This window comes from Fringilla coelebs, assembly GCF_963513975.1.
Source record: "Fringilla coelebs genome assembly, chromosome: 6".
NCBI classification, from domain to species: domain Eukaryota; kingdom Metazoa; phylum Chordata; class Aves; order Passeriformes; family Fringillidae; genus Fringilla; species Fringilla coelebs.
In genome coordinates, this window is record NC_140034.1 from 34,762,709 (window position 1) to 34,823,656 (window position 60,948).

Here is a 60,948-nt window from a genome sequence, read left to right on the forward strand (position 1 = left end):
TTCTAAAAGCAGTAGTGACCAATATGAAATCTCCACTTTTTTGTCTCTGGACAGTCAACTCTTCCACAAGTTAGAAACTATCAAGAAAAATGCCCCACTTTGTCCTTTATTGTTTATTTTGAAGACAGAAATATCTAAAGCAAGTATAATCTTAACTTAATAAACTGAATAGCTGGTTTTACTTTTCCATCAGGAATTTGCATGTCAAAGAGCCAAATACAAGTTTGCCTCTGCCTTCCCATCTCATTGCAACCTTAACTGCATACTTAGAGCAATTTTTACCAAAACTTAGACTTTCTGCCCATTCTATCTCTACAGATGAGGTAGTTCAGGGTAAAGCAAAAACCAACCAGAAACTGGCTAAGTTGGATGGGGCTTTGAATGAACCCGATCTAGTGGAAAGCGTCCCCACCCATAGCAAGGGGACTGGAACTAGATGACATTTAAGGTGCCTTCCAACCCAAATCATTCTATCAAATTAAGTAGCTGTACATTCCTCAAATTATTCTTTAGGATCCAACTTAACTATGATGCCAACAGTTTACCAAGTAGCTAGTATTCCTCTGTCCTGTGACTTATATTAAGAAGGATAATTTCACTGTGTTATTTCCTGCCAACCTCCATTTCCACTTCCCTCAGTTGTATCTTATGCTTTTAGTGTGGAAATCTTTTAGGTCAAAGCACATCTGAAATGTTTATGGTTTTCTGCCTTACACTTGCTACTATGGCAACAAGAATAAATAACCAACAAAGACCCCATTGGGATGGGGCCAAAACCCCAATGGAGAAATAGGGACAGGCAGTGATAGCAAGTGGCTCAACACAGGAGGGTAAATGGGAGGACACAAAAGATTTCCAGTGATGCTATTTGGCCTGAAAGTTACAACTAGGAGGTCCCTCCAAAAAACCAACCTCAGACCCCAGCAAGGAGATATGTGAGATGGAAGGCACCTTGGCATACAAGGATGAACCTAACACATATATATATTTGAGAGGCTTAAAAACCAAACCAAAATAAACAATTTCCCCAAACAGAAAACTAACAAACAAAACCAGAGAGCTCAAGAAGCCATTCTCAGTAGGAAAATGTTCCTGATCAGAAAAAGGAAGATTTTTCACTATGTACAAAAGGAACTAAAATGTATTTCTTGTATACAAACATTGAGGAAGCGCTGAAGAGTTTCCAGTTGCAAAAAATGGGAGGTCCTTGTTAGAAAGGAACAATAATAATTCTAGTATCTACATCAGACCCACTACCCTGTCACCAGTGGCAAGCTACTTGTTAATCAAGTACATACTTCCTAGCCTGGGAGTGACTACTTCCAACGTAAAAAAAAAGGCTTATGTAGGTAATTTTAGAAGTTGTGTTCATCTATGACCAGTGGCAAAACTGTTTAAAAAAGCCAAGCATGGGAAAAAAACAAAAGCAAATGTACATTTTAATTGCAGCATGACTTTCTACTAATGCATTCAATAGGGGGAGCACCAGAATAAGCCACAGATTCATGTCCATAATGCCTAATAAAACTGTGAAAGTGAGATTAACAATAATAAGTTCTTCTTAAGACTGTATTGATTGTTAAACACCAAAAAAAAGACAAAAAATAAAATTTAAACCAAAACCAAAATAAGAGGGAAAAAAAAGGAGATTTGGTTAAAGATCCTTTCTGTCTGGGTAGCTACCATATTAGCTGGCTGTGCAAACCACTGTATTCTGGTATTAAAATAGTAAACTTAAGAAAATACATTTTTTCCTATAGATACCTTAATTATACCATCAACAAAAGATTCATAATGTCTGAAAGTTATGCTCTGTGACAGTGTATTTTGGTTCTTGTATTTGCTGTATTTATTGCTTGCTTGCAAATATGTTTTAACACGTCTATCCCCTCACTTTTAATGTCCAGTTTTATCCAAATTGTTGTCTTAAAAGAGTTCTAAACATGGAAGCTAAGAAACTGCGGTTTAGTGACAGGGTAAGGATCAGAAATCTTTCCAAATGTAAATGTCCTCTTTCAAAAAAAAAAAAAAAAAAAGAAAAAAGGAGAACTTAAGATACTGCAAGATACTGCAAGAACACTGCAAAATATAACCCTTCTCATTCACAGGTTGGTAAGAGTTCTTGAGAGTGTCTCCAAAGTGCATGTAAAAGGTTAGAAAGCAAGAAGCACGTTTTCCAAGGAGAAACATTTCAAAAAACCAAAAAGAAACAAACCTATTTACATTGGCTCATTAGCTTAAAATTACTTGTAAAAGTAATACGCTATAACTGAATTTTGGGACACAGGAGTAGGTTTGATTCCATACATCCAATGAGACTCCAGGTCCCATATTCATCCCACAGATATGAATTAGGTTTCAAATAAAAAGTAATCTCAAGATAGAAAGGCGACTCAAGGTCGGCCATTTCCTACATGTTTTATTGAACAAAACACGCCAAAGGCAAAGACCTTTCTTTACTTGACCATTACTGCCTCACCTTCAGCAGAATGAGAGGTATCCAGTTTTGTGACATATCGAAGTTACATCTGTATGCAGAATTGTCCACAATGTCTTAAGATAACAGCATGCTATGAAGAGGAAGGCAACTACTCCCATTCCTAGAGGTACAGAAAAATATTTCATCATAAAACCATGCCAAACCAGAACAGGTCTTTCCCCATCAATAACAAAAAAAAATCACTTTAAAAATACTCATTTTGTTAGAAAACTACTACAAAAAGAGTATTTTCACCAAGGTTCCCTGCCCCATACTGAATATCAACCCATTGCAACAATAAACTGGAGGGAAAGTATGTATAAAAAGTTACATTTGTACCTCTGAAAGTGTCTGAGAGGAGATTAAGACCTACTTGCAGGTAAAACAGACCACTGTGCAGTCTGTAAGAAGCAACCGTATCAGGAAAGAATCCATAACTAAATCACCTTAGTTTTGACACAAAAGCTTTTTTCTCCCTACTTGTCCCACACTCAATTTCTATGAAACCAGCAGAAATTTATCAAAAAATTTGTTCTTTTTTGCAGTGGTTGCTATGTCTGTGCCTTCCCCCCAATATCTATATTATATTCCAATTATAGGAAAACTAAACAGGCTACAAGGATAGCATACTTTGAAGGCCTGACAAACTTCTTTCTATTTCCTAAATCAGCACATCAATTACATAAATTAGTGATACACACTGCCAGCTGACTAAACAAAAATACAAATATATTTCTAAACCACAAACATTTCTCTCAGCTACAATCTCATTATTACTATCAGTTAAAAAACTGCCACTTCCTCTTTGTAAGGCTTGTATTCAAACATATTTTTCTCTATTCTTTTGTCATTGTTTTAGACTGCTTAGTGACTTTCATGTTTTCTTTTTCTCATTTTCTCAGACAAAACAGAAGTGCAACTTATTCAGACATTTAGGAAACAATACATTTATTATAATTTTTTAAGCAAGATTTTCACCATCTTCCTCAAGAATGCTACTATAAAGGTAGGTCAATGACCAATATTCTGACATTTTTTGTTTCCCTGACAAATGGAAATACCAGCAACCAGTAGGGAAAAAAAGCTTTCTGAGCTGGTGGGCTCATACCTTCTCACTGTCTGGCAGAATAGTGTCAATCACTTCTTTGGAAATTTGGAGCACCTCAGCTCCCACAGCTGGGAAGGAAAAACTCCAACAGATTAAGAAAGCAGAGAATTCAAGCCAGGAGAGGACAGATGGATACAGAGAGAGGTTTTGACCTAACTTAAACATGCACACAGCCTCTGGGCCTTAGGACACTGGCCGCAAAAGCTTCTGGAGTGCATAAGGTAAAATACCTGACAACTCTTGAGAACCCCCTCTCTGCCTGCCAGAGAATACCTACTGCAGTCAGGAGCCTTGTTTTCAGAACTGACTTCTCTTGCCTGATACCTCAGGTTGGCCACTGGAAGACAGTTATGGGTGGTTGCTGAAAGACTTCCTCAGGTTAATTCTAATGCTAGATTCAGTGATGATACTTGTATTGAAGAAAGGTTAAAAAAAAACCAAACAAACAAATAAAAACCACAAAGCAAACACATACCAACCAATATGCTTCTAACTAGTCTGTCTGGCAGCTTTGTAATGACAGTATCTAATTTGGTAACACTGACCTGAATCCTTGACTCTTGTCATCCGTCCTACCAAGTTTTTTGATGTAGCAATGTCCACGTGGGATATGGGAAGATACTCTTTGGAGCAAAGTACTTTTCAAAGTTCAGCTACATACCACCTTCACCAAGGTGGTATGTATATAAAAGGGGGAGAGGGGCAAGGGGGCATTAATTCTTCATCCTCAACTTTCCTAAGTAAAAGAGGTGACTGAACAATTTGTCTTTATGTTTATCTTTCCTGGGAACTTGACAGAAACCTTAAAAGTTCACTTGGTGAAATCAATTGGCCAGATGTTACAAAGTTTAGCAGACTGAGTTATATAGTGTGACCTAGAAAGGTGTCCTCTCATTTCATGCAAGTAAATGGATTTGAAAGATTTCTGTTCAAATAGAGCTATTCCAGGTGATGCCTTTGCAGAGCAGATGATATTCCCTATGACACTTATAATGATACCCTTTGGATAGAAAACATAACATTCCATAGCAGCTGATCCAGTTTTGTTCCAGACTTTTTAAAATTATAAGGAAGACTATGAAAAATAAATTATTTTCATGTCCTTATTTCAAATCCCTCTGACACAGCCTCTTACTGAGATTACATTAAGGTTGATTTATAGCACAATCAAAATTAGCAATCTGTTGGATGAGTTTTGCCTTTTTGCTAGTGTCTGGGTCACAAACCGAGTTTTCAGAAATGGAAAGCAAAAGGATGCTTAAGAAATCAACAATGCCAAAGGTCTAAATTTAACAAAATAGTCGGAAATGTTTTCTCTAAGTATCTGAATCCCATCTTGCCTTAACATAATACCTTGTCTAAACAGTCAACAGTGTCTCCAGCTTCAACATCTAGTGTAGCACCATTAAGGCTAGCTCTGGAGCATTTAATAGGCAGCAGAAAGTAATTCTGCCATTAAGCATTTTCCATGGAATGCGAATAACAAGAAATATGTGACCTTTCAAAACAAAACATACTGTAATTCTTTGAAAAAAAAAGGTGCACTTGACTAATGGGAACATGCTGGTTTCAGTCCTCACACAGAACTAAAAAGCCTTACATACAGTTCTTCCTCAAACATGCTGGTTTTTAAAATCAGGTAACAAACATCTAAACACACAAGTTCACTGTGCTGACAGTTGCAGGAAGTATTCGGCTCTCCTGCCTTCACAGCAGGACTGGAGCGCCCCAACAGGCTGAACACTGCATTGGCAGCACTGTCAAATGACTTATTTGCAACCAAATATCAGCAGATTAGCAAAACAAGCACAGATCTGTACAAAACCAGTGAACAGACATGCTGTACCCTGCAATAAAGCAGACTACCCTATTACACTCACATAAAGGCCACATCCCTTATATATAATGCCAAATTTGGGGAACACTGAAGCTCTCATTACAGCCAGTAAGACATATCTGCAGTGGCACAGACACACTTGAAGTCTTTGTACAGAAAACTCTGAGCACAGGCACACCCTATTTGTGTGACTTCCTCCTCCAGACAGGGCTCTGTTCCTGCTCCAGATCTAGGAGTGGTTTACATAATTGAATAAGAATAAAGTTCTACATATCTATAGTGCCTTTCACTCAAAGATCTCAAAGGACTTTATACCTATTATATATGTCCCAACCCCTCCCCTTGTGAGGTAGGTATTATTCCTATTATTTACAGATGGGGAAATTCAGGCACAGAGGTTACATTATTTGCCCAGGGTCACACAGTGAGTCAGTGACAAAATAAAACAGAATCCAGATGCTCTGATTCGTGTTTGCACAATCCAACTACTAACAAGCCTCACTTTCAAAACAGCCTTAAACAACTACCTGTGTGCATAAGAACAGTCTTGGGTTTCATGGGTCACTCCTGAAAGGCATAAGAAAGGAGAAAAAAATAGAAAGGAAAATATTTGGAAACAAATAACTTACTTCCTTCTGCAAGCCAACACATCTTTAAAGGAAGTTTCTGCTAACTCCCCTCCCAAAGCTGAGGCAACTTGACTCTGAGCCTGAGAAACAGGGTGGGAAGAAAAAAGACTGATGGAACAAAAGTCTGAAAAAAAAATCCCAAGCTAAACAGCTATTCTATAAGCCTTCTTCTTGAAAGCACTGGGTCATAAAATAAATAGGGCTGAGAGGGACCTCAGGAGTTCACTGAAGTTCATCCAACCTACCCTGAAGCCAGGATCAACTACACCTACTTGCTTCCAACAGTCTGGTTCACCTGCTCTTAAAGACCTCCACCAGTGGAGACGCCATGCCCTTCCCCTGCCATCTGTTCCACCTTACACTATCACATGAGCAAAAGAGGACAAACAAGTCTTAAGATAGCTACTTCTGCTATTTCAGTGGGGGTATGATGATTCCCAGGCCTGTCTAATGATCTGAATGTTTTTCAGAGAAGGCAGTCTCCAGATTTTTTTTTTTTTTCTGTTCTGGATTCCTTGGGAAAATATCAAACACTGATGTCTGCTGTAGTGTAATATTTGACTATTATTTGAAAGTACTGATTAATACCAGGATACCAATATACTTACTGCCAAGTGCCAAATCCTACAAGGTCAGTAACAAAAGACTTTGATATCATAATTTTAGCTCATTGCAGATTCAAACTGCAATAAGAGGGCAGGGAAGACTACAGGAAAACCCCACAGCAAAAGTCAGCAGCTCAGAGTTATCAAGTTTCACTCAAATGCAGACAAAAATCAGGCAGCTGACAACACATCTTCAGCAGAGGCAGCACCATATGATCTCTGTAGCATCCCTCCATCTCATCTGTTTTCAAAGTGCATTCTCAGTGCAAAAAGTAGGATTGAATTTCGAGGGGCTCACTGCCCCCAGTGGTTTCATATTAAGACCAGAATTCTTGCTTGAGTTCGTATGCTGCAGCTTTGTGTGTGTTAAGTTCACTTCTGCATAGCGGAATGGTGCTGTCCTGGCTCTGCCCCTCAGCATCCATGTCCAACAGTGTCCGCTCCTCTGCAGGAGGACCCACCTGGAAAGGAAGCAGTGCAGGCAGTCCAGGTCTCTCTTCTACAGTGCTGCTGCTACTAGCAAAACAAGAGTCCAGATTGCTTGGAGTATCAGTACTTGAACTGTTGGCAGAAGATTCACCCTTGGCATTGCTGGGTGACACAAACCACCAGGGATCAAGCCGCTGCCGACTGGCTGCAGGACGTGGCCGGGGTAGGAACTCCAGTGTCTTGGGTCTTTCCAGTGTGGGATCCTGCTGTGCATTCCATCGTCTCGGGGTTGGAGGAAAAACAAGGTTGGGGTCTGGCAGGCGAGGGACTTCACTGGGATCTCTGCTTGGACTAGGTGTTTTTAATACACCTATCCAAAACAGACAGTGTAAGAGAAGAGGGAAAAACATGTTAGCTGTCACTGCTAAGTGGTTCCTACAGATCTTAGTTTATTGTATCTACAGTGCAAAAATATATTCAAAGCAGAAAGACTTCATTCAGAATCTACAAACTCAGTATCTTCAAGATTATGGCAATCTGAAGATGCTGGAACCAAAACCATTACTGCATTATTCTGTTTGCTACTTGTGTAAAGACAGCCTCCACAAGCAATTCGTGTGGGCAGGTCATCTCAACGAATGTATAAGCAACAAGTACTTATACTGCTTCTGTCTTTACTCTGAAGGGGAAAAGGAAGATGGCTGAAAACCTACCTGCTCCCAGTGCTCCAGTTAAACAGCTACTGGAAGGGCATCCACTGGTTGGGCACCCATTGACAACCAGTCCACCCCCTTTGATGGCTCCATCAGAAGGTGTGCGTCTGTGTCCGCTTTGCTGGGTGTGGGAAGAGACCGTCACGTGTGTGGGAGTCAGGGACTGGTTGGGGTCTTGTTTGAACCTCTCGATCTGGACATTGACCAGTGGGTTTGTAATGGCTGGCAAGGGAGCCTTGACTGTCACTGGGCTGACAGGCATCTCATAAACCACAATCTCATCACTGTCTGAGCGCAGCAGGGACCGGGTGGAATTACATTCGGAAATGGAAGACAGGGAAAGAAGGGTGAGGGATGTGGATGGCTCGCCTAGCAACAACAGGGGATCATCCTTCCTGAAGATCTTCCGGGAAGGTGGACTAGTGCTCCTACGCGGGCGTCCAGCTCGCTGAAAAATGCTGTCACGCTTCTTCTTCTCTTCCTTGGGCACCTCTGGGTCTTCCTCAATCAGCAGCTGACACTTCCCTGCTTCTAACAGATCAAAACCCAGGCCTGCAGCAGCCAGCACTGCTCCACAGCCAAGCAATGCAACCTCACATCGCTTGTGGTGGGAGCCGCTACGTTTGAGGCTGTTGGTGGGTGTCAGCTGCGGGGTACTGGTAGCAGAGTTTACAGGGGTGGACTCCTCATTGGCATCACTAGAAGGGCCATCCCATTCTTCATTCTTCTGAAATGGGATGCAGAGGTATGACTGATTGTGCACAGGTGAAGGGTGCACTTTGCCCTCTCCATTAAAACATTCACTGTCCTCATCATCTGGAAAGCAAATGAAAATAGACTTTGTGTCAATGTAGCATTTGCACTGGTAAATTTCATTCTCTCACAAATATACTTCAAAATAAGATTCTCCTCAGAAGATGCAACTGCTCTCCTCACAAACATCATTTATCAACTGCCAAATACAGTCTATTGTTTCCAAAGAAGACAGACTGGAAACACTATCAAAGTGAAAGAAATCAGTGTTCATCCACTTGAGATTAATTGCAGAACAGCATTTCAAAGGCAACTTAGAGCTCAGTTAACTTCTAGAGTAAATTTTTGTGGTTGTGAGTGAGAAGCAAAAGGTAGAAAAATTTTAAGGATTTTTCCTTGCAAGTGAAGGTGTAAGCATGCTGCACATGTAAATATCATTATTCAGGAAAGAAGCTGAGAGACAGCATGGAGCTAGAGGAGAATTAACAGAAGCTTGTTAGCTTGACAGAGGGAGAAGCACAAGTAGTGAGGTGAAAAAGAAGAAAATCCAGAAGGAGAAAGTGGATCCTTGACAAAGAATAAAAGAAAAACAGATACCAAACAAAATTAAAACATTGCTGTAAGGTACCAGCTGAAGGTCAGGAAAGAGGTTCATTGAAATGTGAATGGAAGTGGGGATGAGAGTACCAAGTTCAGGGAATTCCTTTACCCATCTCTGCTAAGCTGGTGAATCCTGGAAAAGCAGGTGCAGTTCTCTGGATCTTCCCAAGATTTGGTGCACTGGATGACCACTGCTTGCATCCTTCCACCAGAGCTTTCAGACTGAAAATAGTAGAAGGATGTAAGAAAATGTTCACAACTAGTTTCCATTCTCCCCTCCTCTTATATATTCTCTCTTGATTTACTTAGGGTATGCTTGTATCCATCTCAACTACATAGATCTGAAGTCCTCCCACAGCAAGAAATTTTCTGCCATCTTTAAAGAACTTTAAAAGGGAAAAAAAAAAGAAAAAACAAAAAAAGAAAAAAAGAAAAAATAAAAGGAAAAAAAAGTTCTGTTCCTCATTCATTACACTGTGGCAGTCAAAAGGCCTCTGCTGATAACTAGCAAGCTATGAATGCAGAATAATAGAAAGCACCATTACAGTATGTTAGCCATACTGCCCTCTCAGCAAAACTCTCATGTTTCAGACGCTCTGCAAAATGTGATATCCGCATCAAGTCTCCCTAGAAGAGACTCTGAGTACTGCAGACCATCTCAGTTGTAGAGAGAACAGGACAGTTTTATGAGCAACCACAGTTTGCATGTAACTCCATTCCAGCTGTCTGTGCCCAAAACCAATCAGTGCTTCAGACTGTACAGTAATGAACAGAAAATGGAAGAGGTCTATTGCCAGAATTGTAAGAATGTGATTTGAAGGTAGAAGTGGATTTTTACAGCTCAGTGATCTCCCCGCCTTTTACATAATTAATGATTGCAAAGTGTGACATCTGTTTTAATTCCTTAGAATGCTATCCTAGTCTCCTTTAGTCGAACAGGTAAAGCATAGGCAGCAAAGAAGCTTCCTCCATACTGTCCTGCCAACATGTCTTGAGTATCTCAGAGAGAGAACGTGTTTTAATAGATCCAGGTCCTCTTGCAGGGGGCTATAATACTGACGCACTATGCAAACATCAATTTTTCAGGCATTTCACACCTGACCACACAATAGTAAAGATAAAGATTACAACTGACTATTTTATTTGCCCTGCTAAAAAACATGCCAAGAGTCAAACCATCAATTTATCAGGGGGAAAACACTCAAACATTACTAAAAATTATCAAGCATTCAAATCTTTTAGAAGGCCAAAATAGCCCTATGTTTAAAGCAGCATTGATTCATTGGAGTCCTGGTATAAATAATTCACACACATAAAGATTAAAAAAAGTAGCCACAGAACAATAACCTATAGAATCAGAATCTGTATTTCTGCAAAAATCACCTTCAGGACTGATTCACTCAAAGTACATGTCTTTTTCAAAAGACTAAAGAGAAGATACTTGCTTGGCTTTACCAGATACTTCTTATGTACTAGCATTTAAGACAATGAAACTACAGAAAGCTGAGCCTTAAAACACAGAAGACTTACTACAGAGAGTTTTGTACACCTAAGAAGTTTGACAGCTTACAAATACACCTAACAACGTAATACCAGACAGTGAAACATCCGTTGCTAGATAAATAAACTGAATGCAATTTTTTAAACTTTTCTGAATCTCTAACATCTCTGGCAGAGGAAAGAAGTTTGGAAGCAGAAAGGCATTTGCAAGTGGATAGGCAAATATCCTGTAAGCCAGCTCATGACCACTTTTAGAACCTAGAAATGAGTCTTTCTCCAGACCCTTTCTTACCCCTCTTCTCCTGCACCTAGCTCCTTGTGACAAAGTGAGCTTGGTCCCCAAGTGCGTCCCTTTTTCTTCTGGCCTCTCTTCTCTTCTTCCTCTCCTTCCTCCTTTGGAAGGACTGAGCTTCGTCCCCATGTTTTACTGCTTTCAGCAGGTGTCACTTCACAGGTGGAAAGAACAGTGGAAAATGGGAAGGAAAAACAGATACAAAAAATAAAATAACTGGCTCCATGGCAACATAAAGAATAAAACATAGGCCAGAACAGGAATAGTAACAGAAGTGATTTTCCCATAACTCTGACCATTTATCAACACAAATCTAACAACCAAATGCCAAATTAAGCATTCCCTAATCCTTTCAAGTATAGGTAGCCTCTCCAGCTTTATTCCATCACCAGTTTCTCTTTAGATCCACCAGTTTGAAACCAAACACACAAGTGCTGTGATATCCAATACAAACACTATACATTAGTTAATATGACTTTCATAATTTTAGGACATCATGTCTGTATTATTATGGGAACATTATTTGCATGAAAAGTGCCCTTGTTTTTATTTCCTTAAAACAGTAAATTAATACACTACAGCAATGTTTTACAGATCAACTCTGCAAATTAGTATTTTTTAAAATTAACTTGTACACCTAAGGAATATATTTTCTATAGAAACAGCAGTATTTTATAAACTTGAGTGAGCATGGTTTTAGCTCCAAAGGCGGTGATACTCTCCCTCCACTAAGACACTGCATTTTTCTCTCCAAATGTATACATGCAAGGCACAAGGCAAACATTTTAGGTGCTTTGTTTAACAGCCCTCTCCTAGATATGGAATCTTGGCATCTTACCACGCTGACAGACTGCATATTTCCCAAATTCAATACTACATTGAGCCCCTTACACTGTATGGCCCTGAGTCTGGGAATAATGGTAGGACTTGCAGGAGGGCTGGAGCAGCTACTGATCAAGCTTTTCCTTTTGTCCATCGTTGGAGAAGCCTGCACAGTGAATTTATGCTGAAAATCTGTTTAGCAAAAAAAAAAAAAAAGGCAGAAAGACACAGTTAAAATTCTCTTTTTGTTAATATAAGAAAAAAAGAAATAATAATTTATGGTAACTTTCAAAGAATGCAATTTATGGGATCTATGTAGAAATGAAGTTTTACAGCTAATTGCTATTTCCCAATTGTACACAACAAGAATTTAGAACAAAGATGTGCACTCACAGTCCTGAAAATGTATCTTCTAGTGTATGTGTGAAACACATACACACACAGATGTTGTGTTGAGTGTCATGCCAAATTAGACCCTTGTATAAATCCTTGCACCTTACCTCTCAGTTTCTTAAGCACCACCAAAAATAGGTGTTTGCAGACCTAAAGAAAGGCATAGGTAACAAACACATTTTATCATAATTTCTCTTCTGAACAGCGAATGTCTCCAGAAAACAAAGAATATAATGTAAGTCATCATCCCTGATGCAACAATGAGCGCTAGGTGATTTACAAACCCCAGACTTTTGGTTTTTTGACACATTTAAATCTCCAAATAAAGAACAAATAAAGAATCTGAAGTAGAAATGCTAACATCACCATCTTCACTCTTAAGAGTGACTTTGCCAACACCTTACTAATATTTAACATTTCTTCCAGAAGTCGCTTCCCTGTTAATAGGAGTTCACATATGAACTCGCAATCTAGGGGTTTAGCCTCACAGCTATCAAGGTATTTTTGGTAATTTTTAGATTCCAAAATTTTAGATAATTTAAAAAATTTTAGGTAATTTTAGATACCAAAAAAATCCAGTAGATTGTAGCTTCTCCTGCAGCATTATGTAAAATATTCCCCAAGCACAAACCTCCATCATCTTCTACGTACATTCTTTAAAAAACTGATTATTTTGAGTATTAACATGTTAAACTGCAATACCACATTTTTACAATAAGCCATATACAGCCAACAGCTAACAAACATGTTACATTTCAAATTTACTTCTGGCCTTCATATTGGAACTTTGGGCGATGCTAGCCACAAGAGCATTAAATTTAGTTTATTGATCCCAAAGAGGCATGTTTTTCCTGAAGTACATCAAATCCTTTCTAGTGCATAAGGGTCAGTAGTAAGGAACTATCAAACCTACAGGTTGCTCACATTTCACCTGGCACAGCCTAACACATCACCAACCTGAAGGCAAGCTGATATGATTGCCATCCTTTAACTTGAGCCGGCTCCTCTTGAACTTCCCCATGCGTTTCTTGACCCGAGGCTTCTCCTGACACAGCTGGTGGATGATGATGTTGAGCTCCCTTTCCAGGATGTCAATCTCACGTTCTGCCAGCTCCTGTTCCCGCCTTCGTAGCAGCTCCTCATGGTTCTTCTGCTCAACAGCAGCACGAGTCAGCTCTTCTTCCCATGTGCGCAGCTCCTGCAGGGAGACAAGAAAGTAGAAACAAAAGGCTACCTTGCAACCTGTGGCTTAAGGCTAACATTACTGGTTCTGAAGGCACAGCTTCAATGGCTTGCACCCAAGAACCAGTATTAAAATTCAGACATAACCACTTGTGAGGCCACACCTGAAATCCTATGTCAAATTTTAGGCTCTCCAGTACAAGACAGATATGGACATACTGGAGAGAGTTAAATGCTTGTGTGGGGTGAAGGGATATCTTACCAGTGTATTAAAAAACCCGAGGGAAGGGTGGAAAAAAGATAAAGTCAGGCTCTCTTCAGTGCCCAGTGACAGAACAAGAGGCAAAGGGCACACACTGAAAACACAGGGGGCACTCTCTGAATATATTTTACTGCATTACTGAGCACTAGCACAGGTTACCCAGAAAGGTTGTGGAGTCTCCCTCCTTGGGGGTATTCAAAAGCCATCTTGACATGGTCCTGGCAATGGCACATAAGGCAAACCTTTCAATCTATCCCTTGCTGACAAAACAAATTAACTGAAACTGTCCTTGAAATCCCAAAATCCCACTGCGTTCCTCTCCTCCCACACAAGGACAAAAGAATTCAGCACTTCGAATAATTCTCTCCAAATGGCTAATTCCAGTGCAGGAAGCAAAAACTGAAGAATTCAAGTTAAACATCAGATAGATAATCAGACAGATTTTAGTTTATATGTTTTTAATAATGGCATTGTTACGTGGGTTATCACCAGGGAGATTTCAATAAAATCATTTAATATAAAATTATTTCCCCATTGCTCAAGAGGAATACAGTACCCAGCCTGAGGGCAGTGTAGTTAGTACTGTTTAGCTGTTTGTCTGCTGAAGTTTCTGGTTTTCAAAAACTGTTCCAACACAGATACGCCATGGGACAACAGTAACAAGGAAATGCCTATCAGCTAATTTATTTTTCCCAAAAGCTACTAAAATAGGTGAATAGAAAGGTTTTAAGTATTCTCGTAGAAGTTGACTTCTTTCCTCTGACCCAAGGTCTTCTCTGCCTTCTCTCTCTGCCTCCCAAACCCAACCTCTGAGCCCAAATCAAGACAGCGGCTTATGATGAGTTTACTTTCAGGCAAGAGACTGTGAACTTACAAATATATTATTACTCTAGTGTTTTTGGTTCTGCTGCAGTTTTTCTTAACAACTAAAGACAGTCTCTGTAAGGACCTTAAATTAGATGCAACAAGCTGTGCTTTCTGCAAGCATGCTTGAAGAAAACTTCAGCTTTTTCACATCTCCTCTTCAAGGCTGATGGTCACCAATCTTGTTATTCCTGCTGGCATTTTTGTTTCCTGCTATTTGCCCAGATGGCCTTCAGTTACAGCAGTTACTGGACCCTTCCCCTGGTAGCACTCATGTTTATTAATCCATGCATTTTGGTTGTGCTCAGAACCTTGCAAACGCAAATCCAGCAGAAAGAAAGCTGCAATGTTAACTAGAGTATAAATATATATATGCTGAAACTACCCTCCTACATCTCCTGTTAATAGTTTTCATTTGGTTTCTCAATTAAGATGCTAATAGTGAAACAGTTATCAAATGCAATAAACAATCAACTCATCACAGCAATTTGCACAGAGTATAATGGAAGCTCACTACAATATTAGAAAGAGTAGCAGCTGAGGATGTGAATATTTATTTTTCTCATGATTCTACCCTTGTGTGCATCATAACCTGCCATTGATTTGGGGACTTTAATATAAACTCCAACAAAACACAGACAAAATTAGCTCTGGGATGCACAAAACAGTGATCCTTGTTTGAACTATGAAATGGGAAAATTACAATCCAGAGAGCACAAGCAGGGAGCATTACTCTCTACTTACCTTTTCTTTGGCTCTAAGCTGATCAAACATCTCTTGGATCTCTTGTTTCCAGTCTTCCTGCAGGGAGTGGAAGGAATCTTTGGGCATTTCAAAAAAACCAGACTCTTCTATGGCAGTAAGATGGTCCAGGATAGTGGCAAAGGAAGGTCGTGAGTGTGGGTCAGGGTTCCAGCAATCTAGAACAGAATAAAGACAAACAACTGTCAAGCATCTCTAAGTATGGAGGTCTGAGAGGACAGGTAGTACTTTACTGATCCCCAGTGGCTAATAGTGGCATACACACTACCTGTGTTACCCCAGCTTTCCCACTGCCCACTTGCACTGACTATTGTCAAGTATGGAATTCATGCTTTCATGCTTGTACAATATCCAACAACATTTAAAACCTTGAACTACCTAACCACCTAGGTTCTATTGCAATAATATGTCAAGTAAAACACAGATTGATTAATTTTACAGAAGGGTACACCTTAAAGCATTTTTTAAAAATAACAAATAATTTCCTTTAATATTTTGCTTTAAGATGCATATATGTGTTCACGGAGTAGAAATACTATGCAAGGCTCTTGCAAATACTTCTTTTATAATAGTTACACTGCAGAGTTAACAGCCATACTGCAGGAGGATATCTATCAGGGTTTTTCCTGATGCCAAAATCTAATACTCAGCTGAGTCATTATGAATCTTTTCTCAGAATGGAAAACCTCTCCTGCAAAGCAAACTGGGCATAACTTGTGTGAAAATAGGAGATTCAAGTAAATAATGACATCAAATGGTGCATTTGGAATTCTTCTATTTTAACAGGTCATTTTTTATTATTTGAGAGAAAATTAATCAGTCATTTTTCTTTTGCTTTTAGGAGAAGCCACAGTTGTAAACGAGTGTTTTTCATTTACAATCCAATGCAATTATTCAGCCAATTACAGAGCTCTAAAACCACAGGACTGAAGGTAGCCATCTTAGCACATAAAGCAGCTCAACGAGCAACAGTACAAAAGGCAATGTCTTACAATGGTGGGAATTGAACACAGAAAACAGAAGCAGAATATAGTATGAAGTAACCCCCAATCCATTACAAACAATCTCCCAAACCATTACATCAAAACATTTGATATAACACTTTTGAATAGGAAATTTGCACTCATTTAGTCTTCTCTCTTCCCTCTCCCTCATTTCTACTCCAGCAGAAAAAAAATTACTTTCTCATTCCTGTACCAGCACTTAACAGGTTCTTGTTCAGCAAGTGTCCTTATTCTCTTTAGTACTGCTAGATGTCTGCATGCCAAAATTCCAGAGCAACCAAACACAAAAACTTCACATTCACACATATTTTTAAGGAATACAGCTTTTCTGCATGAATGGAAGTAACTAACACGTGGGTCTCTCTCATCATAAAGCACTGCTCCACATGGTCACTGGACTTAAGACAAGCATTACTGCAGCACAAAACATGAGTTATTAAAATGTTCTAAAAGTTTTCTAGACCTTGAAGTCAGAAAAAAGGGAACATTATTAAAAATATTAGGTGAACATTGTTAAAAATATGAAGTCCTAAAAAAAGTTCATTCATCAGTTTTGTGGACTGAAGTACACCAAGGGGCAGCTGTAATTAAAAATAAAAATCACTTCACAAAACCTGTGCAACAGCCAAGGCTTGGTTCTGCAGTTCTTTCCTTTTATTTTAGCCTTACTGAGATTTTGCATTTGGGAGTTCTGTTTTCAAAACTGTGGGTATCAACAGGTTCCACGCTGGAACACATTTGTATTTATGGCTTTTAATTTGTTTCTTTTATCAAAATAGAGAACTGAGGATGTTAAAGAGTGCTCTGATGATCCCCTGCTGCTGGCCAATTAGTAGCAATGGGTGTTACAGCAGGACTGTCAGTGCCATAATCCTTGTCTCTTTACCTCAGGTCTTAAGCATGGCAAAGCAAACACGACCAAACGTAAAACAAAATACTGCAGCCAGCCAAATGCATGAATGAGTGAACAGGATAACTAGCAGGTGGCCCGTGGCTTTTATTTTCCCAGGCCTAGATCAGCCACTATTTGCACTAATGAGGAGAGTTGTAACATATAACTTTTCTGTGAAGAGTGAAAGTTCAGCTTTGTTGTCTCAGTGAAGACCACCATGGCAGTAATTCAAAAGTGAAAGCAGCATTAGAGGAAGAAGAGTTCACCCGAGATGGGAAACAGCCTGTTTGAAACACAGCTTTGGTGAAGGGGCAGAAAGTAATTGGGTTCTTTTGTTCTCATCTTCGCCCTGCACACGGAGAAGCCAAGTGTCCCGAAGCCACGTGGGTGCTCTGTGCTGCTGGGTTCAGGCACTGGCCAAATGCCTCTACCTAACTTTCCCGATAGAGGGCATGATTTTTAAATCCTCACTCATAGTTAAGAAATCCAGGAAAGCATGTCAAAATAAACTACATGGCAAAACACTGAGCTGGCAGTTTCACCAAGTCTTTCAGACAATTTCTCACTTTACACTACCTTCAAGCTACTCTACCGGCAACTCTATTGTTTACTGTCCAGTAGGATATTTCTGTTTTAGCAGAACATACATGAAAATTTTCACTTTAAATTAAATTAACTGTAGCCTGTAACCTAAAGAAAACACCAGAAAAATGCAAAAGTATTCCAAAAGCAGGAAAAAAAAATCCATCAGAAACATTGTCTTCATGATTCCTATTCCTTTCCTGAGGCTAGAAGCACCACCAGAGGCCACAGAGTTCTATGTTGAGACTCATTCTTTGCTCACCAAGACTATAAACCAAGTTTGATTTCTCTTTATCTCTGTTTTCTTTCTGCCAGATAGGTATAAAAATGTTTACTACATATGAACACCTACAAATTTTTGGGAGTAGGGACACTGACAAAAATACTGAAGGTAAGGAAGAGGGAGAGGGCAGGAGAGAGGGAGGGAGAGAGGGAGGAACAACTGAAGCTCAGGAGGCATGAAAGTTTCAGTGGCCAGCAGACCAGTGACATAAATACACCCAAAAATTACCTGACACAACCCTTTATAATAACTACAGCACCTCTGATGACTAACTCCTGTATTTCTTTCACCTCTCTGTAGCCCACCTTGGGCATGAACTACCTCCACAGACAAAGCAAAAACTCACACCATTCTGACTAAAAATATGGGTTATTTTGGAATGTCAAAGCCACATTTAAAACCTCTCCCTGAAATGTCAGTAGGATCAAGTTTCATTTCAAACCAATCTGACACTATTAGCAAGATGTTTGAGCTATGAATTTTAAAACCAATTAGACTTCAAACAAGACCTAATTATCTATTATCACTACTAGAAAACAAGCTAAGAGAGAACAGCAATAGCCTCCCTTTTCCTACAAAGCCAGTTGATAAAAAAATCTTTCATTATTCTGGTAGTAGACTGATTGTCACAGCACACTTACAGCCACGTCTGGCTCCCACAATAACCTGCACCACCGGACAAAGCCACTGGAGAAATCTGTGCTCTTAGGTGACAAAAGCAACACAAAGAGGCCATGCTCAACAGCACTCTAGAAACAGCACGAACCACACACACCACAGCTGGCTTACCTTCCATGAGTTTGGCAAAAGGCTCAGGACATGTGGAAGGGATTGGAAGGGCAAGCTTATTCATAGCAACACCATATGCTACTGCAAGACCATCAATTCCTCGGAATGGTACTTCTCCTGTCAGCAGCTCCCAAAGCAGCACACCATAACTATCGGGAAGGAAACAAAAGAGAGCAGGTGTTTGACTTTAACACAGCCTTTGTTAAGCAACAAGGTACATGAATCTGGGAGTTCAGTCTACTAAAGAAATTGCAGTTTGCAGGACAAGCTTATGAATGCCAAGCTGGTGATCTGCCCTGTTCTACCTGCTTTTTTTAGTAAGTCTAAAATAAGATGACATTTTCACCTTTTAGGCAAAAGTAATTTTCTCTCTGAAACTGGGAACAATCTGAAAACCATAAATCTTCTAATTTAGTTTCAAAACAGAACCTCTCAAAACACCCAAAAATATGAAGAAAGTTGTTTGGTGGCTTGTGATTTCTAAAACTAAGTGAAAAATACTTCTTTAGAATTAAGTTGTCATCTTAAGATATTCTACAAAATACTACCTATGAAGTTGCAGAAATAGTTCCAGGACTGTTCTCCCCCAAAGTAAATGATGAAAAACATGACCTCAGAATATTTTTTCTGCTTCTAGGAAATCCAAAACAGAAACTGCTTCTTCATCCTTTGCAACTTGACAGTTTTTTCTTCCACTATCTCTTACTCTCTTCTGAACCCATTTACCATCCATTATATTCTGTGGTAGTGAACTCCACAGATTTAATAATACATTGCCAAAAAATACTTCCATGTATGTGTTTTGAGCTTGTCAGTTGGTAATTTCATTGGCTTCCCTGTAGTTCTTTCAGTAGAAGAAAGAGTAAACCTATGTTCCCTATTAGCTCCTTCCATGATTTCACAGGCTCCCATATATCCTGCCTAAATCATCATCTTTCCAGACCCCCAAATCCTAATCTAGCTAAATCCTAGTCTAGTTACTATCCTGAACAGAAGCTGTTTCATATCTTTCATTGACTTTGACATCTTCTGTTTGAATGAGCAAAATCACAAAGTTTTAAAAATATGGGGAGAGGCACAAATGGTATTATTTGTTTCTTTCTTTCCTACTAAATTTTCATTTGCCAGTTTGCTTTCTCACTCTTTACAAAATAAGCTAAATTATCCATAGTAGCTTCAATGTGTTTTTACTGAATCACAATAGTAAAATTTAGAGCCCATAAATTGTACATATTAAATTCCCCCATGGGTACTACTTTGAATTTATTACCATTATCATCTATTTTATCATTCATTGTAGTAAAACTTTTCCTCATCTCTCTGCAGAACATTAATTTTTCTTATCCTGAATAACTTGGTATCATCAACCATGCTACTTAACCATGTATTGTTTTTTCAAATCACTTATGATTGTATTGAACACAGAATTCCCCACCTACAAAACTGATTTATTCTTTTAGTAAATAAGTATTGATTAAATTAAGGGAAAAATACTTGCCCTCTTTTCCCACATCAATTTACTTTATTTAAAAGCTTATGATGAAGGATTTTGCCTAAAGTCTTTATAAATCCAAATACAGTATAAGCAACCTCACCACTTATCCACATATTCAGTATCTCCTTCAAGCATTTTGACTTTTCACAAGGTATTACATTTTCTTCTACAAAAGCTGTTTCCCAGATATGTTCACATGTCCACCAGCTCCCTGCTCTTTAGTGCTGTTTCTACCATTGAGAAGAACTGAAGATCATACTTGCTAATTCTCAGGAAGCTCTTTTTAGACCTGTCACCATGTCTGCTGCCTTCCATTTCTCTGGTACTACACCAGCTTTAAGCAAGAGATTGCACAGCACAGCTACTAACTCAGCTGACTCTCATGTTCTTGTAGAAATTTTGGGTGTTACTGTAAATCTCAGGAATTGTTACTGCTCATTTAATCAGTCAGTTTTAACACCTCTGTGAATTTTACTTCAGTAAGATATGTCCTCCAGGCTTGACTCGCTTAAAGAGAAATTTTCAGCTTAAAATGCCTCTGCTCTATTCTGGCAGACACATGTCACTGAGGTTTTTTTCTGGTATAGCCTTATCTTCCTTGCACTCCCACATTTTGCCCACCTCTGGGCTGTTATGTTCTCCTGCAGGGTTCTCACCTGAGCTGCATTTCAAAGCAAGGGATTTGGGTTTATGCTATAAGAAGACTCTCTTCAAAACCCTTTTATTATCTCTGTTTTATGTTCAACTTGAAAGAGCTCAAGTCAATGCATAATTTTCCTCATTTGGATACAGACAGAAATTTTAAAAAGATGTCTTTCAGTAGACTTTTCTACACTACCTTATTCATTCTTTTGAAGGATTTCCCATACATTCACTCAGAGTTTTAACAGTGTCCTGAAAAGATAGTCATGTTGTGTGTTCTGCTTTTGTTGTTTTTACAAAAAATTCCCACTGTTGTCGATAATCTTGAGATTAAACACTACTGTAATGGACTAATTTTTCTTAATTGTGCTTGCAAAGATACAAAATCTAAATATACATATATTTGGACCATGTCATACTATACCACCTTGTAGGCCTCCTAAGCACAACTGAAGACCAAATGAAAAACTGCTTCTCTTCCAACAAGCTCCTTATATAGCTGCTCCATGGAAGAGCTAAAATATAAACATTATATAAATATAATATAAAGCTAAAACATTGAGCTTTTCTTGTTTCAAAGCAACAGTTTCCCTACCCATTTGGGAGTATATTATCACAAACTGTACCCTTGAGATCTCCCTTCCACCCCATCACATCTTTAACATTCACTGTAACTGCTGCTACCTTAGTTGGACACCTTTAACAGTACTTTTCCTATTTAGATAAAGGATTTTAGTAACTAAAGATCCAACCTTTGCTGCTAACACAGCTATTTTACTTTATTAAGCAGAATACAATATTTTTTGACCAACAAAATATTTTGCTTTTTTCTTATGTAATTCACACTCCTGATATTATTATTTATCATTTCTTACTGTCTCAAGAGCATTATTTGAAAAAAAATAAACTAGAGTCTAAGGCAAATTTCTTCTTGGCCTTCTAGGATTCATAAAACACTAAAAGAAAATGAAAACTGAACTGAGTGTATATTTGGACTGTCTAAATCCGACTGATCATTCATGTTACTTTTCAGTTTGGATATCACCATTGATAGTAAAAGGTAATAAAATCTACCAAAGAGCTGTATTATTACTTTAACACTACTGTTGGGTAAAGCACTACTGATGTGCTCAAAGCACTTCTTCTGCAGGGTAATTTTTAAAGGAAAAAGGAATAGACAGATTGGTGTTTCTTCCAATGTGACACTAGAAGTGTATATTGCAGGAAAGGTCACTTTGCTTCTGACAAAACTCAATGCCACTGTACTTACACCTCATTGCTGAGAATGCTGCTTGCACAGAACTGGGGAATACTGTTTTGTGGCACTTGAACAATAATCCCAAGTGAATAAACACCAAGACAGGTGCTGAACACAGTGTTTTCCTATTAATTCTCAAGCAGAAGATTGGGAAGTACAAAGGAAAAAGCCAGATCAGAAAACTGACACAAAAAAAGGCATAGAAAGAAAGAAACAAGGGCCTCTACACATTCTCAGTGGGGAGAAAGAAAAAGTGATCAAGCTCATTTATTTTTCCAGAACCTAGTAGTAATTTTTGGACTTTAATTATGAAATGAACCATGTGACACAACCCATGCATCCAAGTCAACTGACACTTGTGTGAATAATTAACCACCTTTCAGTGATCCAGTAATCCCTTAAGCCATTTAACATCAGGTTCAATCCTACTCACTGGATTTTCAGGGCAAGGGAGGCTGGAGGTCTGCAGGATTTCACATGTGATTTTGCCACCTCCCTTGTTAGTCTGTGAACTTTTAAAAAACAAGTAATTGTTTCTCACTGTTGAGATTAAACACTCTTTAATCTCTGTTAATGTACTGTTTAATGTACTGTTCCATGGCATATGTACCATAAGCTTCTCTTATGCATTTCCCCAGGTTCAAAACTTTCCATGAGGAAGGAATTATCATCCCAACAAACAAAGAGATCCCAGCTCCAACAGCAACTAGAACATGACTTTTATTAAGGAAAAAAAAACCCCAAACTTCATTACACTTTTATAGCTGTTAATAGCTGGCATTTTGCCTGTTCCATAGATGACCTTTCCTGCCCATTTCACAACAATCAGTATCATGTGCTTCTCCCAGGTGAGTTTCTCCTAATATTGCTAGTCAGCATTTATCTGCCAGGTATTGAAGTCTTGACAGTGCTTCATTATGTACAGAAAACTACAGAAACCTACAAGTGGTCAGTTGGGCATGGAAGTGCTTGACCAACACTTGCTTAAAACAAAATATTCTAATGACTGAAGTTTCTACACCCAGCACTGAATGCCTGAAAGTTCCTCATCGGCTAACCTGATGGTTTTAGCTAGAGCTGGTATTCCATTCCTAAACGGAAATTAAATTCCCAATTATTTCACTGGTCTCAGAGCAGATATAGCTTAAAAATATCTAAATTGAGGAACACAGAGAATCCAGATGATGGTTGTATGGTGCCTTTATATTCCACACACCAATATTACTGACAATATGACTGTCTTTTAGGTAGTACAAGTAAAAATTAAAGTGTACAGCAAACAAGAAATATATTTAAACAGCCAAATGACAGAAAAATGTTATTTATATGTCTACTAACATTAGTGTACAGTATTGGATGAGCTGCAATATCCAAGCTTCAACTTTACCCCTGTAAATCCAAAGCAAATACAAACACATAACAGATTTACAGGAAGAGACTTATTTAAATAAAACTGTACTTTCACTATCCTCTGTACAATATAAGCACAAGGCTTCTACTGTATATCTAGAGTCTGTGGGTACAGCACAGCAAAATTCACAGCAACAAGTTTTCACTAGCAAGATTTACCAAGTCCTGGTATTATGAACAAGCCTCACAGTAGCCCAGACCCTGGTGATAAATACCACGTGTGGCCATTCCTCACTCTTTTTTTGAGTTCTTTGCCAACCCTACTCCAGAGTAAACAGAAGGAGCTTTTCAAATGGAGCTTGAAACATGCTTTGGAAAGATGAAGCAGTCAGTTATAATGACTGACTCAGGAAATTTCAGTCCAGCATGCATCTTCTTCAGCTGTTTGTGCAGCGAGAACACAAGGAGAACAAGATTCTTGTTCAAAGGCTGGGCAACAGTTCAGCCAGCAGTATTACTCTAATAAGCTTTAAAGAAAAGGTGTTGAAATAAAAGGGTTCACGAACATTAGAGACAATTCTGTGGGTGCTGCATACACTAACTGGAAGACTGTCAGGCAAAAAACCCCCTATGACTCCAATGATTAACCAAGTGGTTGAACTGGACAAGAGGAGGAGCAAGTCTAATAGGATAAAAAAGTTCATCCTGTTAAGAATTTCAGGTTGCATCCTTGGGTGGGGACAGGAATTATTACACAAGTCCATGACCGCTTTTGTAAAATCTAGGGCTTACAACCATTGAAGACTAGTAGTGATTGCACTGGTAAGCATTTGTGTTCTTTGCAGCTTGTTTAACTATGAATAGAGGTTTTAGCCACCAGAAAGAAAAAGCTTATTCAGAGACAGTATATAAGTTCCTTAATGGTGATGACTCTCTGTTTAAGAGAGAGCACTGTGAGGAACTCAACCTCCTTTCAAGGGAAGACTGGTAACTATAACAAGAGAAAGTGATGAAGGAATTTTAGAAGTAGAAATAAAGTATTCTGAAAAATAAACAAATCATTTCAGTTATTTACAGTCCTTGAGTCCTGAAGTGATTCATGGTCCTTAAATCACTGATCAAACTGGTACTTTTGCATGGGCATAGAGGCATGTCATGAAAATCACCAACCAACTGAATAATTCTTAACTTTTTAAAAATTAATTCATACTGGTATAGAAAATCTACTGATCTGTTCATAGCATGCCTGTATTACTAAAATTACAATTACAGGAAAACTGTTCCCTCTTTCCCTTAGGTTACCCTTAAAGGCCCTTCCTGACGCTGTTTCAGAGAGCAGCAAGTAAAGGTTTGAGGTTGACAAGCTGCGTACAAATCAGTACCATCATCACATGCACAGAAAAGGTGCACAGCCTTAACAATTTCATTTCTGCCAGACTTCACTCCAAATAAAAGCCTGATTCTTGCTCAATCTGTCTCACATTAGCTACAGAGGCTACCACATTTAATTACTCAGTCAGAATTTTATCCATACTATTAAAGTGCAAAATACAAGTTCACAGACTTATCGCAAAGCAATACATTATCTATTCAGCAAAACTGGACAAGGAAAATGAAAATCCCCACACCAAATAGTTGCTGTAACAGCCAGACATGTCTACCAGCTGGGCTGTTTCTTTATCCTGATGGGTTTTACAGCATGCACTCATTTGTGGAGCAGCATTAATGGCCAGAAACACAATCTTATTGACATGAAAACAAAGATCCTGACATTTCAACACATTTTTCTCCACCAGAAAAAAAAATTCTCTCTATTTTATCTGTTTCAGATGTTCAGTACTAATTCTAAGTCATCCAGCATCCAGAAAAGTCACTGTTCTGAAGCTATTTACTGAATTCTGTATTTACCAATCCACTTAACAGTGGATTCAAACTAAATTTCTGGAAGTATATGGGCCAACCCTTACACTCCTCCTCACCATATTAGCTCATTCACAAAAATTCCAGTGCACGAATGAACAAGACAATATATACATGCATGTTACTATTTCTGGGTTACATACTCATATGGACCCAGATAAGAGTTCTGTTATCCTATGTGAAAGACTAAAAGGGTGAAAATAATTAATAAAATTATTGTGAAAACAAAAAACATAGTATTGGGATTGAAACGGATGGAGAATTCAATTAAGTACAGTGTGTTTGTGTAGACATACATTAGTGATAGATTACTACCAAAACAAAATATTTAAAAATTATCTTGCATGTAAAACACTATAAAAATAAAGTACTTCTCAGATTGTATTAATGGCCTTTGATTATGTCAGTCAATAGCCAAATAAGCCCAAAATGTTTGGTTCAGATAAAGCAGAGGGGATTTGGATTATGAATCTCAAAATAATCTGAACAAAAGCTTACAGAACAACAAAAATTTAGAGTCATGCAGTAGCTGGTCCACCACTTATTTTCTACAGTAACAATAAGTCTGAGATAAGTCTGACAGATGGAAAGCTGGTGGATAAAGTTTTCTTAAGACCTGATTGGTTCACCATTACTCATTCTTACACATAAGAGACTTCCTGGCAGGTCTGGTTACTCTTTAGTATCCAATCACTTAATGCCAAATCAATACCTCCAAACATCGCTGCCTTTGGAGAACATGGAAGAGCGGATGACCTCAGGAGCCATCCAGGCATATGTCCCAGCTGCGCTCATTTTGGTAGTTTTATGCCACTCCCTGGCCAAGCCGAAATCCGTGATCTTCAACATCTTGTTGCTCAGATCTCCATTTTCCACCTTTTCGAGTATCAGTACTGGAGAAAAGAGGGGGGGTTGGGAATAAAACGTATGCAGAGTAAAGCTAGTATTTATGCAAAAAAAGATTTTCTTGGAGATCCCCCAAATTTCAAGATTTTCCCTGGCTTTTCATTATTCAAACATACCATATCCTATTACAGGTTATTTCAGGCTGATTCCTTCATCTGACAACTGAACAGGTCTCTAGCAAATAACTTCAAATTTAACCAAAGTACCAAGTCCCAGAGAAGAAATATGTAAGAACATAATTATTTAATATAGTGCCTAGTGTCATTCTGTATAATGCTCTGCTAAGAGGAAGTGAACCACTGTAACTTCTAGAAATCCAGATAAGGGAAGACATTTCCTAATTAATCCTCTCTCAGCAAGCCAGTAATAGCATCATTTTCTTGAACTGCTTAGAGGACTTTTTTTTGTAAATCCAGATACACACATAGGCTGGATACACCCTTCATGTAAATGTGTTAGGAGTAGAAGCTCTATGCACAATATTTTTTTTAAGTTGCTATTGAAAAAATTTATTTTTGATCAGTCATAACATGCTCAACTCCTAAAGGCATATAGACCCACAGATTCCCTCCCCCATCATTATTAGACAACTTTTTTCTGCCCTGTGGCAAAGGAGTCCACAACCAAGAACTTTAAAAACACCTTGAGAGAGAACTCAAAAATGCTGTGATATAAGACATATTCCTCTGTAGACGGAAAGTTGTACTGTTACACCACCCTGTTTAAACCAGAGTCTACAAGTATCCACTCTACTTTAGCAGCATCTCATTATCTTCTTTCTTTATCTTAGTGCAAAGTGACCCCACAAGTCACAGCAGCAATGCAACATAAAGCAACAGAATATAAGGGCACTAAACTTCCATAACTAATGGAACCATAAGGCCCTGAAATGTTTTTATGCCACTTTGTAAAGCATCAAAGAAAGAAATATTTGTATGGGTATATTCCAAAGACTTCACATCAAAAATCACCAAGCCGGTTACACACCATTGCTATACAGCTACTTTGTTTTTAATGTCATTACAGATATTACAGACAGAGGTTCTTAGAAAACATGAGGATGTTTTTTTCTTTTTCTATGGATGCATCAATTACAAAAAAAAAAAAAAAAAAAAAAAAAAAAAACAAAAAAAAAAAAAAAACCCAAAAAAACAAAACCCAAACAAACAAAAGAAACCCGATAACCTCCATAATCAAGCAATCGTGGATCATAACAAAACCTATAAAAGGCAAATGTGCTGCAAAAATTACAGAAAATAATCTTTAGGACTATTTTCAGCAGTCCAAGTGTCAAGCCTCAAGCTAATACAGCTTTATTTTTTTTTTTTGGGAGAGGGGGCAGAATCATTCCTTCCAATAATTAAAATGGGGGTTCCCACCAAATAAAACCCAATTATTTGAATCCTTCTACATGATAAGTAACACACATTTAAAATATTAAAATACTGCTTTTACTTCAATAATAGAATTCACAAAGTACTACTTCAAAGATTTTTGTGGGACAACTCAAGGTGTGAAGAAATTAGACCTATAGTTAAGCTCCTGGTTCTTGCTTCTTTTCCAAAATTTCCGACATGACCGAATGCTCCTCTATCCTAACCACAGAGAAAACAGACTGAGGCCTAGAGTTACTGTTCTCTTTGTGGTGACAAAACCATATGCATTTTTAGAGCAATACTTCAGTGCACAGTAGAACCAGCACAAGAAACCAAGGCAGAGAAGGTGCCTTCCTTTGGGCTTCTTCTTCAAATTAAATCTAACTTTTTACTTCTTTCCAGCAGATGAAGACGTGCTAAAAGGAATTGCTAGCAAGTCACTCATTGATTGCAAAGTGAAAAGCTTTCTAGAATGTACATGGTGTTTCTTTTTCTAGCTTGTACCCATTCTGCCTAAAGAACTGGCAGAATAACAAAATGTAATTTTAAATTTAAATGCAGTAATTTAGAGATGTACAGTGATGTTGTAAAGTTAAAGTAAAACTCTGAGACAAGAAAGTATGGGTTTAGGGGGCTTGGGGATTTTTTTTTGCTTCCCACCGTAATCACAATGAGGAACAAATAAATGTATTGTTTACAGATCATATTCTGTCTGAATGAGTTCAATAGCAGGACAGAGCACAATATATCAGAACTGATACATACTGTGTACATACCTTCCTGGTTAGAGGCTATTTAAATCTGATTACCTTGATTTGTATTAAGTTCTAACAAAATAATTAGTACTTCCATAGTTCTTTTGTATCCAGAATTTGTTCTTTTTTCAGATGCAGGGTAGTAAGAAAAATTACCATGACAAAAAGACCACAGAGAAGGACAAAAAAAAGAGACGGATTTTTTGAAAGTCTGATTCCTTAGTTATATCCTTGGCTCCTTTTCTATTTCCTTGTAATAACTGCTTGGAATAGTAATCTTGAAATCCAAATTGTTTTTAATTAATTTAAAGAATGGTATGCCTTTCCAGCATCTGTTTCAGTTCTCTTTACTGTATTATTCAGTATCAACAGGCTGACTTGCCAGGAGTCTCCCTTGCCCATCTGTCAGACTTTCAAACCAAAAGCCTTGACTGTCCCCTCTTGTTTTTGCCTGAATTTCAATGAAGAACTTGTGAATAGGTGAAATATTAATTTGTTTCAGTCCCCTCAAAAAAAAAAAAAAACCTTTTAGGGAGAACACACAGGAGGTTGCTAGGACACTGCATATGCATTTTGCTTAGGCTAATCAACATGGTCTCATTTGCTTCTGAGTTTTACCTACAATCAGTTATTCCTCCGTGTTTAATACTCTCAGTGCAAGTCTTCTGCAAGTACTACTTCTGCACTTGTATTAGTCCATGACAAAACAAAAAAGATACATGAAACATGAACAAGCAACATGCTCTCTACAGTTACAGAATTAGTGTACTTTCCCTATTTTAACAGATTCGATCACTCAGGACTGAGATAACAGCGGACAGATGATTAACATCTGGCATAACTGCATTGAGTTTGCATGGCCAGGTTTTGGTAGTGGGATGGGTAGAAGATGCTAGAAGCTTTCCCCATGTCCAGCACAGCCAATCCCTGGTGGCTCCAAGATGGATGCGCCACTGGCCAAGGGTCAGCCAACCAAAAGTGACGGTAACACCTTTGTGACAACGTATTTCAGAAGAAGAATAAAAAAACAGTTATTGTGCAGATGTAATTCCATCAAGAGAAGAGTGGAGAGAGAATATGTGAGAAGAACAAATCTGGAGACACCAATGTCAGTGCAGAAGGAAAGGGAGGAAGTGCTCCAGACACCAGAGCTGAGCTTTCTCTGCAGTCCATGGAGGACCACATGGATGCAGAGATCCACCGGTACCATGCGGAGGAGACCCACGCCACGCAGGTGGATGCCTGAGGAGGCTGTGATCCTGTGGGGGCTCATACTGGAACAGGCTCCTGGCAGGGACCTGCACATCTGGGGAAAGGTTGCCTGGCAAGACTTGTGACTGCATGTGGGACCTTTGTTGGAGCAGGCTGTGCCTGAAGGACTACACCCTGTGAGGGAAGAGTGCAGGAAGAGTGACCCATGTTGCAGCAGTTTGTGGAGCTGTTGCCTGTGGGATAGACTCACACTGGAGAAGTATCTCCGGTGGGAGGGACCCCACACCAGAGCAGTAGAAGGATTCCTCCCCCTGAGCACCAGCAGGAACAATGTGTGATGAACTGGGCATAACCCCCATCCCCTGTCTCCCTATGCTGATGGGGAGAGGAAATACAGCTGGGAAGGAGGGCAAGTTTGAAGTTTTTCTTAAGGTGTTCTTTTACTTCTCCTGCTCTGAGTTTTTTTACTAAGAAATTAAACTGATATTTCTAATTTGAGTCTCTTTTTGCCTGTAATGGTATTTGATGAGTGATCTCTCTTGGTCCTCATCACAACTCATGAACCCTTTGTTATATTTTTCTCTCCCCTGTGCAGTTGCAGAGGGGAGTGACAGAGGAGCTTTGGTGGATGCACTACCAAAACAAGTTCAGGTGCAGATATAGAGCACTCAGATCAAAACACAGCTAATATACCAAGGAACTAAATCTCAATCTTGTCTACTGATTTTGAAGATCTGCAAGTGATACAGAGGTTTAAAATACGTAGAAATTTTAATAGAAAATCTTTCACGATCCCAGCCTTCAAGAGAGAGACTGGCAGCAAAGACGCCAGACCTACTCTGCAAGCAAACAGGGAAGAATGAGATCCAAGCCAGCAGGAACAGGAAGAACATGTATCAGCTTGTTAGGGGTGAATCAGCTTTTCCCTGTTTCAGCAAGGCCCATGCAAGAAATCTCTTCCTGTGTGCAGGCATAGAGCCAGCCAAATTGTAGATTAAGGTCTGCTATGTACTACTGCTCCTCTTTTTCCTCTACGGCACAGGCTAAAAGCTGATCTTAAGTAACATGGTAGGAGCCAACTAGCAGTGTACAAGGGGGACTGGGGAAGCAAATCAGGTATTACAAGCACATTCAGACACCTTGCACCATCCAAATGCTGCAGCAAAACAACTTAATATAGGAAATCACCATGTTCTTTGCTTACTGTGCAAGTACAAAGGAAAACATGGTGGCCTAAAGTAACATTAAAATGGTTAGCAACCTCTGGTGAAGTGCACCATGCATGCATGTCCTTACAGGAGTAATAATCCATTCGTGCTCACATATGTTTTCACACAGTCCTGAAAGACTTGGAACTTGTCCTCAGGAAAATAAGCATTTGACAATGCAAATTAATGACAGCTCACAGAAATTCTGTTCAGCAAGACAGCTCTTCAATATCTCCATGTGTTCCAGTGTAGAATGAATATGATCAAATTTGCCTTAGTATCTCTTCACAAAACCTTCCTTAGATCAGGCAGTCATCCAGATACAGATGCATACAATTTAGCTGTGTAATTTCAACCACTAAGAGTGTACCAAGAACTTTATTACTACATGGACTTTCAAGAGTCATTACTGAAGCTTGATCTGACCCCACTGTTTTATCCCTTGAGAGCCAGGCAAACTGGAAGTGCTCAAAGACAACAGTCAATCAAGGCACAAGAGAGCTGAGACAGAAAGTTAGAATTAAATACTGAGCCTCCTCTTATCTAGGTTATGATGAGATAGTCCTTTTTCTTTGAAATTAAAATGTTTACTGAGCTTCCTCCATATTCTTCAAGAACATCTTTGGTGGCCTACAAGAAGCATCAAGTTATTTTCCTATCAGACTCTTGTGAAAAATTTTCTAACTTGTCATCGCTATATTTTTCATTACTTTTTGATAGAGGTTTCCATCTATGTGGTGCTTTGGCTTCTGCTTTGGCCAAAATAAGTTGAAATAACAAAGGGAAAAGGCAACACTGCATGACATGCCAGTTTCAATCCCTACAAAGAATGATGGGGTGTTAACTCTGTCAATTCTGGTACCATTTAAAGAGGGTTTCTTACTTAGTATCAAAGTGGAAGTATGATGTACTCAGAATCCTGTTATTCTTGTCTGTGATTTGGCCTAGCAGCTTTTCTAGCAGAGTTGAAAGTGATGGAAACCAACTTCTTGAGGTCAGGTGAAGCCAATTTAACTTCCTCAGTATTAGCCCCATTCTGTATGTACATTAATAGCTAGCAGATTTTCCACACATTCCAATGTCAGTCTTACTGAAAGTCATTAATCCTGTGGAAGCACCCAGATCCTAGCGATAACAAATCTCAAAGGTTTCGGTTCTCAGTTTTATGAGCTACAGCTGTATATCAGTGGCTTCAAGAAGAATGCGGGCTACTTTTCTAGAGCCAGGGCCAACTTTGATGCTTTTGTTGCTTAAACAAAGATTTGTACTGAAAACAAACATCACAGGAACTGATCCACTAAAGTACAACTGACACAATGTTATTTGACACAGAGTCAGCTCTTCCTCCTGTTCCAGCAAATTCCAAATTATTATGCTTTACTAGAAAGACAAAAAACATCTGCCTTAGTATTCAAAGCAATACAAAAACCAACTTGGTTAAGATTTCTAAAATGCCACCATATCATTGAGCCTTCATGTAGCTCCTACTGCAGGATCTTCAGTTCTGTCTCATCATCACAAGTCACTATGGAGATAGATGCCTTTCAGAAGGAGAAATCACTGCAGTGAAAATACTGACACCTGTGGCTTCAAAATTTTGTTATCAAGGACATCGTGCACGGTAACAAAACCACTGGTTAGTTCTAAGTGGCAAAACAGAGGACCAAAGGATGAAAAGAATTCTGAAGGAATACAAACTGAAGTCACAAAAATTAACCGTTTAAATGCTAGCTAAGTTACAACTCTGCCATAAATTAGCAGGTAAAACTAATTACCTAACTAAAGAAGGGTTGCCCTGGAGGCAAATAATAAACATTTCTATAAAGATGAAATTCTGTCTTGCATGTTTGCAACAGATGCACACCTGCCACAGCCTCACATGTTCAAAAGGTGAATGTCTTCTCCTTCCTGTTCTCCCTCCTCTGTAGCTGTGAAAACTGGCTTACATGAAACCAACTCACAGCATCTCAGAAGGCAGTCTTCCCAGGCTCCAAACAGTCAGAGAAAAGACAAAGCCTCTACAGAAGGGGATTCCAAGCATATATCTAATATACATGTCTGAATTACCCTCCACAGAAGCCTGTAATGACAAGAGGCACATCTGTCCTAAGTGCTTACTCAAGCCAAATAAATCTCTCTGGTCTGGTATAAGCAAGCTATTTCAATTACAGAAGTTCCCCTACACACAAGATGTTAGACAGACATCTGGTGAAAACCAATTTACTTACCAGTCCAAGATTACCTCAGTGGTGTACTGTAAGTAGTCAGAAATATATTGTTCTATTAGTAGGACAGCTAATGAAAGCAAAACTGGTATTCCTGTAAAATAAGTCTTAAGTAAAACTGTCCTTTTGTCCACAAAGGTACCTGAAGGTCATCTCTCATTGCATCTTGCACCATTCACCTTAATAATCACTGAATCAGTTGACAAGTCAATGGTGAACATCACTGAGAAACACCCAAAGCCTTAATGCAAGTAAGATGTCACTTCCAGATATCCAGCTGTGTTTTCACTACACATGGATCTACTAGAAAGACTTAAGAGCAGATATACAGATATACCAAAACAAAATAAAGATGGGGGGATAAAGATGTATAACCTTTGAGGGGCATAAAGCCATATATCCTTTGATCTACTTGTACCTATGTTTTAAAACACCTGAAGAGACTGGGTAAACCACATCTAATACATATCACTTCTTAGCCACTGCATTAGGAACTTTAAAACTGCTGAACAAATTTTGTTTTGGGAATATTTTGAACTTTGCTATAGTGTTGCAATGCAAATAACTGCATTGTTGATACACTCTTCTTTCTACTTAACACAGCTTATTTGTATTACCATGCTTTTCTTCTTTCCAATTATGCTAGAAGCTCTAAGTCTGTATCCCTTTCCTTTAATTTTCTTCTTCTTAAACCCATCTACTCTCCTTCTAAACATGCTCCTCTATCCTACACAAACAGAAAAACCATCTGCAGCAATTTTTTCAATCCAATCACTAAAACAAATATAATGAATCTTTACTGAAGGTTCAAGTTAGTCACTACAAAACCTCAGTCATGTACCTACTATTTTTAATCCTACACTATACTACCTCCTGTATGCAAAAAGATAGTTTAAAGAGGTAGATTGCTTTCACCAAGGGAAATTTTTCATGAGGTAAATTAAGAAAAATAGTTTGGCAATGAAATTAACAGCAGCTGTTTTAATTCTCTGTTCTGCTCACATTACACCAGCAAAACAAGAAGATGTATTATAACCTCCTTTCACAAACAGATACTCCCCCTGGAAGGTGGTAACACTATCAGATTTTTTCCTTGTTTCTCTTGAAACAGTTGCTTTAGTTTCCAGACACACTTCTGAACAGTTTGGACAGCATTCTTCATGTCCAGTGGGCCAAAGCACTGGGGAACAGATAGTAAGGAAAAATAAACACCTAAACATATTCTGATCCAGTTGATAGCAACATCAAAGAACTGGTAGAAAATGGCTCCTCAACTGTCAATATTGTGTCAAAGCAGCAAAATATGATCATAAATGCCTTTTTCTGGTTTCTGAGCCTAGAGAAAGGATTAGGTTAATCTGCATAGCTGAACAGAATACTCCTTGGCTTTGCTTGTGCTACAAGCTGACTCATCACTTCAGAAGTAGAACAACATTCAGGAAGGAACTACTACAGTATGACCTTCCACAGCAAAAATATCCCACTTTTATCTATCAAAGTAGAAGAAAGGGGTTGCTGGTCTACTGTACAAAATAGTATGAACAGCCAGGCATACCAAAAGCTGGCTTCAGCTTTTTCAACTATTCTGCAGTCGTATTCCCAGTTCATTTGGCACACAGTACACCAAGGAAATAAAGAAGTTCTTGACTTAAAAGGCAAAAGTTGGTAATAACAATACCAAGGAAATCAGGATTACCCTGCAATACCACCAAAAGAATTCACCACCAAACTGCCCATTGCCCCTGTACTTCATGATGACAGCTATATCAACAACTACATACTCCATTTCTCAGTCCAGAGAATGTGTGTGTGTATTAAGACAGGTGAAAAAATTGCAAATAAAAAATCTAAGACAGTCTCTTGTATGATCTAGCTCACACCAAGTCAATTATCTGTGCATGATGCTACTCAGTAAACCTGGAGCACAAGAATAGAAAGCTATTAGCTAATGAATGTCAGGCCTGATGGAAATGGTCACAATAATTAGGTGAAGGAGAAATAGATAAAGAAATAAGGCCAGGACTGAGTGTAACGAAAACTGAAAGCATACAGAAAGAAATATGTAAGGAAGAAGGTTAGAAGACAAGGAAAGCTGTGGGGGAAAAGAGCTGGATTTGTCATCTGTGGACACCAGGATATAATTCTAACTTGATGGATGATTGCTGGCTTCATACTTAACTTCCATATAACTTCTTCCCAGCAGAGACAATATAGTGAGATTTTAGTGCCAGAGTAACTACTACTCTTTTATTGAAATACAACAGGCAGACCATGAAAAAAATTACTACCTAGTGATAAAGCAACATTAACTTATGTATTTTACTGTAATATTTTTAAGTTTTATTGATTTTTCATAGAGACCTGTACGATTCCATAGTGTTTCTAGCTGGCCAGGGTGGATATCAATGCTTTGAAACAGGTTGGGAGAACAAAGTATCAGAAGCTCTTTTGCCACCATTGTAAGAAAAACTGACTTATATAGTCAGGGTTTTTTAATAGTCAAAATAAAGGTACTCCAAGCAAACCTGAACTTAAAGGGACCTCCTGCACCTGGAGACAAAGCAGGTGGTGGATGTCCCAGGTGAGGCCCTGACTGCTGGCTTACAGACACAGAACACAGCACCTGGATGACGCAGAGTTGAGAAGGCCTGAAACCCTCAAAGGTGCTGGCAATACCCAAACACCTATAAGTGTCAGTGCACTTGAGTAGTTCTAGTTCAGTCTCCACCAACATTAACACTGTTGCGGTCCAAGCGCTTTGCCCCCCAACATTCTACAAATGCAGAAAGCAGTCACATCAAAACAAGAGGAAAATCTCCAGCAAAAGCACGCAGCCTGTAAATGTATCCCACTCACACCCATTCCCAGGAGCCACTGCCCATTACTTTGTGTAGTAGAGCCACATCAGCTGCTGACATAGGCCGAGAAGAGCTAGACGGCAGCAACAGCGATAGGTGGGAGTGACAACAGAGGAAGGACTATAAATAAGAAAAATGTCACTGTTATTTTACTTGCTGTAGAAACATTCAATTCTAAGATTTAAATTATTAGCTAGATGCATGGACTCGGTGAAGTTTCTTCCTCAGTCTCCCTTTTTATCTGGACTCTAAACAAGCTTTCTGCTTTACTTCCAATGCTTCAGCATACCTATTCTCATTTTGTTAAGATTGACAAGAGGTGAAAAGACCACTTTTCAGGTTGTGACCTGAAAGGCTGAAAAATGGCAAGGGAAGTCAAACTCACATGAAATTACATTATTTCACCTGACTTTTCTCTCCCAGAATAATACCGCACCCTTTTGACACAGTTGGGTGTTTTTGCAGATCATTCCAGAACAACTGAAGCACCAATGGACACAACAGCCTAGTATCAGATTTGTTTTCCCACAGGCTTTTGCTCATCTGCTACTGCACAATCACTATTTCCAACATCACTAAGGTCAACTGTAAAGAAGGGAGCTAATGCTTACCCTGTTGTAGCTGGAATGTGAAAGACCACTGGCTGGTGTACCATTGTGGGTGAGAATACTGGACACATTTTATTTCTTCCTCCATTTTGAAAACAGAACAGCCTACTGTGGCTTTACTGACCAAAATGGAAAACACCAAAATGCAAACTACCAAAAGTGGTCAGATGGTAAATAAGCATCAGCCCATTTACTTCCTCCATTTAGATAATTCAGGTACTGTAAAGAGATAGATCAGATACTGAGTCCACCAAATCCCAGGTACAGGAACTTTAATAAAAGAACAAAGTGAAACCTTTATGAAAACCAAAGCTGTTTCACTCCAAGATCCTTAAATGCAAAACATGAGCAAGGTTTCAGTTCTAAATAATGCAAGTCATTTCTGTGGTATGATTTAAGAGGAATCCAGGCCCCTACAGGGAGGTGCTACCATTAAAACCTCTCTCTGCTGCCAATACAGTAGAAGCCTCAAGTGCAAGAGTTGAAGGAAACAGAAAATATTTTCATTTCCAAACAAATCCAAATTTATCCAAAAATTGCTTGACACAAATCTCCCAAGAAATCTAAAGGCTTACTGAAGTCAAAGGTTTGCCAGAGCATATAAAAGATTGAGTAATATCACAGGATCCAGACTCTGCCACCCACCCACAGCAGAACATGTCCAAAACTGAGCCAATCTGTTACAGGAAACTTTGTTTTGAACAAAGAATCTTTTCACTCAACCACATATGTTTTCTAAGGGATGTTTTTCAGACCACAGAATACTTATGCAAGCAAGGAGAGCTCTGAAGGAGGTTTATTTAATTTTAATTTCTTCTCTGACACACATAGACCCTGGAATTTCACAACTGGGACAGACAATTTCAGCCTACAGAATTTTTTCCCTAATCTCCCCAAAATATAAGTATAATTTGCACTTTGTACAAATCCCTTTCACTGTCTTCTAAATCTATTTCCAGACCAAATGCTTTCAACTACTGCAAGGCTGTGAAATTCATGCAAATGTAGATTAATACTTTTAAATTAAGACTAATTCAGAAAAATCAGATAGGCATCTTTTGCTTCTTGCATGGGACAATTACTACTTTTTCTACTTGTTTTTATCTGAAAAAAGAATTTAAAGTTCCACTGTACTCTGAAGAAATGCAATGCAGTATGAAATATTCACAGTTTTTATATATAAGGTGCTATAATAATACAAGTATTAGACACTCTCCATTAGCTTTTGAACAGTCCTTATTTCAAGACAAGTATTCACAGATGAAACAAAACTATTCTTGAATAGAAGGCTGCTCCAATCCTATTTTCCCCTCCTATAAATAAGCAAAACTTCCCAAGATACATGTCAGCTGAGATGCTGGAAGTGGTAAAACCTGGATGTTAGATAGAAAGATAGCCTTAATATACTGCTTCATGCTGCTGCATTGTCTCAGAGAGACAGGGGATAGCTATCAAGTCTGCAGTTAGCCTAACAAGTCAAAAAAACAGCGCTATTGCACAGGGAACAAGGGACTGAGGTTGCCAGGCAATCCTTTTTTTTAATTATTAAGTCCTTTTGGCAGTACACTGGCATTCTGTCTCGAGGACAGAACTAAGCATTTGGAAAAGGATTTCAAAAATTCGCTCCAAAATGAGACCTCATATTGTAGCAGATTGCCAAAATCTAATTTGCAATTTTAGCTCTACCTTCCATAGTCAGCCAGCACAGCTTTGCTTCACAAGTATCCAGATAATGAGCAATCTGCTCTTGATCCTGCATTCAGAGTACTTAAAGTGATTAACAGATCTGCACATGGAATAAGTCCAGGCTTTCTGCATGTAGCCTTTACCTACCTTCTGTTGGGTACTCTGCCATCCATTTCAGCAGGACTGCATCTTTAATATCTGTTTGAGGTACACAAGGCTAAGTGTTTCATGAGATGCTAGAGAGGACAGAATTTAAGACCCACTCAAAATTTCACATCTTAGAAGCAAAACTAAAACCCACAAATATTGCCTCTAGTAATAAGCAAATATTTTCCCTCTTATTACTAACCATTCAGCAACAGTACATTAAAAAAGTATATGTACACCTTGGAACCAATACCTTCTTAATTACTGGGTACGAGTCAGGGTTCAGCAAATCCATAAAGCTGCATGACTGTCCTCTTCTATCAACCTAGAGGAGGTGATGGATGTGACAGCACAGCAGTTCTTGGATTTTAAGCCATGCAGTACAGTAACTCTAAAGAGCTAATGCATAATGGGGGAGGGGAGAGGAAAGGCCTCCAAAGCCCCGATATATTTAGAATCTATCCTTTCGCCTAGCCAGGCTGTAAAAGTCTTATCACTTTAGTGATCTGTACAAAACACTCTGAATGCTCAGGTGAGTTTGTGGAAAAAAAAGAGCTGTTCAGTTCTGATTTCAGACTAAATCCTACCATACTGCTGACATTGCAACAACCTCTAGCTCGGGCATGGATTATTGTACTCTTCATAATCAGTTAAATGCTCCAAGGAAAAAATATAATTACATCTGTACTCAACACAGGGCATTGCCAAATTGTATCACTTTGAAAGCCTGCAACACTTCAAGAACTGTGTTAGGCAACAACAAAAAAAGGAAAGGAAAGAGTAAAATCACATTAATGGTATTCATCATTCATCACTCAAGAAACTATCTGAAAAGAGATTTAATAATATGCTGCTTCAGTGGGAGCTGTTTCCAGGCAAATATAAACATGAAATTCATGATGGAAAAAGGTAGCCCAAACTCTTTTGGTTTAGTTTCAATTAAGACATCTTTATGAAACAGTAAATAACACCAACACCAACTCATTCATGGAATAAGCTGGTACTCCAAAAATCTAGAAGGTAAGAAAGACATAATTTCACAGGCAGCAGCACAATCCACACCAGAAGCTGGGGTGTTTTATGGGTTTTTTTAAATCAAATTCAACTTAAAATATTTTTAAAAGGTAGAGAGGCATGTTGTCAAATTTTAACAAATGTTAAAAGGCTCTTAAATGTAAAATCAACACCAAGCTACATCTGACAACAGTAAAACTCAAGAGTTTCTTGGATACTGCCGAGTTTGGCCTTAAAGTGAGCAGAAAAGTTGTTAGCTGCTGAGAAAGAGTGGACTCCTGCACTATTGTACATGAAAGTTCACACAAGACAGCAACTCATTCAATAGAGCTATCAAAAAGCTGTTGACTTTTAGATGTGCTACACTTCTGTTAGATTTTTTTTGAGCCAGCTTACCCTGTGATTAAAGATTCTAACTACAAAATAACCTGATGAAGTATCAGGAATATTCTGTGGTTAGCAGATAACCATAATCATATCAAAACCATACATTATGTGACTGATTACATCAACAAAGAAAAAGCTAATCAATAAACCCAGGGCAAGACTGACAACACTTCAACAAGCAGAATTAGGCATATCAAGTTCTATTAATCAAAGTTATAGTATTTTTCTTATTCTCAGGATCCTTGAACAATGCAAAGTCAAAAGGAACTAAAGATTATTCTCTAACATCTTTCCATAGGCCCATACTCTTAAAGGAGAAACAACAGGAAATGCAATGCTTTTGTGGTAGGTAGACCACACGGCCTGGTCCACATGCATCCCACCACTCTTATATGTACCATCCTTAGACCAATTATTCATGCTAGCATTTTTTTATATTATACCAGGAACCTCCCAGGAATCCCCAATTTAAGCACAGACACTGTTGTGATAAAATCTTAGTGGTAAAAGTATTTACCTCTTACGAGTAAGTGAAGCTGCTGGCACACTGACTATCATTTGCTACACAACTCAACAATCAGTCTACACATAGGCAAGGAGGAAGCCAGGCTTGCATTTTAGATTTTTCCAGCTGTAATACAAACAGGAGATCCCAATATTTCTCAATGGCCAAAGCAAAATCCAGGAGCCTGTCTTACAACCCAGCAGAGATTGATGTACAGAAAACTGGGAACTCAGCTTGTAGCTTTAAAAATTATCCCAGACATAAGACATACAGTATTCAAAACACATACAGAATTTCAGAGACAATCTGGAATCCATATGTGCACAAGATAATGCTTTCTCTTTTGCGAGGGTATTTTTGTTTTTAATAAAAAATAGTGTTATAATAAATGTGTGAGCAATTCAACAGCACCTCTAGAAAGCTAAGTGGAAGGGTATGTGTGGCAGTAATACAAACACTTCATAGGAAGGCTGTGTGCCCTCTGGCTACTTCCTTCCCAAGAAGACCCCAAGTGATGCTGCACCAAGCTGCCGTTACCACCACAATGACATTCTACAGACTGGGACACAACAATTTACCGTTCTGTGGACAAAAGCTCTTCTTTCTGAATTTAAGAAACAGTGATGAAACCAAACAACATAATTCTGAATTGTTATGCTTTGGAATAGTTTCTTTTCTCAGTGCATGAGGTTCTGTTACTATTTCTTTTTCAAATCTGCAAAAAGCTCGGGCCTGAGGAAGACTTTGCATTAGCAGTGGGACAATTAACAAGCAATTAACAGACACTCCAGTCAACTTTGGCAACCTTCTGGCAAAGTCGACCAACATAACAAACTATTCTAGAATCAGAAAGCAAACACGTACCAAAAAGCAGCTACTTACAACCATGTGCTATGCCCCATATTCTTTCAAACAACTTAAGGTTTCCCTTGTCCTGTCATAAGGTAATGTACACAGTCATCAAGATGGGATGTAACTTAAAATTAAAGAATCATCTTGGTTGATGAATCATCACTTCAAAGAGCAAGACTGTGTTGTATGTCTGATGCTTCAAGAGCAAGTTTGTTTCAGGTATGTTGAAATTCTGAATGGAATTGTTTGATAAAAAAAAGCAAAAGTGAAGCTGCTGACAGAAGTCAGTCAAAATTAAAATTAAATTTATTGATGTAGAAGAAACACCCCCCCCCCCCCCAAAAAAAATAAAGTGGAGATCAAGGAATTATTCCAGCTTCCCATAAATACCACAAGGCTGTCCCCACACTTAACTGGCTCCTTAGAAATTCCAGAAGAACACAGATCTTTCCCAGCTCTGTTGCAGATGGTCAGATGGTGAATTCAGGGGATGCCTATGGACACCAGCTGCATGACCGTGCTTAGGTCTGTTCTACTCTTCCATATGCATAATTTGAATAAAGTGCTTAATACCACAACTCTAAGTTATTTTTTCTTAGGAGCAGAGAGAACCCTGCAAAAAATGTACGGAGTGGCTCAATTACATGAAAAGCTAGGGTTTCAAATGTAATAGACACAAATTAATTTCTTAAAAACAAGATGTATTCTTTCCATTCTTGTCTATGAAGGTAACAGATTCCATTGGTGAAGTTGCCTTTTTACTACTTAATGTGGGCAAGAGGACACCAAAGTATTCTTGTGGACATCAAACATTTCATAAAGAAGTCGTATTTTTTACTTGCACCTAACAGTGAAGATATCAATCCATATTCAACTAAAACTATTTACAGAAGATGTATGTCATTTTGGAATTCTCAAAAATCTACGAAGACATGAAAACAAGACTGCAGCATGAAAGCATCTGTCAAACCTCTCTGAGAGGAAAACAGCTGCACTAATTTACAAAAGCTAATGAAGAAAAAACACAGTAAAGTACCAAAGCACAACACAGAAACTGTCACCCTACTTCTGTGAATTCCTGGTATTTTAACATCTTTAAAATTAGCAACATTTTCAGGGATCATTTACATCTTTTGCACTAATAATACTTTTTTTTTTCATTTTTTTCAGTGAAAATGTGTAGCATTAATGCCATCAATTTCCTCATGATATTACCACAAGAAAAAATTACATCTACTTGGAACTTTTTTAAACTACAATACAAGTGACCATCGTCTCCCAGCTGCTGTCTTTCACACCACCCATCCCCCCACAAAACTTCACCTTTTTACCACTTTCCTCTTACAGGCCAAGGGACTACCCAACTAAGGCCAGACCAACTACTCACCCAGTGAAAAGCATTCAGATATCACTGAAATAGCTTCACGATTATCTGCATGAAGCATTACTCTGTCTTTTAATTGCATTTACAAAGGATATCCATTCTGACAGAAGGTACAACACTGGAGAGTTAGTCAGCAAATTACACTGGAGTACCAGAAGTAGCAATAACAACTGTGTGGAGTTCCAAACCGCTCTGCCAACATACATTCAGCAGACCCTGGAAGAGTTCTACTCTACACCTCTGTCAGACAGAGGAAGAGGCTTACAAGTACTTTTCCTTCTCTGAGAAGACCAACAGAAGAGTGTCAACTATGACTGGATTAAAATAAAAAACAAGGAATATTCTAAGTCCTATGAACAACTATCCGCAAACCAGGTGGAAAGTCAGCTCTACTGGCATCTTTACAAACAGATAAAGGCTTAACTACATTAAATAAGCAAAGCTATAGCAGAGTTTGGAATTCTTTCAGAAAGCTAGAGCTTTGAATCTCAGGACATCACAAGCTTACACTGGTGATCCAAAAAGTATGAGAGGTAAAGACTTCAAATAACTTGAAAGGAAAAACTACTGACTTGGCTGAATCAGAATTGTTGGGGTTTATTTCGACCTCTGTCCTTTCCTCTTTCTTTGACCTTGGCAACATCACTTGGCTGCTAATCTTCTGTGCCACTTTATGGAACACAACTATAGTGACTTTTTAAAAGCACTTTGCTAACCGGCATGACCATCCTCAGCAAAATCTTTCAATGTAGTGCAAATAACAAACATGTTTTGCTGAGACAGTCAAAGAAAAAATCAAATATGCTTTTGCTAGCTCTCCGCAGTATTAGTTAATTGGCTTTATTCCTATAGCAATGCTGGCATATCTAACACTGACAGACAAACAGGACCGACTTTGTTATTTACAATACTTCACTAAACCAAACAGGACTGTCTCTTTTTGATCCTAAGCATTGTATGCCAGGCACTTTTCTTTGGCCAGAAATAAGACCTGAATCACAGATGAGAGATAAAAGAAAAGGAAACTCTGAAGAGCTATCCTAAGTGCAGTGATGTTGATGTCAGTGGGCATTTCTAGTTGCTTTTTTTCCTACAGCTCAACATTTAGATTATTTAGGTGCTTTCACATTGGGAAAGGCCTACTAGGGATCCCATAGCATATCCTCAATGGCTCACCAATGCACAGCTGAAGAAGGAAAGAAGGAAATATCACCACATGAAAAGAAGCAGCAGCTGAGGATTCTGTCAGGTTAGTAAGATTAATTTTCATATGGAATAACTTGAATCCCTTAAATCAAATGCCCAGAATAAAAAGAAAAATACTTGTCTCCTCACACAGCAGAACCAAATAGTTTCATAAATTACCTTTTTTCTCTCATGTAGTTATATGACTGACATATGAGTTGGTAATGCCATAGGAACACTTGTCTACCAGACTTAATGCCGGGTGAACTCAGACTCAAGAAAATAATTTCAGCATCTCTAAAACTAAATTACAGGTGTACAATCCATTCTGTAAAGACCTCTCTGTACTCATTCCCTGATTGCATCCCCAAAGCAATAAAACAGGCAGCCCTCAGAACCTCCAAGATTTACAATAAATCTTCCTCAAACAAACATGGCATTAAACATACAGAGCACTTTTCCTACACTCTAAATGTATTAGCATTAAATGTAAAGTTACAAAAATGTAAAGAAGAAAAAAAATTTTAGAAAACTATAGAACAGAAAAAAATTCCTTCTTTTAACCAAAAAAGATGAATAACAGACAACTGATTTGGAGTGCCTTTTGACGAAGAGTATCTCAAGAAAGAGACACCTCCTAGAATCTTTAAATAATCATCTGAAGTTCAGTTTAGATGAACTAAAGTGAACTTATCTCCCAAAGTAATCAAAACCCTACGTTCTTTACTACGCTACCAGAAATCCTGACAACTATTCTGAGTGTTGTTTTGATACATACTGAGTCCACCAAGCTGCAATAGTTTAAATCAAAAAGGACGTTTTTTCCAAATCCTTATATAATGGGGTCATTTCTCAGACTTGCATTAGGGTGCCCACTTGATATGCTCAAAATGTAACGTGACCTGCTTAAAAGATTCATCATGAAGTACTGTCCTTATGCATTCTGTGTCTGCCTAAATATAAGCAGACATCTGACAACAAGGCATTCTCTGATTTTCTTTTATTCTTGTAGAAAAAATTCCTTTAAGTAAGGTAACTCTGCTCTTTCCCACTGCCCGGTCTTGTTCTCTACCGCCCAAATTAACTCATCCTGCAGTTTCAGAGGCACTGTCTGGTGCATCCCAGCTGGTGCTTGAAGGCAAGATGAGATGTACAAGAATCACAATCTATTACTTAACGTAGGCAGTACCAATCAATAGATCAATACAGCTGATGTTCCTATGACAGCTCTACAGCACTTGTAGATGTTTAGTACACGTAAGAAATGCATCCACAAGAATCCTTTCCAAGCTCTCGCCAGCAGAACGTCTTTCCTCACCACAGACACATCACTGCCTGTCACCTAGTGGGTGGTAACTTGTGCAAAGGAAATGCTACAAGCTTGTAATTCTACAAGCACAAAGCTAAAGAGATAACCTGCTTTCCATTATCCATGGTAATTAAGTAAACTAAGTTAATCAGAAAAACAAACAAAATGCAAGCTATATATTAATCAGTATGCAATTAAAAGATTACTCAGTCCAGTAATCTTTACAAAACTAGTAAAAAGCTTTCCACAGGAAACAGAGCAGAGAAATTTCTAAGATGCTAATTATATATGAGAAAAGGGATTTCAGCAATGCAGTGACAGAGTAATCAAGAAACACATTACTTGGCAGCTCAAAGTTGTTCATCCTACAATCTCTTATCCCCCAAAAAAATCTCCACCATTGTCATAATCTAATATTTATGATGCTTGCTCTGTAGATATACTCAGAAAATAACATGTATTTCAAATGTTTAAAATAGCATATATTTTGAATTTCTCTTCAACCACAGAGCACAGAATGAAGAACTTCATTTTGTTTGATAAGCAGCTGTTGCAATGCGTCAAGCCCATACCTGAGGCTACTAATTTATCTGATTTCAAAAGAGAAAAACAAACCAATAATTTTTCCTTAAAATATCTTAAGTCCTTTCTTCCAGTACCAGCTCCTACATTTATTTAGTTTCCCAAGTGTAATATTGCTTGCTCCAGTCTTATCTGGGATAGAATTTTCCAATACTCACCATTTCTCTACTAGATCTGATGCTATCTTGGTCACAACCACCATGTAAATTCTCTATCTTTCCCCTTCAAACACAGAACATCTCTGAATCCTTTCAGAGGCATTCTGACTCATTCTTCCCCTTTCTTTACTACTGCTTCCTCCCAAATGATGGAAATTATAGTAATACATGAAACCAGCTTCTCACTGACCATTTACAGTGCAGCACAATTACACTCTGCTGATTCATTCTGACAAGAAACATTTACTCTTACTGCTGACAATCCACATGTTTTCTAGCACCCCTATCTGTCTGGATGGCAACACTGTGCACTGGGTGTCCCTCTGGTTGGACTGGTTCTCTTGCTGAAGCTTTTCCCTTTTACAACTAGAAGTCTCTGGTCTGAATAAAGCAGTGAAGTACTAGAAGCTAACAGATTTTTATCTTAGAAATAACTTTCACTCTAAACCTGAAAAATGTTCAACTAGCACTTAGCAAGGAAATATTAATGGCCTGTTAGCAAAATAAGCAAGTAAATAGTTTCTTAGGTAAGGAGGAAAGGCACAACACTGAAAGGCAATTATTCATAGATGCAGCCAGTCATTCATTAAGTCATGCAGCAAATCATTCCTTAATTTTACAACACTTATTAACATGCCCATATATTTGCCATCTGTAAGGGAAGAGTTTAGATATCAGGAAATCTTTACTGACATTAAGATTGTCTTACTCTAACAAAATGGGAAACTTGTTACTACAATAAAAATACTGTAGAAACTAACTTGAATGCTCTCATAGTTCCTATTTTTCCACTAACAAAAATTAATAATATTTCTTTTACTCTTCCACAGCCAACTAAGTAAATTCACAGCCACAACATTTGAGGCCACAAAACCATAGGAAGATACTGGAAATTTACAGCACTGCGATGGTTAATGCTAGTGAATCTATTTAAGATATTAAAATTCCCATCTATCAGACCTCTTTGCTAATGTCCCTGCCCTCAAAGCAAAGGGGAACATATGCCTGCATCCCAGACACCCAGTTCATAGAGCTTCTTATCAACTCAAGCCATAAATGACAATGAGTTCATACTAACACACCAATCTAAACCACCACATCCAACATGCAGGTCTGTGTTTACTCTTGCCATCTAGACACAGACAAGCAGATAGAAAGGCTAAACAGCTGCATACAGGCATCGGGAAAGGAAATTATGATCTTTATACTACTGCAGCACTTTGCTCCCACACTCATAAATAATATTCAGTGTGCGTGTTTGACTTTGAGAAGTTAAAGTTTGTGAAAAGAGACACATTACAAGAACAGCACCCAAGCAATACACAGTAAAGCTGTATTACAGAGCAGCTGAAATCACCATTACTTCCAAAATCCTAACTACCGAAGTTCCTCTTGCTCTCTAATGGGTGAGCTGTATCATGTAAAGCAGCACAAATATCAGCTGAAGTCCTGGGTGTACAAGGACATTTTATTCACATGAATTAATGTTTCTGTCAACACCAGCTCTATGATGGATAAAGAGAAGATCCAATTCTGCTAGGATGGGCTAAATCTCACATAAGGAAAACAGGCTTGCATCTCATCTATACAGCAAAATCTAGCAAGTATAATGAAAGCCTAGGAGCATTTACCCTTACAAAGAAGCACTTATTCTTCCAAAAAGTGGAAGAATAATACACATTCTAAGTTGAAGTTCATTCAAAGGCTTTCTAACATACAGAAGTCTGCTGAAATGCCAATAAAACCTAGACACTATATGAATATAAGCTACTAGCAAAGCATGGTTCATTCACAGTTGCTTTTCCATCCGATCATTTAACTTGCTTCTACAGATTGAAAGCATTTACATGTTTCCTGTGATCTGTAGCACCATACTGTATAAAAATAAACCCTTCTGGGATTGAATTAGAGGATACAGTGGTTCACTAAATTAACACTACCCCCCTCTTTCCTTTGTATGATTTTTTTCCCCAAAACCATATCCCAGCACCCTGACTGTTCACTGCGTAGCACTTACTGTTGCTGGACTTGAGGTCCCGGTGAATTATGGGAACAATTGCTTCCTCGTGCAGGTAGTTCATTCCCCTGGCAATCTGCACTGCCCAGTTCACCAGTATGTCAGGAGGTATCCTTTTACCAGACAACACCCTATTGAGCGATCCTCCGCGGGCAAACTCCATGATCAGGCAAAGATTAGGTTCCTTCAAACACACGCCCCTGAGGGCAATGATGTTGGGATGTTTTAACATTGCAAAGAGCTTGGCCTCTTGGCGGACATTCTCAATGGTCTGGCTGATGTCCTCATCAGGGTCATAGCGAGCTGCCTTGACAGCAACCTCATCTCCTATCCATACAGCTCGATACACTTTTCCGAAGCCCCCTATGCCAATGATTTCTTCCAGAACAAGCTCTGAGAAGTCGATCTCTAGGACTAGGAAAAGAGACAAAAAAAGATGTAAGCATTTAGCAACTATGCAGTCTGTACATCAGCTGAAGGTCCATGCTGGCCAACCTCACCCCAGTCCTTGGAGGAAGGGCCAATTTTCACTCCAAAACAATACAAAGGAAAGCAGTGGGCCTTTCTGACAGCCTTTTAGTACTGAATAGTATGGTAAAACAGACCTTGCAGCGTCATAAAACTGGCATGAAGTACTCACTGTAAATGGTAAAATAATAGAATAGCCTTTCTTACCACAGTTAAACCCTTTTAATACTGATGCCCCTGCCCGTACCCCCCTTAAGGATAAACTCTCAGTGACAGTACCACATTCTGAAAATGAAAAATACACTCACCAACTAATCTTCGCTGTGTTCACAATACAGTGCTTAATGTAAAATAGCTAAAACTCAACACAAAACACATCTGCTTCTCCATTTGTCCCTTATTTGGATGTCTCTTGTTGAAGTGCCACAACAATCTTTTAGTCCTTCCCAAATCACACTTACTCTTCCACACCTCTCCAGGCTTTGCAGATTTGTTCCCCACAAGAGATCTGTTAACCAGCTCTGACATTACTGACAACAGTGTGACAAACAGATGGATCAAACCATATACTGAGTGTACAAAGCAAGCAACAAGAAAAACATTTCTTGATTAATGCATACTGTATTTGTTACAAAAACTTCCTATTCCCATACATTGACAGCTATACTTAACAGGCTGACACAAAAAATCTACAGATGCAGCTGTCTCAATTCAGCACACATATTGCACCTGAAACAAAAGCAATGAGAAAATGTATCCTGTACAACTGTACACTAAACACAGTTTATATGGGTGGCCAAAAGAACCCATCCAACACTGACTAAAGCAGAATGAAAATTCCACATACTGACCAACAAAAACATGTTGACACAGCCTAATTTACAGGAGTGGACTACCATTGATGCTACTCTGTATGACATTTGCATGATTACCAACTACATTTACAATGACATTTTAAGAAATTTTAAAGGAAGAGTACCATAATTTCAACAAAGTACCAAGATTTCAACAAAAAATCACCAAGTCTTTCAATACTTTCCTGCATTTGAAATGCTAGCTCTAATATGGTTCCCCTGCTTTGTCTAGCAGAAAGGAAATTAAGCATGTAAGGGAGCAGGTTAGATCCCACTTAAATAAACTAGTCTCTGTACTACAATTAAATGCCTTTCCTATGTATAAGCCTACAGTACAAGACTTTGTCGCAAAACTGTATGGAGTTAATACAAACTCTTCTATCCACAGCTGCAGGCTTTTATTTTGTCTGAGCTCTACCTTTCCTGAACATGATTTTTAGAAGTTGGCTTACTTTTTTAAGTTAGTCAAACCTACGAGTTAGTTTAATAAGGCTGCCTTTGCTGCCTTTCTTAGTGTTCCATGAAGAAAACACTAACAGGAAACAAGACAGAAAACTGACCAAGAAAGTCTGCCAGAAGGAGAAAAGGTCTCTTCCAGTTCAGAACACAAAGAGAATTGATTTTTCTGCTACTGTGAATACATATTTTGGGTAACATTCTGAGCTTCAAGGATTTGCACAACAAAGAAGATTTCAGTCGTACAGTAGCAACCTTGGTGTTCAAATGCTTGTGACAGAGAATACTAGAAAACATGTAAGAGTAGATTCTGATGGGAAACACTGTAATTTTAGAACAAGACTGTAATGACAGTAACTCCAGATGTGAGACCACCCTGGCACTGAGAATACACAAAGACTCACTCTTGTATTTCTCATTAGTAAAAGACCTAAAGAAAGAAGGTGTTGAGTCTTCTCTCTTCAGTAAATAGAATTTCAGCACTGCTAGAATCCTCACTTAACCTGGTCCTAGGGACAAGGTCAGTTAAAAAACTGGAAATGAACAAACATGCACCCCACACCACTAGGGCGCCAGCTCCGGACAGACAGCGTTCAGGTGCTGTTCACAGCGGGTGTTCTGCTCGGGCATTTCACGGATTAAGAGGACGTCAACTAGGCGCCGAGCGAGCGGCCCGCTGGCCCGCAGGTGCTGAAGGGACAGCTCCGGCGGCAGCGGGGACGGGACGGGGACAGGACGGGGACGGCGCCCCAGCCTTCCCCCTCCACGCCCCCTTCCCCCCATCCGCTCCGATGTTGGGGAGAAGCGCGACAGGAAGGTGGTAGGCAGGAGAACAAGACGGGCAAAGGAAACGGAAGGGCTGCAAAGTAGAACACTTCGTGTGCCGCCACCCATTTTTCATCAGAAAAAGCACATCCCTGCTGGAGGCACAAATTAATAGGGGTGGGATGTAAAACCGAGAGACTTCAGCTTCCACATGAATACCAATGTGTGACATTGAATGTTCCTTTATCTGGAAGTACGACCTTAGTTTAGTTTGAAAATGTATACTTCTATAAGGCAAACTGGCCCGCTTACCCTCTTGGGTAGCTTATTCATAAAAACGCCTGGTTTTTAAAAAATATTTTCTTTTGGGTTTTTAAAAGGTATTTTCTGCTGAATTAGTTTATTCATTTTCATAGTTTGAGTTATACAGGTACATTAGGGCAAAAATACTTGTTTTCCTTCACATTTCTAAACACACTAACTCCAGTGTCATTTGGCAGATGTGTTGTACAGGACTGCACAGAATTTGAGAACTGAAGTGCTCTCATTCCTCCGTGGGCCAGTAAGGAATTACAGAGCCTGTACACCATGAACCAGTGGCCATGCTGACAACTGCAAAGTAGGTGCTGTTTAATCAGCCTTTATTAGACCATACGATTAAACTGTTTAATTCAGTGTTAAGTGTTTAAGAACCCACAGCACAGATGAGAGTCCCTCAAGCTGGCCCACTCCAGATAGCTGCTACAGGCTACTTTTTATCATTCACGGTATCTTCACCAAGGCAAGATTCAAGCACACTACATGGACGGCTAAAATTACCAGCTAAACTAGGACACGTCTCAGTAGAAGCAGAATCTCTAGGAGTTATACTCCCAAATTTTCATTAAATACATAGATAAACTTTAGGAAAGCAAGTAAAAATAGGTTCTGTGCTAAGGTGCATGTCCAGAATGACACTTTGCATCACTCCTGCAACACTGGACTTGCTGGACTATGAAGTATTAAACAGTAGATGGCGATTCCTACTCCAAACAGCTATCAAACTAACATCATCAGCTCTAAAAGTGGATTGCATTCCTTGCAAAGGATTTCCAATACTCAACTTGAAAATCCAATTCAATGGCAACCAACTTCAATCCCTGTCCAAACTGCATTGTTTTTTTAAAAAAGCCCCATACTCCTTAAGCATTATAAAAACCTCTGGAGGGCAATAAATTCTACTTTGTCATGAATATATGGTTGGTGACTTGACAGAAGAGAAGTAGTGTAGTTATGTAGAGGCATGGGAAGAGGAAGGCAAAGACGAAGGGAGAAGGTACAACTCCACAACTGTTGGCAAGCTATCAGACCATAGAACAGGCAGCAAGACAGGAGAATCCACAAATCCTGAACTTGAACACTCAACACAGGATGGGACCTGAGGTTCAAAAAGTTCTATAGAAATGGCTCTCTTTAAGTGTCTCAAAAGCAAAACCTAATAAGCATTCATCCACAGCTTTTTCTGTGTGTGGGGAAAAAAATAACTTACCGGGGCTCTTGCAGCATGAAAGAAAGGAACAGCACCTAGTCCTTTCACAAGCCCAAGGGCAATGCTACAAATTACTGAGTTTTACCTAAATGCTTTCAAGAAGAATATAAAGTAAGAAAAAAAACTATTAGTTGTACTCCTTGCAGCCTTGGAGCCTACACAGGACAAAGCATCTTTTCACTCTTTTACTTTCTAGAAAAACCTACTAGTCTGAAGATCTTTCTCTGCCCCTCCAAAAAAAAAAAAGCATCCTTGCCTGAACTGTCAATGGTGCTAGATAAACAGGACCTAGAAAGTCATTCCACGTTGTTTCTCTTTCCACAATTGTACATAGTGACTAAAAAAAGTCGAGATGAAACAGCCCTATTCTCTGTCTCCAACAAAGGCTTCAAAACTGCACCGAAATTCAGGGAAACAAACCAATCCCTCAGTGCCTTCAGCATCACAACATAGTCAAGTGACCCTCAGACAAGCCCAGATATCCAAATGCAAATACAACTCATTCACAGGTATTTCAGGACAGAATTTGTAAGAGGACAGAGGAACCTGGTAACACAAGTCAACTTAGGAATTTTTCGGTCAGAAATAATAAGCTTTTGGTTAGTAAGTAGGATAATACTGAACAAGTATTAGCACAGAATCAATACTTCAGAAAACAACTGCTTCCCTCCCAGCAACCTTTCTTTAAGAATATTCTTAAAGGAAGAATGACCAGAGCCCTGGTGACTCCACCACTGCCCAGCCGCCAGGATTTTGTCGCTTGACAAAAATTTATCAGCCTCTGGAAACACAGGCCTTAACAATGGGAAACTGCTCCCGGCGTCGCCAAAACGCTAAAACACCGAGCCAAGGTCTGCCTTCCAGGGAGCGGCGCGCTAGCCTGGAAGACAGAAGGGCACCGGAGCAGCTGGAATACCTCCGCGGGTGGGCAAGGGAACACACCGGGGGCGTGGGGCGGCCCCAGGGCGGGGGGGCTGAGGGGCTGAGACCGTAGCCCCTCCGCTGGCCGCCGAAGGCCATCGCAGGTCCCCTCACCCCGTCGCCGGCTATGTCCGCGGCCTCCCAGGGCCGCTCGCCACCGGGATGGGCCTTCCCTTTCCCCTCAGCGGCGGCACCAGCTTCCAACAGGACCCACAGAAGGGCCGGGCCAGTCGGATCTGGCCAGGTCCCTCCCCAGGGACATCGGGAGGGCCGAGCCTCCCACCGAGGCCCGCGATAGGGGGCAGGACCGGGCCTGTCCCTGGCTCCCTCCCTCTCGGCGGAGGGGCCGCGCCGAGCCCCCCGCCCGGGCCCGGGCTCCCTTACGCTGTATGGCGGGGGGCGGCGGGTATCGGGCGCGCAGCTCCGGGCCGGCCCCCTGCACGCCGCTGCTCACGTAGTTGCTGGGGAAGATGCCGACGCGCTGGTCGATCTTGCCCGTCCACCAGCCCTCGTCGCCGGACACGTGCGAGTCCCGGGACAGCACCTGCACCACGTCCCCTGGCCGCAGGCTCAGCTCGTCCTCGCCGCACGCCTCGTATTCGAAGACAGCGGTCCAGAGCGGCCCGTCGCCCGGCGGCTCCCCGCCGCCCGCGCCCTCCTGGCTGAGCTCGGTGAGGGGCTCCATGGCGAGGCTGCTCCATAGGGGGAGGCGCCCACGGCAGCCGGGCGCTGCGGGGGGCGGCGGGGCCGGGACCGCCGCCTATTGTTCATGCGGCCCGGCGCCCGCCGGCACCAGGTGCCGCCGCCGCTGCCGGGACTTCCCGGCGCGGGGCTGTCTCAGCCCAGCGCGGGCAGGGGCGAGACCGGGCAGCGTGTACCGTGGAGGAGCCGCCGCATCCCCCCCATCCGCCGCCTCCTCCGTGCCCGCCTCCGCCTCCTGCCGCCGCCGCCGCCGCACATCCCGGAGCCACCTGACTCTCTGGCAGCTTCGGCGGCGCGAGGGGTGGGCAGGGCAGGCCCCGCCCCCGCGCCGCCATTGGCCGCCGCCGCCGCCCGTCAGCTCCGCCCTCACCTGATTGAGGGTCCGCGCCCCCTTGGCCACGCCCTCTCCCCGCCCTATCCTCGGCCCCGGAGTCGCGCACTCACCGGTGTGCCCACGATTGGCCCCCGCGCGGTCAGCTCTCGCTTCCCATTGGGTCGCGCGCTCCGAGCTCCGCCTTTCCCGCCGAGTCCCATTGGCTGGGGAAAGGGGCATGACACGGGCCAAGGGCGGGGTGGGGTGGCCCCGAGGGCGGAGCAGGCGGGCGCCACCTGCTGGCGGGCGAGGGCGGCGCACACCTAGGCCGGCCCCCGCCGCCCCCGGGCTCAGTGTCCCCCGCCCCGCGGGGACCGCCACTGCCCCCCGCCGGGACCGCCACTGCCCCCCGCGGGGACCGCCACTGTCCCCCGCGGGCCCGGAGAGCGGGATCGGTCCGGAAACCGGCAGAGTCTCTCTTTTCTCTTAGGCCATGGACTTGTATAACCCTTCCGAACTTAAGCACAGGTGTTAGATGGTTTCTGCACGAGATTATCGCGGGTGTATCCCTGCTGAATGCCTTTGTTAAAAATTAACAGAATTTACTTCTCACCATTGTAATCAGCATATAGCTGCTCGGTCTTGAACATCCAAATGCCTTCTCCCTGCTCCACAGCTTGTGGAGACACCAGATCTTGTCAATGGAATTTGTTTGCGCTTGGGGATATCACTGGGAGATTTTCTTTGTATTTCACTCCATTTTTTTTTTTTAATCTTCATTTGAATTCCAGTGGTAAAACTGGAAATGAAAATTCTCTGTTCATGCTTCATCGTAACAAAGCCCGCTGATGCCAAGTGACAAGCCCAAGTACCGTGACCACACCTGATGTCTTCACACATACATAAAATGCAGGCCTTCATAATTCTTTCGTATTTAGTAAATGCAATTACACAATTCTTATCTGCAAGAAGTATTTTTAAAAAATTCTCCATCCCCGAGTGAGGTCTTTGGTTTGGTTTATGTACGGAGTAGCTCCTAGTCATTCCTTAATTTTGTGCATAGTGGTTTTGTCTATTTAACTGTCCTTGCATTAGCACTATACTGTAGCACCTTTATAGGGAGCCACAGGGTTTAGGCTTTTAATAGAATTATGAAGATCTTAAGCATAGCATGCTCTGAATTCATTCAAAGTCAGTCTTATCATTGTTTGTAAAATAGTTGAAAATATTTGTAAATTTACTTAAATTTACTCTGGGACTAGACCTTCTCTCAACTTAGTAACAAGTATTGCAGAGAACACTACTGGGAACTAAAATTATTCTATTTTCTCTCTTTTTCCTCCAAACTTCAGAGCCTTTATTTCTCACAGAAGCCAAACAAACATGGTCTAGAAAGAGCAGGTATATTAGTATCCTTATTTTACAAGTAGGGACCAAAACATGTCCAGTTGAGGTGAGAACTAACATTTCACTGTGATGCATGCAAGATTTAGGCATGCTCCAGCACAAGTTTTCAATTGAATTTGTGTAAGAACTGAGCTTTAGGTTTTTCCCCTCTCTCCACTGCCTCTTGTCAGCGAGGGCAGAACTGAGGATGCATCCTCTCGGCTATTCCTTTGTTACTTAAGGGTGTGTTTTCACAATTAGGGTGAGCTTATCCAATACTAGTCTGTTGCTGAAAGGGACTTTCCTGCCCCTTGTCACATGCTTGACCTGCTTTCCTGATTGCAACTGTAGTGACTGTGTGGCTGTGGAGTCATTTCGGCCCATTTATCTAGCTGAAAGCTAAGCCTCTGAGTAAAAGCAGCTAGTTTTCAATCAGCTTTTTAGGTTGATCTGACCTGCATTAGGCCTGTACACACAGAAATTAAAGCCAGCACAAGGAAGTAGAGCAGGTGAAAGGGACAGCCACCTGGCTTTTTCAGGAACATCCCATCTTTTGGTTACCTTGTCTTGATCATAAAGACAAGTGTTAACAAATAGCTGTATTTGTGGTTTTGGAGTTCAAATAATAGATTACTGTGATGGAATGTGAAAGACTGTTGTTAATGTTCCTAGTTAAAGTAATAGCAGTTGCATACAATAATTTTCTGTCTAATTTTATGTAGGAAAAAAAATATTGATTTAATTCACACTGTGAGAAATTATAATGCTTTACATGAATACGGTGCTTTAAATATTGTAATATTAAAAAATGTGAGTGAGACATAAGAAAATAGAGGCCTCCTGCCTTTCAGCTGTTTGCCACTTATTTTGATCACTGCTATAGAGCACTGATAGATTTAAAGTAGAGAGCTATATAACTGATGGTGAAGACTATGATAGGAAAAAAAATGTTACTGTAGAGAGGCTCAGGTTGCCAGCTGTAGTGACCTGCCAAGACAGAACCCTGCCATCTTGTGGAACGCCTTGATATCAAAGTACACAGCTTTGCTTCTCAGAAGATGCCTTCTTTTTCTTTTTTTTTTTTTTTTCTTTTCTTTATTTTTTATTTCCCATAATTATATGTTTGTTTCTACAGAAGTGGTGTGACTGGCTCAGGAAGCCATTTGTGCCTGGAGTGCCCACGGAAATACTCTGAAGAGCCATCATAGGATTTTCCCACTCTCATAGACTTCTCTTGGCATCTTTTGCCAGCCATGTCAGAGACTGGTTTCTGCATTAAAAGATCTGGCCAGATTGGGTAGGCTGTTCTTAACATCAAGGTAAATAGAACTGTCAGTAAATTTTAAATTCACATGCCAGTAACTGGCAAAAGGTAGATGAAAAGAACATTAAAGACTGTCTGCATGCAGCCTTTGAAAGATGACATTTTAGCATTGGCAAGATACAGACAGATTTTTGAAACGGTGCATGCCTTTCTGATGAACATATAGACCAAATGCTACATTCAAAGTTTTTTCTTTTGCATTTTCTAATAAGACTGCATCTGTTCCCATTATTATTCTGCAGATCTGAATAATGAGAATTAGATTCTAGATATAACAGATCCAGTTCCTAAAGGCTCTGTTTGAATACTCACTCTGCTTCTTAAAGTTTGGATGTGGATTTTGCTATAATGTGTTTCAAAAGAAGACTCTAACCTGCAAAATGCTGATGATACTCTGAATTTAGTTCAAATTTTCTTCAAACTGAGAACTTTGAACCAAAACTTTTAATTCAGGCTCATTTTTGAATCTACATTTTAAAAGTTATATTAGATGGTAAACAAAAAGGCCAGTCTCTTCCCAGTCTTTTTTTAAGAAGCAATTGAAAGTATTCTGCTTATTCAGTATCATTATTAATACAAACTTGGGAATATGATCTCAGCTTTTGTCCTGTGTTTTCTAGAGGCTTGTGGCAGACAAGCCAGTGGCAGACTACCACTGGACTTCGCAGCTCTATAATGTATTAAAACTTGGCAGTCCATAGTTACAAATCTAACTGGATATCAAAATGTTGGCAGTCTAGGGTCCTAGTATCTGTGTTCTGTAAAGGAAAAAGACTAGAATGGTATTAAAAAATAAAAGGAAGAGGAATGTCCAGAAAAAAAGGAAAGACTGTGGGCACAGTCCAACTACACTGCAGTACTAGAAGCATACTGCAATTCCAACTATAGCTGCAATGACAGCACGTCTCTACCAGCACAGTAGGAAAGTATAAAAGATTAAGGAGGTGCCCCTTGGCACATCTTATTGCAGCTCACTCCTTTTACATCCTGTGGTAATTTATATGGCATATTAAATTAACACAGCACTCTCATTTCAGAGGAGATACCACAGATCTGCCCCATGCCTATATCCCCAGATATAGCCACATATACCACTCTGGAGATGAATCTCACTCCAGTAGCCAGATTTGTTCGATCAATTGCTGATAATTTCTACTCAAACAATGTAAGCTTTACCGACAAAAGGATTTTTCTATCATTAAAAATTGCCTCTCTACATGGCTGTAAAGCTGGACTGGGTTTTTCCCCCCACTTTAGAACAGTACTGCTTTTCTAACATCACTTTAGTGTAGGTTTGTTCTTGACTTGATGAGGGGGAGAGGGGTAAGCCACTGGCAACAGAAGCTTTATGAACTGTGCTGTGCTAGCTAGGAGGCAGGCTGCAAATCTGGGTCTTGAGCATCTGAGTCAGTAAAGAGAGAACTCTACTCTGCTTCATAAAATATATATGCTAATCTCCCAGATGGCTATATGTTCTTTCTCCACAAAACAGATGACCTGGAAAAATAAAAGATAAAAACACTGGAGAGTGGGAATTCTGGGCCAAAATCTGGAAGCTTGCAGTAGATTTTACAGACAGACTTGGATTTTAAATTTAGTTTGGATCTGGTTTCATAACAAAATAGAGCAATGGCTATTATTATAGGTCACAGCATAATTTCATATGCAACATGAATCATTCATACATTTGCATCCCTCTAAGAAAAATATAACAAAGGAACACTTTCAAGTGAGATTTCTGTCTGCACTAGAAGATACACACCTAACAGAAATAATGGTTAACTTTGGCTTAGTAATGATTAACATTTGCACACTGTGTATTACCTCAAATCAAGCCAAACATACAGCTCTTGTTTGATTAGTCATAGGCTGCGTTGCTGCTCCTGTAAGGGAATATCAGAACCATGCTGCCACACTGGCAACATTGTGCCACAGTTTCACAAATGTGTGGAACAAATATTTAACTTATTTGCAGAACTGTGATTAGCGCAATGCAAATGCTCTCACCAGAGTTCAGGAGAGATACTACCGAAAACTTTTCAGGTTTCTGAAATCTTTATAGGTGCTGGTAGCCTTGATCTTTGCTTTCATGTTTCACGTGAAAAATAAAGCAGCAGCAGACTACTCTGCAGTGTCATGGCCAGCATATGGTGCAGCACTCACCCAGAGCACTCTGCACTGCCTCCAGCACCTTGTCTCCCGCTCAAGGCCGTCTGCCCATGCAAGGACCAAGTCTTCTTGTTTGTGAGGGCAAATGAGATTTTTTGTTTGAAAATAACAAAACCAAGAAGGAAAACAAGGTCTTTTGTTTAGGTTTTAAGTTTGTCAAACAAAGCCTTTGGGACAGTTTTCAGATCACCAAAGCCACGCTTGAGCTTCAGAAAGACAACACAAAAAATGAGGCATCTGAGTTCAAACCATACAGATGCAAACTTCATTTCTAAACATACAGAAACACAACATTCATTAGATAACAGCATTCATATGCAAATCATAGCCTCATACCCAAATAATCATGCTGCTAAATTTGTCATTATAAAGTTATGGACATTGAATAGATAACCTTTTCATTTGAAGCAGCATAATCCTTTTGTTGATTGAGGCTGATGTCTTTTTTCCCCTAATTTGTATTTACTGAGTTAACTTACTATTCAGAATAATAAACCTCAATCTAAAATAAGACGAACTAGGTCAGTGCAGTAGTAATTATCATAGAATTATATAATGGCTTGGGTTGGACGAGACTTTAAAGATACTCTTGTTTCAACCCCCTGCCTTGTTCCAACCCCCCTGTCCTCTGTCCCAAGGGTAGGGACATCTTTCGCTAGACCAGATGACTCAGGCCCCATCCAACCTGGTGCTGAACACTTCCAGGGATGGAGCAGCCACAGCTTTCCTGAGCAATCTGTTCCAGTGTAAGAATCCATGCCTAGTGCAATACAACATTCCAGTGTCTTACCAACCTCACCTTCCTAGAAAATTCCCTCTAAATAATTTCTTCCTAATATCTAATCTAGACATACCCTTTGTCAGTTTAAAGCCATTACCCCTTGTCCTATCACTATTTGCCCTTGTCAATTGACCCTCTGCAGCTCTCCTGGAGCTCCCTTTATGTACTAGAAGGCTGCAATAAGGTCCACCCCTGCTCTTTCCTTTTATTTACAATATCAGTTTAAATCCTTAGCATAATTAGTTAGAGGAACCTCTTTTAAAAAGTGGATGACTACTGGAAAATTTTCAGTCTCGATTTCCCCTTACAGTGTCTACTTTATGCCTGGTGACTAAGCTCAGATATGATACTGTATCCATTCTATATTTCATAAGGCAACTAGAAGGAGATTTCCTCACACTTACATGAAAATAGACCTAAGTCTGTTTTGATCTTTTAGTTAAGTATGGGCAGAGAGACACATCATGTTTTTATTGTGATGCAATCTCTCAGTACTGGCAGCGCCAGATCCACAGACAGCTGGAGACATGCACTGAGCAGGGATTTCATCTTACAGGGTTGAAGCCATGTCAAGAAGTCTACCTTTGCAATCCAGAATTAATTTATATTATCTCTTAACATTTTTGAATCTACATTTTAAAAGTTATATTAGATGGTCTTTCTCACATTGGTGGTCTTAATTAGCAGGCTTGGTTATGTACTAGAAGGCTGCATCAAGGCACTGTACAGTTCACTGTACAGCTGAAGCTTTTGTAGGACAAGGGAAACGTGATTCATGGAGTGAGCCCGGACAGTTCAGTCCCGGACTACAGACTGGTCAGTGTCATTGACTCTAATTGGTACCTGAGCTGTTTTCAAAAGAGAACATAAACATAACTAACTTATGAAGGATACATGCCTTCTTCTTTCTCGTGGTGTCGGTATTTCCCCCTCTAATCATGCTGCTAAAAGAGCCGGTAAGAATGAGGTTGGTTAGCGTACGAATGACAGAATTTTTGCACGTATACATTGCTTGACCATAACTCTTCCTGCTCCGCTGCCGGTAGGACCTAAAATTTTGCCCGGTCCGGTGGTGGTGAAGCCCCCGGAGCCCTGCGGGGGGCGCCGGGAGCCCGCGGTCCCGCCCGCCGCCCGCAGCGTCTGCGGCCGCTCCGCGCTTAAAAACGGAGGGATTCTCGTCCGGGCTATTTTTGGCCCTGCTGGAGCCTTGCGCTGTTTCCTCAGTGCTCAGAGCTCATTGTTTTTGTTCACTTAGATGAACCAATTGTAGTCTACATAGGACGCATTTGTTTTCCAGTTCCTCAAACCATTATTACCTTTTTCCTGTTCCTCTTGAGAAAATGGACTTTTGACACCATGCCAGGCTGCATTACTGAATTCTCTTGCCTGTTTCAGGGTGAAATCATGATAAAGGCAGGCGCTTTTACTGAAAGGAAAAAAAAAATCGCAGAAAAAAATGTGG

The 60,948-nt window shown here is 39.9% G+C and overlaps 1 protein-coding gene across 1 annotated transcript; it reads right to left on the minus strand.

The window, feature by feature from the left end:
* Positions 1-6,975: 6,975 nt before the first annotated feature.
* On the minus strand, positions 6,976-53,717 carry MAP3K9 (mitogen-activated protein kinase kinase kinase 9; the record flags this gene model as incomplete). Its single annotated transcript, XM_084207547.1, has 11 exons — positions 53,196-53,717; positions 47,820-48,233; positions 26,158-26,338; positions 18,781-18,929; positions 15,213-15,388; positions 13,118-13,358; positions 11,837-11,959; positions 10,946-11,099; positions 9,263-9,375; positions 7,801-8,616; positions 6,976-7,457 (listed from the first exon to the last, which is right to left on the minus strand). The coding sequence occupies exons 1-11, from the start codon at positions 53,494-53,496 to the stop codon at positions 6,976-6,978; spliced, it is 3,150 nt and encodes a 1,049-aa protein (XP_084063673.1). The 5' UTR covers positions 53,497-53,717.
* Positions 53,718-60,948: the final 7,231 nt, after the last annotated feature.